We start from the raw sequence: 72,089 nt of genomic DNA on the forward strand, positions 1-72,089 counted from the left end.
CTGCCTGAAAGGGTGGTAGAGGCAGAACCCTCACAACATTCAAGAAGCATTTAGATGAGCACTTGAAACGCCATAGCATACAAGGCTACGGACCAAGTGCTGGAAAATGGGATTAGAATAGATAGGGCTTGATGGCCAGTGCAGACACGATGGGCCAAAGAGCCTCTTTCTGTGCTGTATAAATCTATGACTGTGAGGCTGGGCCTATACTCACTGGAATTTAGAAGAATGAGAGGTGATCTTATTGAAACATATAAGATACTGAGGGGGCTCGACAGGGTAGATGCAGAGAGGGTGTTTCCCCTCGTGGGGAAATCTAGAACTCGGGGGCATAGTTTCAGAATAAAGAGTCACCCTTTTACAACTGAGATAAGGAGGAATTTTTTCTCTGAGGGTCGTAAATCTGTGGAATTCTCTGCCACAGAGAGCTGTGGAGGCTGGGTCATTGAATATATTTAAAGTGGAGATAGACACATTTTTGCAAGATAAGGGAGTGAAGGGTTATGGGGAGCGGGCAGGGAAATGGCTTTGAGCCCAAGATCAGCCATGATCTTATTGAATGGTAGAGCAGGCTCGAGGGGCCAAGTGGCCTATTCCTGCTCCTATTTCTTATGTTCTTATACTCTCTGCTTTCTGTCTTTCAGCCAATTTTGTACCCACACTGCCACTGTCTCTTTAATCCCATGGGCTTCAATTTTGCTAATAAGTCTATTAAGTGGTACTGTATCAAACGCCTTTTGCAAGTCCATGTATACATCAGCCGCAATTTTAGGTTTAGGTAAGTTTAATCTTTTTCTTTGAAAATTTGCAATTTTTTAACGTATTTTGTTACAAATCTTGGTCTTGAAAATTCACAGCAATGCTCCACCAACATAAGTGCCGGAGATCGCCCGCTGCTGTCCTCTACTCCTGACCCTGCCAAAGTATCTGGGGCCAGGGGGAGGTCAGCTATTTGAAGTGTCAGAGGCAGGCACCTGTGCCACTATGGATGCATCTTAGGCACTTGCTAGAAATGTGGGCAGGAATTGTATGCTGGGCAACCATCCCTTGGCAAGCCAGTGGCAGCAGCACAGAACAAAATCTTATTGGTACCAATTTCAGACAGCTGCTGGAAATTTTCTTTTTGAGTCCACGCAACACTGCCCGCCACCACCCCCACCTCCAACTGATCCCCGCACCCCAGGTTTAGTATCAATATGCCTGGTTGAGTCCAGTGAACTGGTCGCTCGAAATAATCTAAGCCAGGGATGAGGAAATTCTTGGTCTGGGAATTTCCTACCTATGGCCCCACTCACTCATGTAAATTTGGAGCGCATACCCATCGAAACATAGAAGATAGGAGCATGAGTAGGCCATTCGGGCCCTCGAGCCTGCTCCGCCATTTAATGAGATCATGGCTGATCATCCAAATTCAGTACCATGTCCCTGCTTTCTCCCCATATCCCTTGATCCCTTTAGCCTTAAGAAATATATCCAACTCCTTCTTGAATATATTTAATAAGTTGGCTTCAACTGCCTTCTGTGGTAGAGAATTCCACAATTCACCACTCTCTGGGTGAAGAAATTCCTTCTCAGCTCAGTCCTAAATGGCTTACCCCTTATCCTTAGACTGTGACCCCTGGCTCTGGACTCCCCTGCCATCGGGAACGTCCTTCCTGCATCTAGTCTGTCTAGTCCTGTTAGAATTTTATAAGTTTCAATGAGATCCCCTCTCATTCTTCTAAACTCTAGTGAATATAAGCCTAATCGACCCAATCTCTCTTCATATGTCATTCCTGCCATCCCAGGTATCAGTCTGGTGAATCTTCGCTGCACTCCCTCCATGGCAAGAACATCCTTTCTCAGATAAGGTGACCAAAACTGCACGCAATACTCAAGGTGTGGTCTCACCAAGGCCCTGTACAACTGCAGCAAGACATCCTTGCTCCTGTACTCGAATCCTCTCGCTATGAAGGCCAACATACCATTTGCCTTCTTAACCGCCTGCTGCACCTGCATGCTTACCTTCAGCGACTGGAGCACAAGGACACCCAGGTCTCGTTGAACTTCCCCTTTTCCCAATCTATTGCCGTTCAGATAATAATCTCTCTTCCTGTTTTTGCCACCGAAGTGGATAACCTGGCATTTATCCACATTATACTGCATTTGCCATGCATCTGCCCAATCACCCAACCTGTCCAAATCATACTGGAGTTTCTCTGCATCCTCCTCACAACACACACGCCCACCCATCTTTGTGTCATCTGCAAACTTGAAGATATTACATCTAGTTCCCTCATCTAGATCATTAATATATATTGTGAATAGCTCAGGTCCTAGCACCAATCCCTGTGGTACCCCACTAGTCACTGCCTGCCACTCAGAAAAAGACCCATTTATTCCAACTCTTTGCTTCCTGTCTGCCAACCAGTTCTCTATCTAAGTCAGTACCTTACCCCCAATCCCATGTGCTTTAACTTTACATGCCAATCTCTTATGCGGAACCTTATCGAAAGCCTTCTGAAAGTCCAAATACACCACATCCACTGGTTCTCCCTTATCTATTCTACCAGTTACATCCTCAAAAAATGACAGTAGATTAGTCAAGCATGATTTACCTTTTGTAAATCCATGTTGACTTTGTCCGATCCTGTCACTGTCTTCCAAGTGCTCTGCTATTACATCTTTTATAATGGACTTTAGCATTTTCCCCACTACCAATGTCAGGCTTACTGGTCTATAATTCCCACCTTTTTTAAATAGTGGGGTTACATTAGCTATCCTTCAATCCATGGGAACTATTCCAGAGTCTATAGAATTTTGGAAGATGACCAGCAATGCATCTACTATTTCTAGGGCCACTTCCTTAAGTACTCTAGGATGTAGATTATCAGGCCCTGGGGATTTATCGGCCTTCAATCCCATCAATTTCCCTAACACCATTTCCCTACAAACACTGATGTCATTCAAATCCTCCCTCTCATTAGACCCTATGTTCCCCAACATCCCTGGAAGGTTATTTGTGTCTTCCTTTGTGAAGTATGTATTCAATTTGTCTGCCATTTCTTTGTTCCCCATGATAAGTTCCCTTGATTCTGACTGCAATGGACCTACGCTTGACTTCCCAATCTTTTTCTCTTCACATATCTATGGAAGCTTTTACACTCAGTCAGTTTTTATGTTCCCTGCAAGCTTACTCTCATATTCTATTTTCCCCCTCTTAATTAATCCCTTTGTCCTCCTTTGCTGAATCCTAAACTCCTCCCAATCCTCAGGTTTGCTGCTTTTTCTGGCCAATTTATATGTCCTCTCCTTGGATCTTATGCTACCCCTAATTTCCCTTGTTAGCCACGGTTGTCACCTTTCTTGTTTTATTTTTATGCCAAACAGGGATGAACAAATTCTGTAGTTCATCCATGCGATCTTTAAATGTTTGCCATTGCCTATCCACCGTCAACCCTTTAAGTAACATTCGCCAATCCATCCTAGCCAACTCGCACCTCATACCATCGTAGTTTCCTTTATTTAAATTCAGGACCCTAGTCTCTGAGTCAACTACTTCACTCTCCATCTTAATGAAGAATTCTATCATATTATGATAGCTCCTCCCCAAGGGGCCTCACACAACAAGATTGCTAATTAATCCTTTCTCATTACATAATACTCAGTCTAAGATGGCCTGATCTCTAGTTGGTTGCTCGACATATTGGTCCAGGAAACCATCCCATATACACTCTAGGAATTCCTCCTCCACAGTATTGTTACTAATTTGGTTAGGCCAATCTATATGTAGATTAAAGTCACCCATGATAACTGCTTTGCCCTTATTGCACGTGTCTCTAATTTCCCATTTAATGCCATCCCCAACCTTAGCATTACTGTTTGGGGTCTGTATACAACTCCCACTAATGTTTTCTGCCCCTTGGTATTTCTCAGCTCTACCCATACAGATTCGCATCATCAGAGCTAATATCCTTCCTTACTATTGTGTTAATCTCCTCTTTAACCAGCAATGCTACCCCACCTGCTTTTTGTTTTTGCCTGTCCTTCCTGAATATTGAATAACCTGGATGTTGAATTCCCAGTTTTGGTCACCCTGAAGCCATGTCTCCATAATTCCAATTACATCATATCTGTTTACATCTATTTGCGCAGCTAATTCATCCACCTTATTACGCATGCTCCTCGCATTAAGACACAAAGCCTTCAGGCTTGTTTTTTTAACACTCTCAGTCCTTTTAGAATTATTATTTACTGTAGCCCTGTTTGATTTACACCCTTGATTTCTCTGCCTTCCACTTTTGCTTTTCTCCTTCCTGTCTTTTGTTTCTATCCTTGCTTCCCTTTCCTCTGTCTCCCTGCACAGGTTCCCAACACCCTGCCATTTTAGTTTAAACCCTCCCCAACAGCACTAGCAAACACTTGGACATCGGTCCCAGTCCCACCCAGGTGTAAACCATCCAGTTTGTACTGGTCCCACCTCCCCAGAATCGGTTCCAATGTCCTAGGAATTTGAATCCTTCCCCCTTGCACCATTCCTCTAGCCATGTATTCATCTGAAATATTCTTCTATTTCTACTCTGACTAGCACGTGGCACTGGTAGCAATCCTGAGATTACTACCTTTGAGGTCCAATTTTTAATTTACCTCCTAACTCCCTATATTCAGCTTTTAGGACCTCATCCCATTTTTTACCTATATCGTTGGTACCTATATGCACCACGACAACTGGTTGTTCACCCTCCCCCTCCAGAATGTCCTGCAGCCACCCCGAGACATCCTTGACCCGTGCACCAGGGAGGCAACATACCATCCTGGAGTCTCGTTTGTGGCCGGAGAAATGCCTATCTATTCTCCTTACAATAGAATCCCCGATCACTATAGCTCTCCCACTCTTTTTCCTCCTGTCCTGTGCAGCAGAACCACTCATGGTGCCAGGAAGTTGGCTGCTGCTGCCTTCCCCCGATAAGCCATCTCCCTCAACAATATCCAAAGTGGCATATCTATTTGAGAGAGGGATGGCCACAGGGGACCCCTGCACTACCTGCCTACGCCTACTACTCTGCCTGGTGGTCACCCATTCCCTTCCTGCCTGTGCAGCCTTTACCTGTGGTGTGATCAACTCCCTAAACATGTTATCCATGATGTCCTCAGCCTCACGAATGTTCCAGTATGTATCAATTCGCAGCTCCAGCACCGCAATGCGGTCTGTCAGTAGCTGCAACAGGATACACTTCCCGCACACATGGTCGTCAGGGACACAGGAAGTCTCCCTGATTGCCCACATAGCGCAGGAAGAGCATGCCATGGTGCTGAGCTTTCCTGCCATGAATTACCCTTTAATTAATTTAAATTAAATTAAGTCAAATCAATACCACTAATTACACTACAATTAAATGATATACTCAAGGGCCCTTGGTTACTAGCACTCCCCGATACACAACAGAAACCTTAGCAACTATAACCACAAAAATTTAAGACCTTCTAAATTTTATAAACTATTAACCTTAGCTGTCAAACTATAGAGTAGTATAAATGCTCACCTGGCCGTACTCACCTAATCAGCTGCTTCCTCTTGCCCACGTCACTTTTTGAATTGTGACATGGTTCCAGAATGCCGCCGCCGGTCTGTGAGATTGGTAAGCCTCTGAAAGAAAGCCCGCAAAAGTGAGTTTAAGTACTCACTGCACCGCCGCTCTCTGCTGCTCCCGACACTGGGCTGTGTAAAAAAGCCCGCGAAAGTGAGTTTAAGTACTCACTGTACCGCTGCTCTCTGCTGCTCCCGACACTGGCCTCTGTAAGAAAGCCCGCGAAAGTGAGTTTAGGTACTCACTGTACCGCTGCTCTCTGCTCCTCCCAACACTGGCCTCTGTGAAAAAGCCCACGAAAGTGTGTTTAAGTACTCACTGCACCGCTGCTCTCTGCTCCTCCCGACACGGGCCTCTGTAAAAAAGCCCGTGAAAGTGAGTTTAAGTACTTGTACCGCCGCTCTCTGCTCCTCCCGACACTGGCCTCTGTAAAAAAGCCCGCTAAAGTGAGTTTAAGTACTCACTATACTGCCGCTCTCTGCTCCTCCTGACACTGGCCTCTGTAAAAAAGCCCGCAAAAGTGAGTTTAAGTACTCACTGTACCATCGCTTTCTGCTCCTTCCAACACTGGCTCAAGTCCAATTTCTAGCTCCTCTGCTGCACTCCCAGCAGACTTATTGCGGGAGCGCGTCACCAGGGATACAAATTTTCAGTCCATGGCACTATTTGAAGATGAGCAGGGCAGTTCTCCTCGTGTTCTGACTAGCATTTCTCACTCAACCAACACCACTAAAACAGATTATCTGGGTCATTTATCTTATAGTTGTTTGTGGGACCTTGCTGTGCACAAATTGGCTGCTGTTTTTGCCTACATTACAACAATGACTACACTTCAACAAGTACTTAATTGGCTGTGAAGCACTTTGGAACATTTTGAAAACATGAAGGGAATTATATAATGCCAAGTCTGTCTTTAGCTTTTTTATTGCACACTAAATATACATATTTTCAAATTTCAATTTTTTTATATGTAAAGATGCTGTCTGCTTCCTAAGCCCATTCTGAGGCTGCAGCCTGCTCAGTTGCACACTGTACATTCGCCCATTTTACAGCAGTCCCAGCCACTGGTGCTCAGCCACTTCTGAGCCGCATTCCTCACTTCTTGGCACCATGGCTTTTCTCTTCCCATTCCTGCTCCCGGGCCTATTTTCACCTGCTGACACCACTCCGTGACCCGTTTCTGGCTCATACTGTAAAGTGCTGGTCACCACTCTCGTGCTACCACATATGGTTTCCTGAAGATTTCTTTTGGAACAGCTACACAGGAGGTGGTGGTGCAAGCCTTAGTGCCCCGAGTGTGAGGCTGAAGTGTTAGCTGAGTGAGGGCAGATGGTGGGCAGTGGAGGCAGTGAAGAAGAGGGCAGCATGATCAATCCCCAGCTGGAAAGCCTGATGAAGATGGAAAAGTAGGAACTAGCAAAGTAAAAGGTGACCCAACAGCCACTGCTGTCAATCAAAGACAGAGCACTCCAATCCCTCTTGTAGGGGGGCATCTTTTCCGTGGTTTACGGTAATTTACCTGGTCAGCAGCCTTTGCCTGCTACCCTTAAACCAATTTCCAAACAGCGGTTTTGAATCGCTAACCCCACCTTCTAGTTCTGACTGGAGGAACTTATAATTAATGATATATTAAAAATGGACAAGTGGTTTTGATGTGAGAAAGTCAACTTTATTTAAACTAAAGAAACTATAATCAAATTTTAAACTATACCACACGAACACAGTAATTACAGTAAAATTGCTTAAATGGGGGAAGGCAGATGGCAAAAATGAGGGATTAATGGCTACAATGTTGATTAGCAACAATCTTAGGAATATCCCCTAAATTACCACCCCCTAACTCCTTACTAGGTTGCCTTGTTGAGGAGTCAGAAAACCTGCTCACCTGGGGTCCAGCAAAGTAAGAGAGAGATAGCTTCTCAGGAGCTATCTTTTATACCCTGCCAACTCCTGCTGTTTGGCGCTGAAAAAATAAAAGGGTCTGTGTGCAAAATTCGCGCCCAAAAATTCCAATATACAAGAGAAGGACCGTGATTGGCTGACCCAAATGGGTTTGAGTGGTTTAATGTGTCTGCACTCTGGGGCCGAAGTGTACCCGCCCACATCTGGAGTTCACCTGGGCTAAAACAAAAGGGAATCCAACTGCCCTATTGTTCTGAATGATGGGTGATTCAAACCCATCCATACTGATCTGTCCCCTATCAAAGTCCTTTTTCCAGGGTTTAGATGTATCCATTGTGTGTAAGTGGTGTTAAAATGGGACTAGATTGCTGTGTAAACAGAGCCGATTGTTCTGCGGTTTAGTTCAAGTGGGTTAATCCCTTAAGTCAATAAACAAACATCAATTGCTTCTGAGAAGGGAACTCCCTTTGATTGGCAGGTCTGACTGCCACTGTATTTGATCCTCCCACTTTTTCACAGACATACTTCACGAGCTGCGAGCTGCTTTCTTTTGTCTTTTGGCTATGCTTTCTGACGGCCATTTTCAAACCTCTTTGAAATATACACAGTTCGAAACTCAGAGGTACCATTTTTAATAAAATGTACTGTCTTAGATCCTGATGTTGCCCAAGTGCTGCTCTGCCCAACGCAGCCTTTCATGATTCTGGGTATGTTTTAAAAACACTGTCCTACCCAGAGGCAATTCAAAACACATAATTCTTCATCCACGATGTGGACCAATATTTCCCGATCTTCAGGGAAAATAGGGCAATTTTGTGAACCCCTACATTCCCCCCTTTTGATACTTCCAACTTGATTGTAGTATACACTCGAAGGAGTGAGCAAAATTTCTGACCCCCTGACAAACAACCATCCCCTGTATTTACCTAATAGCTACCTACCACTGATCCCCGTCCTGTCTATTCCCCTCAAATTCAAGAAAAAACCGTGGTTGGTAGGCATCTTACAGATACATCAATTTACAATAAGGGGTCTCATACCCCTGCATCACTTGTTACATTATACAATGCAATCAAAATTTACAATCACTTGTTACATTACAACTTATTACAAAATGTTGCAATCTTAGTCATACAATGTAATCAAAATGATCCCAAGCACGGAGAGGGTCCTACACCTCTGCTCAACTTGGAGTTGTCACAAAATGATCCCAAGCACGGAGAGGATCCTACGCCTCTGCTCAACTCGGGGCTGTAACACAAAATACAAAAAAACTTGAACAACATGCTTAAACAAACCCCGACCATCACATGCCAATGATGGGTCATGAAATTCGAGTGGGTATTGCTCCTCCCACTCGGGCAGTAAATGTTCCTTTGCATGGTCTTGGACTTTTAAAATATGCAGAATGGATTTACAGACCAGCCTCCTCCGCCAGCCCCAAGCCGTTCCCTTGTCCCTTTGTGGAGGCGGGGTACCCCTCATGTTTAAAATTACCTAGTCACAGACCGAGACCGGGGAGTAAGGGATCGCGACTCCCAGTCCCTCCCCCTCCCGTCTTCCCTTGACTGGCTGCAGAAAATGATGGGTGCCTGTGTGGTGGCTCTCCCTGGCCCCACACTCAAACTTGGATCCCAGATCCGGCCACCCACTCATCCTCCCCAGCCACACTTACACTCTAACTTTGCCCGTGGGCCCCCGGGTGAGTTCCTCCCTTCCCCGAACGCACCCACATGACTCTTGGGTCTCCCCCTCCCGTTTACAATCTTTGCCAGGCCATCACCACCCACTCCCGGGGAACGCGTCCCTATCTGACAAGGCGCCCGCGCTTCCCCACCATGACTCCTCAACAGCGAGGTCTCCCGCAAGTGAACTTCGGTCAGGATAGTGCTGGGTTGGGGGCCGTGCCCCACCCAGCTGGGGCCATCTCTTCCACGTAGGAGGAGTAGGCATGTTCCTCTGGACCCTGTCCGGTTTCTCCCGAAGGTCACTGCAGGGTTTCCCTCTGGACTTGTCCAGTGGCGAGGTGATCCCCAACATTCTGTATCCATATCTTCCTTCAATGCCCAGCTCGGGCTGGGCGAACAGGGCTGCTTCTTCTTCCACTCTCCTACAAAAGAACTTAAAAGGACATATAGCCAGGTCTCACTGACCTGCTGCCTTAGGTGGAGGCGTGGTCGGGTCCCTCGACCTCGGACCAAAATACAAACATTTGGCACACTTGTAAACTTAAACTTTAACTTAAACTACAGCAGTTAATTTTAAACTTACAATTTACACCTTAAAGCAAGCTATATACACACATAGCTATAATACAAATGCCACCCGTCTCTGGACGGCCAGGCTAATCTCTGGCACTGTCGCAGATTACTGCTGGCTGCAGCGAAGCTGGACTGCCTCCTGCCTCTGGTCCCTCGCAGCTTATGGCCGCTGGTTGGGGACCTCTGTTCTTTGGCTTCTCCCCGATTCGGGAGATTGCTCTCAGTGGCAGGTACTCTGGTGACCACCTTTTCTTGGGCGTGCGGACCCGCTGAGACTTTCTGAGGGGCGTCTCTGTGGGGGAAACGTTGGCTGGCGGACCCTGAGCCTGGGTCACAGCCCTAGCTGGCTGGGAAACTTCTCCCCCTGGTGCAAACATCCCAGACTGTATAAGATACCTGGCAGCCTGCCGGTACTCCGGGTTTGTCTCCTTTTCCCTACCCACTCCTGTGCTGGGGGCAGGTATTCCCTCACCACCCGCTGCTGGTGGCTGGAAATCTTCCTCCCCATGTGCAAAACCTGTTACCAGCTCCCCTGCAAGAGGAATTGCTATCCCTGCCTCCCCAGGGTCCCACATCATGGGGGGGACCACTCTAGAAGCGGGCTGGGAAGCTGGTCCCTTTAAACAGGCGACTGTGCCTGCGCGAATCTCCTCCCCTGAGTCCCTCGGCAGAGGCTGTGAAGCCTCTGTATTCAAGCAGGCGACTGCACCTGTGCAAGAACACTGAAAAAGAGCCGCTGTGGTCCTGCCGGCAACTGCACCTGCGCAAACCTCCTCCTCGGAGTCCCGCAGCAGAGGCTTCAAACAGGCGATTGCGCCTGCGCGGGAAAACTTAGAAAGAGCCGCTGGGGTCCCGCAGGCAACTGCGCCTGCACGAACAATTTTACTGAAAAGGGTAGGAAGAACCGTCGGGTCTTCCAAGCAGGCTACTGCACCTGCGCATATGTATTGGGAAGCGGGGATCTTTAAACAGCCGACTGCGCCTGCGCGCACGGCCTCACACAGAAAAGGTGTCGCTGGGGGTTCTGAGTTTGCGACTGCGCCTGCGCGAACCTGGTGAGAAACCTTTCCTCTCAGGCGCGTGGCTGTGCCTGCGTGAACCTCCTGTTGGCAAAACTCTCCCCTCAGGCGTGCGACAGCGCCTGTGCAGGAAAACCGAGGAAGAGCCGCTTGGGGTACGGGCTGGGGAACCGCGCTTGCACGAACCTGGTGCTGGGAAACCTCTCCCCTTAGGCGCACGACTGCGCCTGCGTGAACCTGGTCTTGAGAAACCTCTACCCTCAGGCGCACGACTGCACCTGCGCGGACCTCTTGTTTAAAAGACTGGGGAATTCCTGTCCCCAGACCAGCCACTGTGCATGCGCGGGGAGTCTTTTCAAAGGGCTGCTCCTCCCTGGAGCCCCCCAGGCGATTTTCTGTGAATGGATTGGCAGCAGCCTGCAGATTTCTAATCTCAGGTTGCTGTTTCTCTGTTTTTGAGCCACATAACTTGTTTAAATTTAAACTTTAGTTCGAATTTAAGCTTTGGCCAAAGTTTAGGTCCCACTGGGGCGGGGAAGTGTCCCAATTTGTGGGCTGGACAACTTTTCCCTGAAAACAAGCCACAGCGCCTGTCTTTACAGGCTGTGAACTTGAACTTGTCTGCTTAAATTTATACACTTTTCCTAAATTTCTCTGTGTCCCATCCCTGCCTGTAATCACTGCCACTGGCCTGGACTCATATGGGTCCCAGGAAATGCCTGCACGTGCACCCTCCTTGGCCAGCCTACCGGCCAGTCATTGTGGGGAGGCAGGGGTGGGCGAGGGGGCTGCAGCACCACTGATGGCTGCCACCTTTCCCTGGTTGGTCAGGAGAGACCGCGTTGCTTCCAGTAGCGACTCGACTGAGGCGGGGGAAATTCCTGTCTCTACCCTTTGAGTTGGGGCTGCGGGGGTCCCGGCTTTATCCTCTCTCCCAGGCTTTTTACAATCCCTGCGCCAGTGGCCATCCTCCCCGCACCTGTAACAAGTGACCTTGTTCTGGGAGGGACGGCTCCCCTCTTGGCGCCACTCTTTCTTATATTGAGCCCCAGGTTTAACCTCGTGGACTTTACGCTTTTGCTGGGGGGTCTCACTATTCCTCCCGTTCCTGTATGCTACGTGAGCTGCCAGATTACAGTCTCTTCAGTTGCTAGGGGGTCTCGGGAGTCAAACCAGGTATCAGCTTTTACCTTTATCTGGGGCAGGCAATTGGACACCAGGCAACAAAGCCATTGGGTCTGCTGTCGCTGGTTCAGTTGTGCCCTATCTTGTCCCCCTGCACAGGCACGGCTGTGGACTGGCCACAGCCTGTCTGCAAATGCCTGTGGGGTCTCCCCTTCCTTCTGCAGGGTTTTCCCTACGCGATCGAACTGATTGCCATCATTCGCACCCATGGCTTCCAGTATTTCCTCCTTCAGGTCCTCAAAACCCTTCTGCCCTCTCAGCCTCATCTGAAAGGGTCTGATAGAGCTTGCTATCCACAGAGAAAAGCAACATTCTGGCTTTCTCTTCATCATCACAGCCATTAACACCGGCTGCCTGGTCTACTTGTTGGAAGCGCATTGAGGGGTCCACCTTTTCAGAGAGCATGGGAATATGTTTCACCATGCCTCTGAGCTGTTGGGTATCATAGGGTACCAGATAGGTATTCTGAACAGCCCCTGGGTCATTATCGTTCACGGGCGGACCGTAACTCCGTTGTCGGAGGGGGTACACTGGTCCTGGTCCCTGCCTGCCTAGCGGGACCTGCTGGTGTCCTCCTACCACCCCATTGTCCACCTCTCCTTGCTGCCAGAGCTCCTCAGAACCCGGAGCTGTGAGCTGCTGTCTTGGGATCTCTAATTCCCTAGCCAGCCTTACACTGGGTGTTGCCTGTGGGGCGGTTTGATTTGGGCTGCTGGTAAAATCCGGCTGGCCTGTCTTCGGGCCGATCACGCAAATCATCCCCTTTGTTCCCTTTAAAGCCAGGTTAAGGCTTTCTATCTCTGCCCTACATGGGCCATGATCTGCTTCACTAAACATTTGGTTGCAGGCCAGCTTATAAGCTGCCTTTACTTCCCTAACCCTTACCTCCTGCTCTGTAACCTCTGAAATGAGGCGGACATTCTCTTCCCGCAGACTCATCTCGCTATCTCTGGACTCAGTGACTTCCTGCACAAGGCGCTCTATCTCTGCCTGGCATTTTTCAAGCTGGGACTCCCGATTCTTGGCCTCTTTCACCTCCTCCTGCATCCTCATCTCACCCTCCTTAACCCAGCCACCTAGACCATGATAGGTCAGCCTACAAGCTGCCGCTAACTTCTGCAGGACTACCCAGACTGAAAGCAAGAAAAGCTATAGCTGGTGCTTTCTCCAGATCCAGACCACTTATCATATCAAAAACTGCCTCCAGTCCTGCCGCGGTCGCCAATTTGTAGGGAGACATCTTTTCTGTGGTTTACGGTAATTTGCCTGGTCAGGCAGCTTTGCCTGCACTCTGACCAATTCCAACCTTTTACCTGGTTTATGGTAATTTACCTGGTCAGCAGCCTTTGCCTGCTACCCTTAAACCAATTTCCAAACAGCGGTTTCGAATCGCTAACCCCACCTTCCAGTTCTGACTGGAGGAACTTATAATTAATGACATATTAAAAACGGACAAGTGGTTTTGATGTGAGAAAGTCAACTTTATTTAAACTAAAGAAACTATAATCAAATTTTTAACTATACCACACAAACACAGTAATTACAGTAAAATTGCTTAAATGGGGGAAGGTAGACGGCAAAAGTGAGGGATTAATGGCTACAATGTTGATTAAACAATCTTAGGAATATCCCCTAAATTACCACCCCCTAACTCCTTACTAGGTTGCCTTGCTGAGGAGTCAGAAAACCTGCTCACCTGGGGTCCAGCGAAGTAAGAGAGAGATAGCTTCTCAGGAGCTATCTTTTATATCCTGCCAACTCCTGCTGTTTGGCGCTGAAAAAATAAAAGGGTCTGTGTGCAAAATTCACGCCCAAAAGTTCCAATATAAAAGAGAAGGGCCGTGATTGGCTGACCCAAATGGGTTTGAGTGGTTTAATGTGTCTGCACTCTGGGGCCGAAGTGTACCCGCCCACATCCGGAGTTCACCTGGGCTAAAACAAAAGGGAATCTAACTGCCCTATTGTTCTGAGTGATGGGTGATTCAAACCCATCCATACTGATCTGTCCCCTATCAAAGTCCTTTTTCCAGGGTTTAGATGTATCCATTGTGTGTAAGTGGTGTTAAAATGGGGCTAGATTGCTGTGTAAACAGAGCCGATTGTTCTGCAGTTTAGTTCAAGTTCAATAAACAAACATCAATTACTTCTGAGAAGGGAACTCCCTTTGATTGGCAGGTCTGACTGCCACTGTATTCGATCCTCCCACTTTTTCACAGACATACTCCACGAGCTGCGAGCTGCTTTCTTTTGTCTTTTGGCTATGCTTTCTGACGGCCATTTTCAAACCTCTTTGAAATATACACAGTTCGAAACTCAGAGGTACCATTTTTAATAAAATGTACTGTCTTAGATCCTGATGTTGCCCAAGTGCTGCTCTGCCCAACGCAGCCTTTCACGATTCTGGGTATGTTTTAAAAACACTGTCCGACCCAGAGGCAATTCAAAACACATAATTCTCCATCCACAATGTGGACCAATATTTCCCGATCTTCAGGGAAAATAGGGCAATTTTGCGAACCCCTACACTCTTGGCCCCACTAAGATAATTTAACACTTACCTTTTCAGGGCCTCTTCGACCAGTTCAGTCCTAAAATGTAAATCAGGGTCCTGTGTACACCCTGGGACCCCGATTTGCACATTAAAAGGGGCCCGAAGGCTCCGTAAAAGTGGCAGTGGACAGAGCACCGTCGTTATCAGGACAGTAAGTGGACCGACTACATCTTGATTAAGTTATTGCCCTTTTGGCACTGATTTTAGTAACTTAAAATCAACCCCATATAAACTGTAAAAAGGGTTTATTTAAACCTGCATTGCCCATTAATTAGCTCTTACCTAATTACCACCTGTTAATAATACTGTCAAATTTGAACAGATGGTAAACTGGTAATACCATCCGAAACTGAATTGCAGCCCAAAATCCCATTCTGCTCTAGCTATTAAATCTAACCAAATATCACTAAACTAACAAAATCCAGTCTCTAATCATACCTAGCGTATTTCAGCTTCAGCGTTCTAATTTAACACCCTCTCTACTGAAATATTCAGTAACTCCATTGAGTCCTCAGTTTCTTACTGAGCTTCAGCTTTGCAGCCTGATTTTTAGTTACCTTTCCAAATATCCCATTATACATTATAATTCCTATGTGATGAGTTAATACATTTATCATGAACCTCTTCTGGATTTGGTTTCATTGTAGATATGTTTGTGAGCTATTATTGGTCCTAGATAACTATGAGAAGTAGGGCATATTTTTTTTAGGGGGTGGGTGGGGGCGTTCCCACACCTGTGTTTTTTTTGCAGTCCTGCCAGTCTCCTGCTGAAGTTACAGCAGGAGTACATTAGAAGGGCCATAGATTATTGGGGTGAAAGTAAATAGAGGCAATGCAAATGATATCGTTTATGTGGACATTCAGAAGGCTTTTGACAAAGTTCCACTTGAAAGATTTGTAATTAAACCAAACATCTCCGGAATCCAGGGAGGAACTTCGGACTGATAACAACCTGGGTAAAAATAGAAAACAGAGTAATGCGAGATTGGGAGAAGTGTTGGTGAAGTCCCACAATGGTCTCTGCTTGGACCCCTACTGTTTCTAATATACATAAATGGCCTGGATATGAAACTAATGTTACGCTGGTCAAATTTGCTGAAGACATAAAATAGTGGAGACAGAGGGTAAATTGCTGTGGGGGCTCTCCCACTCGTTTACTGTACCTTCAGCCAATTATTAAAGAAGTAGTCAGACAACAAAATCATGAACTAACAATTGTTTATTAACTTCAGAATCATAGTTAGCAGCACTTAATGGTTAAGTATGCAAATAATTAGTAGATAGGCTTGATTGATGAAATAAATAAGAGGTTACAAAGCCAGTTCAGTTATGTCACAATGACATTCACTGTTTGCTGATTATAAATTTACATTTGAGACCAGAGTCTGAGATTGGTATAAATTGGTGAGATTAATTTAAGGTTAGACTCTATAGATAGCCAACAAGTTAACAGTGTGAGAAAGCTATGCCACTGAATAGATTAAAGATATGTTTGTAGCTAGTAATGTTCCCAGAATTTATACAACCTTGTGAACTGATGTGGATGAACTGGTTGCCTCACCTTTCTCTACGTGGTTGGTGTTAGCCTTCAGAAATGTCAGATTCTCCCTCTCTAGAGCTGCATTCTGTTCCTCCTGGATCCTTTGCTCCTTGGTAAATTCACCTTTTGTGCTGGTTGCTGTATCTAGACAGGCTGGCTTAAATCTCACCTCTCTGGAGCTGGGTTCCACCTGGCCTATCTGTTTACTTTCACTACTTAATCATTCACTGGGAAAATGGTTCAAATAGACATACTCTGTGGTCAAATAGAGGTCAATTGCTGAGGGAAGTTTTTGTAGTTGGCAAATGCTCATGTCTGCCATTCCGTTTATGAAGATCTCAGGTTATCGATTAGATAAACCATCAAGAAGTGACTAGATTTCTTTCTCCTTTTTATTAAATACTTTTTTAAATGCTTACTAAGGTTGTCAGGAATCCTGCATACATCTCTCTCTCTCTCATATATTCTGACAACCTTAGTAAGCATTTTTAAAATGCAAGTTAAACATTTGCAAAATTGTTACCATGTGTAACTATCTTGACTAATTTAAAATTAGTCTCACTGAGTATTATGATATTCATTACATAGTACCCTAACTTACTGTTTTGTGAACTCACTGACATTATAAAATTAGCTGAGCTGGAATAGAAGTAAGGATCTCTTATAATGAGTGGTCTGTGTTGACTGATTCTATTTTACACTGGGAGGACAATGAGTACATGTGCTGGCTGGCAAAGAATGGAATGCACTTGAAAACTGACTAGCTAATCCTCACCACTATACAGTTCTAGTTCAGGTTGCATATACAGGAAATCATGATAACCAACACCACAAAATACAGATTAACTGATTACTCATCTCATTGTTGTTTGTGGGCTTCTGCTACAACTTTGTTGGCAAATTAGATAATCAATTATGTTTCATCTGCTTATAATAATCAGGGCAAAATGGCTGCTGTATTTGCCTAAAACAACAACAGTGACTGCAATGCAATTCAAAAGTAATTAACTGAATATGACACAACATATGCACAAGTGAGCGAAGTTTACAACAGATAAGATAGTGCCAGGTGACCCATTTAACAGCAAGTGAGACTTTTTCCATATAAAACTAGATAGATAGAAAGGTACTTCATAATCTCAAAATAATTTAATCAGGCTACTACGTAGAAGAGGGCTACTAGTGTCCAGGATTAACACCTTTTATATGGCAGGTACTGCAATATAGTGGCTGTGGTACTGGACAAGTAACCCAGAGGTTGAAAGTTCAATTTACACTCAACATGGCAGGGGGAGAGGGTTAGACCCTACCAGTTAAGTGGCTCATGGTCTGCTTGACTCCTAATTTTTGCAGCTGTGTCTAAAAATTTTAGTGGACATTTTGTTGTTACTTTAATGAATGGCTCATCTCAGAAACTGTACGAGAATCATATAGAATAGTACAGCACAGAAGGAGGCCATTCAGCCCATCGAGTCTGCACTGGCTCTTTCGAAAAGCAATCCTGTTAGTCCCACTCCCCCACTCTTTCCCCATATCCCTGCAATTTTTTCTCCAAGTATTTATCCAATTCCCTTTTGAAGGCTTTCTAGTATGTTGTTAGCAGTTTGTTATTTACTGTAGCAAACATTCTTTCAACAGAGATTAATAATCTTCACCCCCCACCGTGGAATCCTTTTCAGCATTATAAATGTTTAGTTTCCATTGAGTTTCAGGATTGTTTTAGTGCATTTACAGACTATGGCCGTAATTTTTCTGGTGCTCAGAGGGTGGGTTTGGAGGCGGGTCAGGGGTAAAATCCAAAATGATTGATGGCGGGTTGTAAACCCGCCTCCACACCACTTTCCCAAGTGTCGGGTCTGCGATTTAAAAACAGATCCAACACCATGCAGCAGATAAGGGATTAAAGGCACTTAACAAGCAGTTAGATCTATTTTGACAGCATTTTTCAATTTTCCAAGTTTTAGGTCGGGTTTCACGACGTTTAGAGAATACGCCAGGTAAGTGTGTCGGGAAGACACAACGAGCTGGAAACTTCACAGCTGCAACTGCAGTCTAAAAGTTGGTCAGTTTCAAATGTCAGAGGTTGGTGATTTAACAATTTGGGAGACACATTCTGTGTTTAGGCTGCAAGTTTGTGGTGTTAACTTTATATCCACTGTCACCTCTATTGCTGGACATAAAAGGCGCCCTTACCCTTCACTGTGCCACCTCAAATTGTCAGCACACAAATGGCAACGATGTCAAATGTTCATACAAGATTAAATAATTTCAACATAATAAAAGATGAGAAACTTAACACTGATATGTAGATTGCACTCACTTGGGTGTTCTGAGAGAATTCATTGTTAGCCAACATAATAAACACACAGAAACCTCTCAGATGAACACACCTGCACCTTGTGCTGAGGGCGGGTAACCCACACGGCGGGCTTAATTAGCCCAATTAAACCAAAATTGTGTCAGTACCGGCAGTGGGTCTGGAACCCGCCGAGCTCCGTTCCCGACGCCAACCCGCCTCCACGAACAGAATCGCGGCCTATGTGTCAATCTAGGTTTATTATTTGATTACTACAAAATAAAATTTAAAATTATGCCTAATATACATACAGAAAATGTCAGCAGATATTCATGTTTAGCCTCAAACAATGCACTGAGGAAGTTACTGAGGCGGATCAATTAAGTTTCTGCGAGCTGCAGTCAGCAACATGAAAACTGCATTTGTTGAAGCAGGCATTTCAAGCAGTAATGTTTCATCCATAAGGATTCCACAGTCTGATTGGAATATGAAAAAGGTATACTGTGATAAGGACCCACCAGGAGGTTTTTAAAAGCAATCCAGGATAACTCACTCGTTAATTTTTCCCCTATTGCGTGAAGCAGCAACATCTCTACCTGGCTTCTATTGCTACCGGTTCGGACAAATTTGGGAACTCACCAAGAGCTTGAAACCACAGCTTGCCACTTCATGGCACAGCAATCTGTAGGATCAATATTTTACAAACAAATCGGCTTTAACATTATGTATTTCTGATCGTAATCGTAAGAGTGACAGCACCTTTTCTGCATCTGTTTTAATGAGCTTACAGAATGGCAGGGCTGAGAAAAATTGAGAAGCAGCAAAACAAAGCGTGAACAAAATAAATGTAAGAAACAGAATAGAAAGCTCAAGCAAACAAGCAAAAATAAAACTCAAAATTTAAATTTTAAAAAGACAAGTCTCTCTGTGGCCGTAGACGTGAATCCAGGATGGTTTGTTGCCTCCCTGGTGCCAGGGTCAAGGATGTCACTGAGCGGCTGCAGGGCATTCTGGAGGGGGAGGGTGAACAGCCAGAGGTCGTGGTCCACATTGGTACCAACGACATAGGTAAAAAGAGGGATGAGGTCCTGCAGCAAGAATTTAGGGAGCTAGGGGCAAGATTAAGGAGCAGGACCTCAAAGGTTGTAATCTCTGGATTACTCCCGGTGCCACGTGCTAGTGAGTATAGGAATAGGAGGATAGAACAGATGAATGCGTGGCTAAAGGGATGGTGCAGGAGGGAGGGCTTTAGTTTCCTGGATCACTGGGTCTGCTTCTGGGAAAGGTGGGACTTGTACAAGTCGGACGGTTTACACCTGAACCAGAGGGGAACCAATATCCTTGCGGGGAGGTTTGCTAGCACTGCTGGGGGGGGTTTAAACTAATTCGGCAGGGGGATGGGATACAGAGTGGAGCTATAGTAGGGGGTGATGTACAGCCAAATAAGGAGGAAAAAACAAGTCAGCAGGGAAGGCAGAGCAAAGATGTGAAGGCAAAAGGGAATATGGCAGGGCTGGAAGGCATTTATTTTAATGCAAGGAGTCTTGCAAATAAGGTGGATGAACTGAAGTTGTTGTTGAACACATGGGAGTACGATATTGTTGCTATCACGGAGACATGGTTGAGGGAGGGTCAGGACTGCCAGCTAAATATTCCGGGGTATAGAATCTTCAGGCGAGAGAGAGGGGGGTGTAAAAGGGGAGGGGGTGTTGCAATATTAATTAAGGAGTCTATTACTGCTGTAAGGAGGGATGATATATTAGCGGGTTCCTCTAATGAGGCCATATGGGTAGAACTTAAAAACAAAAAGGGGTCAAGCACCTTGCTGGTAGTGTACTATAGGCCCCCAAACAGTCAGGGGGAGATAGAGGAACAGATATGCAGGCAGATATCAGAAAAGTGTGAAAATAATAGGGTAGTAATAGTGGGGGATTTCAACTTCCCCAATATAAATTGGGATAGTCAGAGGGTGAAAGGCTTGGAGGGAGCAGAATTCTTAAAGTGCATCCAGGAAAGCTTTTTGAGCCAACATGTAGAAAGTCCTACAAGAGAGGGGGCGGTACTGGACCTAATTCTAGGGAATGTAGCCGGGCAGGTGGTGGAAGTTTCTGTAGGAGAGCATTTTGGCGATAGTGACCACAATTCGGTGAGATTTAAGGTGGTCATGGAAAAAGACAAAGACGGCCCGGAAATCAGGGTTCTAAATTGGGGGAAGGCCGATTTTAATAAGATAAGACAGGATCTGGCAAAAGTGGACTGGGAGCAGCTACTTATAGGAAAATCCACATCAAAACAGTGGGAGGCTTTCGGAAGGGAAATAGAGAGAGTACAACACCAACATGTTCCTGTAAAGGTCAAGGGTGGGACCAACAAGCAAAGGGAACCTTGGATGACAAAGGATATACAAAAATGCATTAGGAAAAAAAGGGGGGCTTTTGGCAGTTACAAAAGACAAAAGACGGTGGAAGCCCTAGAGGAGTATAGGAGGTGCAGGGGCATACTTAAAAAGGAAATTAGGAGGGCGAGGAGGGGCCATGAAGTAACACTGGCGAGCAAAATAAAGGAAAATCCTAAGATGTTTTATAAGTATATTAAGGGCAAGAGGATAACCAGGGAAAGGGTAGGGCCCATTAGGGACCAAAGTGGCAAGCTGTGTGTAGAGCCAGATGAAGTAGGTGGGGTTTTAAATGAATTTTTTGCCTCAGTGTTCACTATGGAGAAAGACGATGTAGATATAGAAGTCGGGCAAGGGGACTGTGACATACTTGAACATATTAGCATCGAGAGGGAGGAGGTACTAGCGGTTTTAGCAGGCCAAAAAGTGGATAAATCCCCAGGCCCGGACGAGATGTATCCCAGGCTGTTGTGTGAGGCAAAGGAGGAGATTGCAGGGGCTCTGACACAAATTTTCAGAACCTCTCTGGCCACAGGGGATGTACCAGAGGACTGGAGAACAGCTAATGTAGTACCATTATTCAAGAAGGGTAGCAGGGATAAACCAGGGAATTACAGGCCAGTGAGCCTAACATCTGTGGTAGGGAAATTATTGGAAAAAATTCTGAGGGACAAAATTAGTCTCCACTTGGAGAGGCAAGGATTAATCGGGGATAGTCAGCATGGCTTTGTCAAGGGTAAATCATGTCTGACCAATCTGATTGAATTTTTCGAGGGGGTGACAAGGTGTGTGGATGAGGGAAATGCTGTGGATGTGGTTTACATGGACTTCAGTAAAGCTTTTGACAAGGTCCCGCATAGGAGACTGGTCAAGAAGGTAAGAGCCCATGGGATCCAGGGGGCCTTGGCGCGTTGGATCCTAAACTGGCTGAGTGGCAGGAGGCAGAGGGTGATGGTCGAAGGTTGCTTTTGTGACTGGAAGCCTGTGTCCAGTGGGGTACCTCAGGGATCGGTGCTGGGTCCCTTGCTGTTTGTGATCTACATTAATGATTTGGATGAGAATGTAAAGGGTATGATCAGTAAGTTCGCGGATGACACGAAAATTGGTGGGGTGGTAAATTGCGAGGAGGAAAGCCTCAGGCTGCAGGACAATATTAACGGGTTGGTCAGATGGGCGGAAAAGTGGCAAATGGAATTTAACCCGGAAAAGTGCGAGGTGATGCATTTTGGACGGACAAATAAGGCAAGGGAATACACAATGAGTGGTAGGACCCTAGGAAGTACAGAGGGTCAGAGGGACCTTGGTGTACATGTACATAATTCCCTGAAGGCAGCGGAACAGGTAGATAAGGTGGTTAAAAAGGCTTATGGGATACTTGCCTTCATTAGCAGAGGCATAGAATATAAGAGCAGGGAGGTTATGATGGAGCTGTACAAAACGCTGGTGAGGCCACAGCTGGAGTACTGTGTGCAGTTCTGGTCGCCTCACTATAGGAAGGATGTGATTGCTTTGGAGAGGGTGCAGAGAAGATTCACCAGGATGTTACCTGGGATGGAGCGCCTCAGCTATGAAGAGAGACTGGACAGGCTGGGGTTGTTTTCCTTGGAGCAAAGAAGGCTGAGGGGGGACCTGATTGAGGTGTACAAAATGATGAGGGGCATAGATAGGGTAGATAAAGAGGAACTTTTCCCCTTAGTAGGGGGGTCAATAACAAGGGGGCACAGATTCAGGGTAAGGGGCAGGAGATTTAGGGGGGATTTGAGGAGGAACTTTTTCACCCAGAGGGTGGTTGGAAGCTGGAACTCACTGCCTGAAAGGGTGGTAGAGGCAGGAACCCTCACAACATTCAAGAAGCATTTGGATGAGCACTTGAAATGCCATTGCATACAAGGCTATGGACCAAATGCTGGAAAATGGGATTAGACTGGACAGGGAGGGATGGGCGGCGCAGACACGATGGGCCGAAGGGCCTCTTTCTGTGCTGAAAAACTCTATGACTCTCTGAACTGGTGCAATTATTTTACTTTTTTTTAAAAATCAACTAATTTGTAACAAAATTACAACAAAAATGTTTAAATGGCATTTTAAAAATTGCTAAGCAAATGGTACATAATCCAGAAATTTACAGAACCAAGTATTTCTACATTTCAAGTATACATTTTCTAATACATATTAATCTTCTCAATGTAAAAATCAAATAGCTTCTAACCACAGATGCCACAATCAGAGCACAGGAAGAGGCAATCATAGCTGCAAGATTAAAATTGAGTTTGCAACAAAAACATTGAAACTTTCATTACTAAATAATTTGAATCAAAAATGTTTTGACTTTTAATCTTTCAATTATTCCACTGGGAGAAAAGAGATAAGCAACAGGGTCAAACGGCCAGGTAGTGATAACTCTTATGTAATTTAGAGTTATTTCACATACCTTTAAGCAAAGGTTAAAGTTTGAGTTAAGTTGTACCAGGGACATGATGGCACAATACACTGGAGTACCAACTGACATTGCAAAAATGAGGGATGCATATTTGATGTTCCACACCCTGGAGTTGTCAATATAAGTGGACTTTGTTTTGTAGAAGGAGGAAACTTGCATGTGTGGAGTGTGAAATACAGCAATCTAATGCTTCACAGCAGCATGGTCTGGCAAGAACCACCAAAGTTGCATAATGAGGGGAAGGAACTGTGAATCTTAGTTAAATCTGGGTTTGAACTCACAGTTGAGATCCCTGACATTTTACCACCAGGCCTGCTGGAAAGGAACTTATTTCTGGTCTATCCTCTCATTTCTACACACAGCTGAAAGGCAGCGGCTCCATTACTATGACAATAACAAAGTTTAATTTGTACACCTTTGGGCAGCATCCAGCGTAGTGTCAAAAAGCCATTGTTAATGTCTGAATTATTCAAAAGTACCTCCCCTACCAGATTTAGTTTACTTTTGAGTGGTATTGTGCCACTGTACTAGTGACTTCAATCTGTCACTGCCATCTGCCATGGTGTCTGACTCTCGGAGCCTCTCACCTCTGCTGCTCCTCTTCCACTTCCATTATTATGCAGACAGGGGTATGCCTATTGGGAAAGCCATTTCAGCTGCTTAGTCCTTCTAAACACACAAGTGTGTCAGGGATCCAAAAGATTATGGGTGCATCGACAGCATTTCGCTTAAATGCCATGCAGGTCTTAGTAAGTTTTTTTTTAAATCACGAAGGAAATTGCTATCAAACTCCAGAAATCTCAGTTGCGCCAATATCAGGTGACTTTGGGCTGCGCTGCACCTAGGTTTTTGGATGTAAATCTACACAAGCATATTATTCGCGAAAATCTAGGAAACTTGTGAGCTGGTCTTTTGTATGGGGAGGGCAAAACTATGTAAATAAGCAGCAGAGGACTTGGCCGCATATATCTTGGAAGCAGCGCAGACGATCAATGAAGTACCGCTGTTTCAGTCTAAATCCATTACAGGTGAATTTCCTTGGAAAAACTGGCGCAACGCCACTCTTATGCCACAGTTACACAAAACTTTCCAGGAAATTCCAGGCCATTAAAGGCTGACTGATGCCATACTGCAGCAGTAGTTGCATAGCTGTGGTACCGGTGTATAGCAATATTTGTGTGTTTCTGTAGGAGTACAAAACCACTTTGATCAATTTGTGTCTTGGCGGTTGTTCTTAGAAACTATCAGTTTGAGCAACTTCAGGCAGTAGAGTTATATGCTGAACTGGATTCTGTTTATATTTGACCCTGGAACTAGATTTTACTTTTACTTTTTTTTACAAACACTGTTAATATTTGATAATTTTCCTTTCTGACTCACTGTATTGGGTCTTACTGTGCGGGGATAGTTTTTGTAGCTTTGGTGAACTCCACGTGTACTGTTACTCTCATTCTTGGCAGTTTCCCTCCTTTCAGCCATTTCTCCCTCCTTCTGGTTTTCCCACTCTTCATCTGTATCATCTAATAAAATGCCTTTCATCTCAGCAACCCTCCTGTAACTGGAACACTCTCGCTCAGCTCTGAAAATAAAAGGGAATTTTTAATTTCTGTGTATTAAGAACATGGATAAGAATAATTAGTGCTGAATGCTCTCATCATTTTGGGAATTTTACAGTCTATTTTAAAAAGTATTATTCTAAAACATCATTACATTTACCATTTAAGAAGTTCAGTTTTGTGGACATTTCTCTGTATCCATCTATATTTTATTAAAAACCTTACAGCTGCACGCACTTCCTGTCTGCACAGCTTGACTTCCTATTGTCATGTTTGTGTCACACTTTGTCAATAGTTCCCCCTCGTTATAAATTCCTATGTCCACATTCATAATGGATTTGGCTTCTGTAAAGTCATTACTGTGATTGTGCAATCTGACCACTGGGTTCACACAAATTGCTCATCTGCCATCATCAAAACCATTTCCGCATTATCCATTGACACTCAATGGTTAATAAAATCTTATGATGGTGGGTTAGCGAATGGTGTGCCATGCATTATTAGAAACATAGTAAGATCTATTTATAATCTACTAGCTGGGGGGAGCCCGGCTTTGCCAGGGCTGTTTTGGGCCGGGCGGTTTAAATCGAGTGCCAGGCTTTGGGCCCTGTCTGTGTCCCTCTGTGAATCTGCTGGCGGGCAACATTTCTACCTTTTAATACCTTGAAAGATGAAAGTGAAAGTACTTATAAAACGTTTTTGGTAAATCTTATGTTATTTTTAAAAGAGATACTAACTTTCAAAGTAGTTTGAGCTGGAAGCTGAAGTCATGGCACTGAAACAATGGCTGCCAGATCCCCGAGATGAAAACGATTAGTCACGCACGCACGCACGCACGCACACACGCACACACACGCACACACGCACACACACACACACACGCACACACACACACACACACACACACACACACACACACACACACACCGATTGGCCAACCATCAGGGGACCGTACTGTAGGATTGGTCAATCGTGACGGCACAGGATTGGTGGAACCTTGACGTCAGTCAATCAATGCTAAGTAGCAGATAATGAGTTTAATTTTGAAGGTTTTTTGCATAAGGCGCGAACAATTTTCGTCCGACCGAAAAGTAAATACGCTTACCGGCGTCCCGGAAGCGTAAGCTTTCTTCGGAGGTAACGCGCGCGTAGGTACGCCGTATAACTTTCAAGCGCATAGCCGGACAGACGCACACCCGAGGACAGACAGACAGACAGAAGGACAGACAGACAGATCGACCGCTTTATATATATAGAATAGATGCCACCACTCACATTTCAAGAAATTTAACACAGTCTCTCTGCCCATATATTTCTGCGATTCTTTTGGGGGTGTCCCCATAGAGGTCTGCTTTGTCCACAGGCGCATGTAGTGAATGCAGCATTCGAAGGGCGGATAATTTTCCAGATTCTGCAGCAAAATGTGCTGGGGTCCATCCAGTGTCCGTTCTCAAGCAAGATTGAGACCCATTTACTATGAGGAGTTTAACCATGTCCGCTTTCCCTGTCAGTAAAACAAAATAAGGTAACCACATTAAAGGTTAATTCTAAACCAAGTATGTTCATCTATATAAAACCTGGTCCAAATTCTCCAGATAGACTCATAGGTCTGTTTGAAGTTTTAAAACTGAAAAAATAACTTTGTTTACTTTAACTGGGTCAGGCAATGAAAAGTGTTTACTATCTTTACAGATTCCTGGCAAAATAATTTTCAGAATATAACTGATAATAGATTCCAACATGTCTTTTGAATTTCAAAAAAGGTAATCTTAGTTAAAAAGTGTTACACTTAAGTACTACACTATGAATAATCACATGTGCAGAAACAGTTCATCAGTCTTACACCATATCCAAGTCAGTTGGTGAGCATGAGAGGGAGAATTAAAACTGGAAGTGGAGAAACAAGGAAGGTAGTTAGAAAAAAAAGAGATCATATCCTCAAATCTCCAAAGTAGAAGAATATAGGACTGGAAAAGTGCATGACAAGGGGGCACCCTAGTGACTCACAATGCTGCTACACTATGGCCTGGATTTTTGAAAATCTGTAATTACGCCGCTGGCATCCAAGCGAAATGCAAGCTTACCTGATGGGGACCCTCCTTCGCGAACTTGCTGTTTGACACTGTGTAGTAGAAGGCAGCGTAATGGCCCACGGATCCCAGTGGCGCACCGTGTGCGGAAGCGTACCTAGGATCACGTGGGCCGGTGCTGCAATCAAGACAAAGAAGGTCTTTCATTTATTTATGGTCTCCGGAAAGGAAAAAACAAACCCTCATTACTAGAGCCTTCTGGGATTTAAAGTGCATAAACATCTATATTTTCAGTACAGATTTTTTTTAAGCTTATGCTCCACATAGATGCAAAAAAAAACCCTCAATATAGCAACCTCTTCCTCCCAACTTTTCATGGACAATAAATACTTTCCATGGACAAAATCCTAAAATGCTTCAGTTTCCGGCCTCATAAGTTTTTTAAATTACTTGGATTTGTCAGGAAGTACCCCCTTACGCTGTGCAAACAGGCCTTGCACCTGTTTGAATCAGCCGTAAAATTTTCAGGCATAATTGCTGGCAGTTGGTGGGCAATTAGCCCAACTCTGCGTCAGCAATGAGAATTTCCCCATCGATGCGGATTATCTGTCAAGCTGGAACCTGACAGATCGCAAGTCCAGGATTTAGCACGTGGAACTTGCAGTCCATTTCAAAGGCAGTATGATGGCGTACTCTCGGTGCGGCGTCATACCCAATCAAAAAATTTTGGCCCTAAGTGGTTCGTCCTGCAATTCCCCACATGAGGACTTCCTAATTTTAGTTGAATGGGCAGCTGTAGACCTCTGCAAGGCACCTGGGCCCAAAAGGAGTGATGGAAGCAATCCATACCATCATACTGAGCAAAATACTGCGGATGCTGGAAATCCGAAATACTCAGCAGGCCAGGCAGCATCCGTGGAGAGAGAAACAGAGTTAACATTTCAGGCCGATGACCCTTCGTCAGAACTGGAAAAAAGCAGGAAATTGAAAGCAAGTTTAGGTGCTGGGAAAAGGGGGAGGGGATTAAAGAGCAAAAGGGAAGGTCAGTGATTGGTTCGAAAGCTGGAGAGATTAAGAGACATTAAGAGATATTCAAGGCAGGAGGAGGTGGTAATGGGACAGGTTAAGGAACAAAGGATGGCTCTGGATGAGGTGTGAATTGCGCTGGCAGAATGAAGGACAGGTGCCATGTGGGAGGGGAAAAAAATAGGGGCCAAACAAAAAGTGTGGATAAAAAAAAAGAAAATATATATGTGATAGGGGCCAAGGTTATGATCTGAACTTGTTGAACTCTATGTTGAGTCCAGAGGGCTGTAGAGTGCCTAATCGAAAAATGAGGTGCTGTTCCTCGAGCTTACGCTGAGCTTCCATGGAACAATGCAAGAGGCCAAGGACGGTGAGGTTTGAGTGGGAATGGAGCGGTGACTTAAAGTGACAGGCCACCGGGAGCAAGGGGTTCCCCTTACAGACTGAACGGAGGTGTTCCGCAAAGTGGTCACCCAATCTGCGTTTGGTCTCCCCAATGTAGAGACCACCACATCATGAGCAGCGAATACAGTATACTAAATTGCAAGTAGTACAAGTAAATCGCTGTTTCACCTGGAAGGGGTGTTTGGGGCCCTGGACAGTGGGAAGGTATAAGGGCATGTGTTGCATCTCCTGCGCTTGCACAGGAAGGTGCCGGGCGAAGGGGAAGGGGTGCTGGGGGTGGTAGAGGAGTGGACTAGGGTGTCGCGGAGGGAGCGGTCCCTACGGAATGCTGAAAGGGGAGGTGAGGGGAAGATGCATTTGGTGGTGGGATCACGCTGGAGGTGGTGGAAATGGCAGAGGATGATCCGTTGAATGTGGAGGCTGGTGGGGTGAAAGGTGAGGACAAGGGGAACTCTATCGTGGTTCCGGGAGGGAGGGGCAGGGGTGAGGGCAGAAGTGCGGGAGATAGAACGAACACGGTCGAGGGCCGTGTCAACCACAGTAGAGGGGAATCCTCGGTTGAGGAAAAAGGAAGACATGTCGGAAGCACTGGAATGGAAGGTGGCATCGTCGGAGCAGATGCGGTGGAGACGGAGAAACTGGGAGAATGGAATAGAGTCCTTACAGGAGGTGGGTGGGAGGAATTGTGGGAGTCAGTGGGCTTGTAGTGAATGTTTGTCAATAACCTATCCCCAGAGATGGAGACGGAGAAGTCGAGGAAGGGAAGGGAAGGGAAGAGTCGGAGATGGACCATGTGAAGATTAGGTGTGAAAAGCACTGGCAGAATCTAGAGCCGTCTTTTGTCTCCACTAGTCCTATCACCATCTCGTCTCGTTTTGAATACCTCTTAATGTCTCTTCACTTCTCTTTTGTTCTCTCCCAGCCTGGCCTCTTAATCTATTTCATTTCCTGTGCTTCTTTAGTCTTGACAAAGGGTTCACCCGAAACATTGACTCTATTTTCTCTCCACGGATGTTGCCTGGCCTGCTGAGTTTTTCCAGCATTTTCTGTTGTTATTTCGGATTTCCAGCATCTGCAATATTTTGCTATCGTACGAGTCAAAGAAGAAGTTGTTCAATGTGAGAACAAGTTCAGCCAGGCGGAGGAGGGTGGTGGAGGATGGGGACTGGTTGGGCCTCTGTTCAAGGAAGAAGCGGAGCGCCCTCAGGCCGTCCTGGTGGGGGATGGAGGTGTGGAGGGATTGTACGTCCATGGTGAAAAGGAGGCGGTTGGGGCCGGGAAACTGGAAACTGTTAAAGTGGCGGAGGGCGTCAGAAGAGTCGCGGATGTAGGTGGGAAGAGACTGGACAAGGGGAGAAAAAATATAGAGTCGAGATAGGAAGAGATAAATTCCGTGGGGCAACCATCATACTGAGGTTTTGTTCCGGCTGCAGCTTGAATAATCAGTTCTGGCCACTAAGGAACAAGAGAAACATGTAAAGCTAGGAAGCAATGGAGAGAGAGAGAGAGAGAGAGAGAGAGAGGGGGGGGGGGGTAGCCATAGGCAATCCCTGGTGCCAGAGGATAGAGTTAAGAGGAAAAGTTGGAAACATTTTTTTCCTATGGGGGATGGGGAACGAGGAGGAGGATTGGGAATGAAGAGGGGAGTGGGAGTGGACGCGGGCTCTGCCGTCTGACCTTTCGCCGCCGCCCAGTGGAGCGGGGAGCGCTGGCTCCAGTCCGGGTCCTTCATGTTGGGGTTGCATGATCCTTTGTGCAGAATTTCCTCCACCAGCTCGGTGTCGCCAGCGGCCGCCGCCGCATGCAGCTCCGACATCCCCAGCCAGCGTTACCGGGGCAACCCGCCCGACACCCCGGAGCACGAGCCCGGAGTCCCCGGCCAGCGGCAGCGCGCACACAGGCTGCCAATCGCCTCTGTGGGAGAGAGAGGCGGCTGGAATAAAAGTAAATGAACGGAGTGAGTAAAATAAAGGAGAAAAAAACGGCCCCGAGTCAATGGCGAACGGTTCATGTCAACCGAAAATGACGCGGACCAAGTTTGTGTGAGGAGCGCGGTTGGCGCCGCACTCGGGCTAATGTCAGTCAGCTGTTGTCGCAACGCTTGCCCAGACCAGGTCAATTCGAGTTGCTTCTGACCTTCTAGTTCCTAAATGCATTTTTTTATTCATGATTATTCTTTGGGGTTTGATGCATACAGGTCATCCTACCTCAAATATATATTAGGACTGATACAATTATATCAAATTCAATATTTCTAAACTAATCAAGACTGAGCCATGTGGCAAAGGTTCACAACTACTTGCAACTCCACAACCAAAATTATGAATATGATGATGTGCCCCATTGTCAGCATCAAGTACTCTTGATCCATGTAGATGTGGGTTAGGTGCCGTCCAGAGACCCCTACTATATTACCTTGAAAAGCTGCTTCATTTCACTTATGGTATTGAAGGGTATTATAGCTGAAGCTAAATTATCTAAGTATGTGTAATACACTCACCTTGCCCTCTCTCCCCAGAGTTCACTGCCCTCCTTTAAATCTTCCTCCATATAAACACTCCTACCAATATTCATGGTCATCCCTTCGAACCTACCATCGAGACCTCTCTGTTCCCATAGTCTCAATCACAGACAAGGCCATCTCTGATCACTTCCTTGTATCCCTCACCACTCACACCCCCTTTCACCTTCCAACCCACTGCCTTCTGCATCCATCTCTGGGGAAAAAAAACTCTCCCCCAAGTCACTTACAATGGCACTTTCAAACTTCCAACTCTCCAGCCTTTGGCTCTCCACTCGCCGTAAGATTTCTGCAGCTGTCGATCTGCTCAATCAGTCCATCACCTCTGCCTTTGTTCTCAGTAAAACCCTTACTCTCTCCCATCCTGGTCGTTCCTCCTATCTTCGCTCCCTCAAGTTCAAGGGGTGCAAATTTGAATGTATCCGGCACACAACTGGTTTAGCCATTCATCTGCAGATCTGACTGGACCATATCAAGCATTATTGGGCCATCTCTCCTCTGCTAAAACTGCTCACTACTGAAATGCAAAGATAACCCATGGCTTATTTTCTCCACTACTATCGGTCTCCTTAATCCACTCTTCCCTGCCCCCTCCACCCTTACAAGTGCGAGGAGTTCATTAACTTCTTTGCCACTCCGCTGTTTCTGTTGCACCCCACTCCTTCCCCTTGTCCAGCAAGCCAAATTTCCTCCAAGGTTCCCCAGCCCTGAACCTGCATCTTTCTCCAGTTTCTCTCGTCTCCCCTCAAGCCCTCTCCGAGTGCATCTTGTCCATGAGACCCACCTCCTGCTCCCTTGACCCCATCCCTACTAAACTGCTGACCACCGAACTTTCCTTCCTGACCCCCATGCTAGCTGACATTGTAAACGGTTCCCTCTCCTCAGATACTGACCCCCTTCCTTTGAAAAGTGCCGTCATCACCCCCTCCACTCAAAAAAAAACACCCTCCACCCCTCTGTCCTTGCAAACTACCACCTAATCTCCAACTTCCCTTTCCTTTCTAAAGTCCTTGAACATGTTGTCGCCTCCCAAATCCGTGCCTAGCTTTCCCACAACTCCATGTTTAAGTCTCTTCAATCAGGTTTCCGCACTTTCCATAGCACTAAAATGGTCCTAATCAAAGTCACAAATGACATTCTCTGTGATTGTGATTATGGTGCTCTATCCCTTCTCATCCTTCTCAACCTCTCTACAGCCTTTTATACAGTCAACCACACCATCCTCATCCATTACAAAAGCAAAATACTGCAGATGCTGGAAATCTGAAATAAAAACGGAAAATTTTGGAAATATTCAGCAGGTCAGGCAGCATCTGTGGCGAGAGAAACAGAGATAACGTTTCAAGACGATGACCCTTCGTCAGAACTGGAAAAGGTTGGAGATGGAACAGGTTTTTAAGCAAGTGTTGGGGCAGGGAGGGGGGGAGGGGAGGAAAGAACAAAAGGGAAGATCTGTGATAGGATGGAAGGCAGGAGAGATTAAGAAACAAAAGGGATGATGGTGCAAGGCATAAGGAGATGGTAATGGGGCAAGTTAAGAAACAAAAGATGACTCTAGATGAAGTGTAAATGATAATGGCAGAATGATCGACAGCTGCCATGTGAAAGAGAAAAAAAATGTAAAAAAGATAGGGGCAGAGGTTATGGTCTGAAATTGTTGAACTTGATGTTGAGCACAGAAGGCTGTAAAATGCCTAATCGAAAGATGAGGTGCTGTTCCTCGAGCTTACATTGAGCTTCGTTGGAACAGTGTAAGAGGCCAAGGATGGAGAGGTCAGAGTGGGAGTGGAGCAGAGAATTAAAGTGACAGGTGACCGGAAGCTCGGGGTCACCCTTACGGATTGAATGGAGGTGTTCCGCAAAGCGGTCACCCAATCTGCGTTTGGTCTCCCCAATGTAAAGGAGACCGCATCGTGAGTAGCGAATACTGTATACAATATTGCAAGAAGTACAAGTAAATTGCTGTTTCACCTGGGAGGAGTTTTTGGGGCTCTGGACAGTGGGAAGGCAGGAGGTAAAAGGGCAGGTGTTGCATCTCCTGCGCTTGCACGTGAAGGTGCCAGGCAAAGGGGAAGGGGTGTGGGGTGATAGAGGAGTGGACCAGGGTGTCGCGGAGGGAGCACGGTCCCTTCGGTATGCTGAAAGGGGAGGTGAGGGGAAGATGTGTTTTGGAGGTGGCGGAAATGGCGGGGGAAAGATCCGTTGAATATGGAGGCTGGTGGGGTGAAAGGTGAGGACAAGGGGAACTCTATTGTGGTTCCAGGAAGGAGGAGAAGGGGTGAGAGCAGAAGTGCAGGAAATAGAAAGGACACGGTCAAGGGTTGTGTCAATCACAGTAGAGGGGAATCCTCGTTTGAGGAAAAAGGAAGACATGTCGGAAGCACTGGTATGGAAGGTGGCATCCAGCAGATGCGCTGGAGACGGAGAAACTGGGAGAATGGAATAGAGTCCTTACAGGAGGCGGGGTGGGAGGAAGTGTAGTCCAGGCAGCTGTGGGAGTGTAGGATCCGCAAAATTGGACTTTGTATTAATATGGGTCAAATGGCAGAAGAGGCCATGATTTTAAAGACTGTTTTAAAAGAAGCCCAGAAAAAGGGGCATGCAAAATGGCCGCCATACCATGTGACCAGCTTATTGGGACACTTTAAAATGGTTCCTGCGCAACCTCAGACAGATTTGTGGATTCAATCCACAGTAAGTTCTGGAAGCCGTTCCTGAGAGAACGAAACCAGACCCACAGGTATGCATATGGATTAGATGCAGATCTAGTCAAGATCGGCCTGGAGATAGAGGCCATCAAAATGTTGCCCCAGACAAAAGGGGACAATTTCATATTCATGAGAACAGCACCCAGGACAAGATAACGAGATCAGCAGGACATTCAAAACAATGGAGGTAATTCCAAACCAGAGATGGGCCTGTTACCAGCCGTTTAAGACATTTTAAATATAATAACTACCCCACTGTGCTCGCAGCCCGCCAAAATTAAAACAAAGACTAACCTGATTTTGGGCAGGAAGTGAAGCCTCTGGAAGAAAGGTATATCTGGAAGACCTTTTCGGCAGTTGGAGCAAGCACTCGGCAAGCTGGCAGCTGGAGGACATGCTCACACACTCAGGACGAGCAAGCTTGAAGAAGGAGCAGTCAATCGCAGGCGTTCCGCCCCGGGGAAGCACATCGGGAGATCACCGACCATCCCCGGGCCGTTGCCGGAACGAGAGGCCATAGACCCAGCTTGGGAGAAGAGAAAAAAATAAAGGTCCCAAGCGAAGAAACCTTCCAGCCACCACGGCTCGGGAGAAGAGAGGAAAGGAACCTGAAGAAGCGATGGGAGCCAGCCCAAGGCTCCTCTAACCAGGGTCGAGCCGACGATCCTCGACCCCGCCGACATCCAGGCCCGCTGGTGTCCAGCCGCCCCCGACCCCCACCTCAGGAGAGAGGTGTGGCGCAGCTCGCAGGAGCTCCACGATCCACGTGGAGACGAGACGTCTGAAAGGACCAAACACAGACTCGATTTCAAAACCTTGCACTTCCTAGTGGGATTGGTGAGCATGTTTCTGGCCCTTCACAATCAGATCTAGATAGGTTTAATAAGGGGATGGATTTAAGGGTACAATTAACATGAGTTGTTGTCCCTCGATGTTCCGTGTGTTTCCTTATTTCATGATGATCTTTGTAGAGTATAAGATGCCTGTATTTGCTTTAGTTAGTACTGTGTCATTATGATTTCTTTGTGAGTTTTTCCCTCCCATGTACTCCCTCATCTGCTTGCATTTGATTTAATATTTTTCCTTCTGCAATAAAATTTCATTTTGTTTCATCAAACTTGGTCTACACGAGTTTTCTCTACATTGTAGTTCCTGCGCCTAAGTCCAGAGTACAGAATCTAAAGGGCAAGTGGGTCGAACCACTCAAGGTTTACTGTGCAAGAGAGAGAGGCCTCTGGAGAGAGAAACATCAAGGAAACCTCTCGAGGATGAAACCCCTTACAGAAAATGGCGACCGCGGCAGGACTCTGGCAGCAGGATTGCAATGTAGTAGATCCAAGTTTGAATGGTCGAAATGCAATGGATGAGAGGATAGCAGATTATGTCTTTGGCAAGGTAAATCTCACTAAGCAGTGGATTTCCGATCTCTTGCTGGATGGGCGTCCGGTGGACGCAGCCATCAGGTGGACAGAGAGCAAAGAGCATAAGAAGTCAGTGGAAAAGGCAGTGTGGCTGATGTGTTACAAGAAGCAGGTCCAGATCTTGGACCGGGTCATTGCAGCACAGGCAGCCAAGATCACAACCCAGGCAGCAGAGATAGAGGAAAAGGCCATGGGTGGGGAAAAACTCATCACAGCACTTCACGTGCTGAATCAGGAACGCCAAGTGGTAGCTAGCCAATATCAGGCTAGGATAGAATACCTGGAGTGCCAGGTTACTGAGGCAAAGATTAATGAAACGACGATACGGGAGAAAAACGCCCGCCTCGCACAACAGCTAAGAGCGCAGGAGGAGAGAGTAGTGGAGTTTAAGGCAGCTTACAAGCTGGCCCTCGAGCACGGGTTTGAGAGCACAGACCACGGCCCCTGCCAAAAGACCATAGAGGACCTAAGAACGGCCCTGGTTAAGGCAAGAGGCATGGTGTGTCTCGTCAGCCCGAAAGCCAGTCACATGGACTTTCTGAAGGAATCAAAACAGCCGATTCCAGCTGAGGTAATTGTGGTACCAGCCACCGAGCCCTCAGCACCGCTGAGCTATAGTGAGACTTGGTCGGAAAAGGAGGGGGTAGCGAAAGAGGAGGTAGCCGAGGTGGAGTGTGTGGAAGAACCACTGGTAGCAAAGACGGGACCGGCACCGATGTGTCCCACTCAGCACCAGAGGTTCGGTCCCAACGCTGCCGATGGCAGTATCGGACCCCACCAGAACCAGCTCGTGGTGCCCTACGCTGGCCTGCAATTAAGGTCCATGGTGAGCCACCTCACACGACTCACAGTAAAGGGAGATCCCTCGATTCACTTCAGGGAAATAGAGGAAACAGCAGCCATTAACGACTGCGATGAACAGGAACAGGTCAAACTGTTGCTTTTCTCCCTGGATCCCACGATCCTTCAGTGCCTCTCAGAGGATGGCAAGAGGGGACGGAAAGGGTATACGGATCTCAGGGAGGAAGTTTTAGAGGTAATGGGAGTGGACGACGGTAGTCTGTTCGACCGTGTAGAAGGGACCATGCAGTTATCTGGAGAACCCCCACGGGTTTTCGCGGAAAGACTGTGGCCAGTGTATCGACGCAGCTGTCCGGGTATGCCTGAACGGGCTTTAATGAGCAACGAACAGCGGGTTCATTGGCTCCGTTGCTTGGTTACCAACAGCTTGCCAGAGATACGGGCCCTAGCCAGGTCATGGTTTGATCCCCAAGGTCCCGGTGTCACGGAAGAGACGGTACTCCATCTGTTAAATGTGGGGTATAAGAATTGCAGAGGTCAGGAAACACCTCCCCAGAAGGGAAAGGTGCATGAGGCAAAACCCGCAGCCCCAAGCAAGCAGGAGTGGCGTCAGGAGGGGAATCGCCCTGTCCAAGCCAAGCTCAATTGCTACGGGTGTGGGAAGGATGGACATTGGCGCAAGGACTGTAGAAATCCGTGGAAGGATAATAAAGGGAGATTTCTCGCAGCCCAAGCCCAAGCCCAGACCGCCGACCCAGCACCAGCCCAAACCCAAACCGTAGCCCCTGCCCCAGCGCAAGGAGCTGGTGCAGTTATGAATCCCGCTGCGATTGAGTCCATTTTAGAGACAATGCGGTCTCTGATGACTTCACAGGGGAAAATAGCTGTCACCACCGGTCTTGTCGCTCCCGAAACCCCAACCGCTGTGCCTAAATGACTAGAGCCGGCGCAGCCCGTTTACTTGTGTGCGCTGCGATATATATGGAGGCGACCCCTTGTGGAGATGGAAGTGCAGGAGGTAAAAGGGACCTTTTTGTTGGATACGGGGGCATCGTGCACCGTGGTCCACACAGATAACCCCACCACCTCGCCTCTGTCCACCGGGGTTCCATTATTCTGTCGGGTTTCACAGGCAAGGAACAGGCTGGCGCACATTCCGTTCCCCTCTCCATTCATTTAGGACCACTCCGCACCAAGTGGAGGTGTATACTGATGAAGTGGGAGGTGGAGAATGGGAAAGGGATCCTCGGTCCGATTTCTTGGTGGAACACGGGATCCTCGTGGACCTAAGAAAGCATTGTCTTTGGGGAGCGGGTAAGGGTAAGCCGGGCAAGATAGTCGTCATCCCAGGGGAAGGAGAAAGAGGGGCCCTGTGTACCGTGAAGCCAAAAGAGGGCTACGACCTCGAGCTCATGGTCACGGGCGTCCCACAAGATTTGCAGGCATTCGTGTGCGACCACCTGGTGACGTTTGCCACTCACAATCACGATTGCGGAAGGGTCACCGGGTTTGAGGTCAGCGTAGACGGGGACCCCATGGCCCGACCCCAAAAACAGTATAACTTCCCCCGGGAAGCGGAGCCCGACATGGAGATAGCAACATCTTCACTGGTGCAGCAGGGCGTGTTGAGACCGATAGCCATCCATGTGAATTCTCCGTTATGGCCGGTGAGGAAACCGGACGATTCCTGGAGAGCCACGGTGGACTACAGAGTCCTCAATAGCAACATCCCAGCCTGCGCACCAACAGTAGCAGCAGTTGCCGACCTGATAGGAAGCATTCCAGCCTCCGCGACCACGTTCACGGTACTGGATATCTCTAATGGGTTTTTGTCCATCCCTTTACGGAGGGAGGATCAGTATAAGTTTGCCTTTACGTTTAAAGGGCAACAGTACACCTAGAACTGCTTGCCACAGGGTTTCCACAACAGCCCCAGCATATTCCATCAATGCATGGCAGGGAGTTTAAAAGAGTTCAGCCAGCCCAATCAGCTAGTGCAATATGTGGACGACCTGCTCCTGTTTACAGACTCGAGAGAGGAGCATGGCCCACTATTGGCCGAGTTATTGGAGCTGTTAGGAAGAAAGGGTTTCAAAGTAAACCCAAAGAAGGCACAGATCGGCCAGCCGGAGGTGAAATTCCTGGGTTTGACCATCCGTGCCGGTGAGAGAGCCATAGATGAAGCCAGACAGGAATCGGTACAAGATCTATCGATCCCCGCCACCGGAGCCCAGGAGTGGGAAGTAGGAGATAAGGTCATGGTAGGAGACTCTGCCCGAGTGGGGAGTTCAGAACCACTGTACAGGGGACCCTACAAGATTGTAGGCAAAACTAGCCCCATGGTATATGCAGTGAAGTTGCCCCGGCGCACTAAATGGTTTCACATCAATCAGTGCAAACTGTTTAAACCGGGTGCAAACACATCAGCAACCGAAGCCAGGTCTGAGGATAAAGATCCTCAGCCTGAGGCGCGCGATGAGCCACAGACCACACAAGCTGGCGTTGTAGCCTGCTTGGAAGGAGAAGAGGTCCCGCCCATCTGGGGGGAGCTTTCTCCGATGGCCTGGGACTCGGACGAGGAGGGACCCGAACAACAAGATCCCACCCTCGACACGATTCTGGAAGAGGTGGAGTCGGAGGACGGAGATGCCGCCCTCGACTCGAGCGTGGGGGAGGTAGAAATTGGGGGCAGAGATTCTCCCCCTGTAGGGACAGGTGAGGAGGAGCCGTCTGCCACAGGCCCAATTCCCGAAGGGGCGGAGCCTGAGGGGAGGGAGCCGAAGCCCACAGTCGTGGAAGAGCCACGGGCTGTGAGATCTGAAGTCCCACCCGAAGGTCCACTCGCCAAGGGAGCCTGCCCGAATCCCAAAGGGGTGGAGCCTGAGGGAAGGGAGCCGAAGCCTACAGTCGTGGAAGAGCCACGGGCTGTGAGAGCTAAGGTCCCACCCGAAGGTCCACTCGCTAAGGGAGCCACGCCCAAAGTACCTTTTCGCAGGTCGACTCGAACGCCTCGGCCTGTAAAACCTTGGCCCGAGTCCCCCACTCCCAGTAGACGCCGACTTCAGAAATCCATGAAAAAACACAGTCCCCGTTTAGCAGCAAAAGGCTGCGGGGAACCAGAATCACAGGTCACTGCAGCCCCGCCACAGGGAGCGGCGAGCTGCAGTCCAGAACCGCAGGCCACTGCAGCCCCGCCACAGGGAGCGGCAAGCTGCAGTCCGATCAGGGATTAGGCAAGCCGCCCGGGGACGGGCGGCGCTGTACATAAGTTTAGTTTAAGTTTAAGGTGTGTAAATATTAAAATGATTAGAGTTTAAGTAGTTTTAAATCTGCCCAGTATGTGTGTTGTTTTGGATCGAGGTCGAAAGACCCGATCATGCCGTCACCTAAGCCAGAATCTCTCGGGAGCCTGGCTGTATTGTTTGATTTATTGCAGGAACCAGAAGAAAGATGAGAGGGATCCTCGTTGCGTTCGTGCTGATCGGATGGAGCTGGGCCTATCGGGGCCGCACCAAGGACTCCACCGTTTACGGGTGCTCTGGAAATAGAGGCCCCATCGCGACTGACGGAACCGGCTCACGGGACGCTGAAGCGACTACTGCCTACTTCCATGGAGGGAGATGGCCAGGCTGGCTGGGGTCGAACTCTTCTGAATACTCCAGCCAGACGGGGTTTGCATACAGAGAAACGTCTCTGATGTGCCCCAGGGTGCGGATCATTGCGCCCAGAATCAGCGTCACCGTGGGCAAGAAGATTTGCCTTGTTTGCAATGGGAATGTACCTTTGGACCGCTGGTGGTGACTGCGTAAGTTGAGCAGCACCATGAAGAATTCCACCGTGGAATGGGAGAGATTGGGTAATAACACCCATCGGACAATAACGGGAACACATGGGGGGTTGAGTGTCTGTTGGGACAAATGGTGGGAACCAGATGAGGGGATCTACATCTGTATGTGGGGTTCAGAACGCGCTTGCCCCACAGGCGTCTCCATCTTTTTCCAAAGACAGTGGCAGGATGCTGAACAAGGAATGAGATGGGACGTCAGCTCACGGGCGTGCGGAGTCCCATACTCTCAGATCCCAGTAAACGCCACAGAGCTCATCACCCGACCCCGCAAGCCCCTGCCCACAGTTCCAGTAGCTGAAGCCCTCAAGGAAGGGTGCCCCACCACGACAAAGGGACCCGGGAACGGATTGGTATTGGTACCCACAGATCAGGTACTGTACCAAGGGGTCCACTACACGGTGGCTTCGATGATTTTAAACCTCAACGAGGTACGATTGCCAGCGTGGTGCCCCAAGGAAACGGAGCAATTATACCAGGTCCTGTTAACAAACATGTTTAAATAGTTTTACGAATTCGACTTTGCCGATGTCGACAGAGCCGAATTGTACACCACACCACATGAGGTCTTGGACAGAATAGGGAGGCAAAGAAGGGGTGCAGTAAATGATATTTTCACAGCTTTTAATACAGGAACTTCCGTCATCAACACACTGGATGACGTAGAGCTGCAAACCCAGATCAATGGTTTAAAAACACAGCTAAGAAAGATACTGACTGACGAGAATAAGGTAGTGGGTTCTGAGTTACATGAGGACCAGGCCATGACACTACACTTAAAAGAGATTATAGCTGAGCTGGAGACGCACGCCAGAACGGTAAATGCTCTCATCAGAGAGGATCGGAATGCGTCCGATCAGGCTGCGCAGAACGAAGCTTGTGTGCTATACGGGGCGTGGTTTCTGGGCGAGTGCCGCAGTAATCTGGAGGATTTAAAGCAAGGCTTAGTCCCCTCCTGGATTAGCAACAAGCACCTCGCAGCCCTCCACCCTTTTGAGAATACATTGAGTCCGTGCCAGCTCAGACTAGCTTCAGAGGCCTACCCAGTCCCAGTGGACTGTGGACGGTCTAATCACACCATTATGGGTATAGTGGTAAGAATGCCGGTGATGGGAAAGACAGCAAAACCCGCCCCGGTATACAGGGTGGAGAACATTGGAGTCATTCAGGGGGGTGCGCACATTCGCTACACGGGGGTCCCACCTTACGTCATTCGATGGGAGCATGCAATGACGGGTACCGACCTCTCGGGGTGCTGGAGCCGGGGAGCACACATCATCCTTTGTCCCCAGCACTTGAATGCCCATTCAAAACCACAGTGCGGGTTCAGAACTGCTGGCGCGAAGCCTATAAATTGCACCATGGAGGCAATGGCACAAGGCCATGTGCCCCCGCAGGTGGCATATATAGGAGGTGGGACATACTGTGTCACCACTGCAGCGCCCCACTACCAGCATGGACAACACGGTTGGTGTCCGGTTAGTGACAGCAGCTTCTGTTTCAAGCCCAGGGCAGAAGTTCAAGTGGCCCAAGAGCGAATTGTCCCCATTCCTGCACCTTCCACTGTTCACATCACTGTGAAAGAGAATTTCACCGATTTGTAACGATTCGTTGCACATTTTGGATATATCATTCCCCCTCTCCCTGAACACCTCACCAAGATATTAAAAGCCGTTGTTGTTTCACAGAACATTTCTACACACTGGAGCAGAAGACTCTAGAGATAGGGGCAGACATATTGGACATAGTGACCGCACCGTGGTGGGATCTGTTCACTAATATAGAAATCCCTTCCTGGATTAGGATAGCCTCCCACATTCTTGTAGTGTGCCAGGTTGTCATTGTAGTTTATTTGCTGTTTGTACACTGTAAAAAGGTCAAACATTCGCAAAAGTATGAGAATAGAGGGGAATGGAGGGAGCATTATGTGCGGGTAGAAGAAGAGACACCCGTTTAGATTTTGCTGCTTTGTATAAAGTTAAAGTTTTCCCACCCTCCTCTGTATTATTTTTGATGTGTATTCATGTGTATCTTGAATTTTTCGTGTATGTACTTTATTTTTATTATTGCATTTGAATTAGATGTGATGTCATTATTAGAAGGTAATGTGTATGCACTAGGTGATGTAGGGGTATAAGGACCCCCTCTGTAATGTATATACCTTTAAGTGGGGAACTATCTTTTACACCTCATGTATACTGCAGTACCGGCAGTGACCACACCTGTATATAGCCCTGAGTAGTAATCTGTACAGATCAGTTCCACTGTGAGCCACGTTGAGTAAACACCTGTTGTACCTTTCTCCGTAGTCTGTGTCTTATTATACACGGACGCAACATTGACGACGAGGCAAGTTCGAACCTACCCGCAACTCTGCATCACCTCCCGGGGATTCGTTCCTTGAGATCAGTGGATTGGAGGTCAAGGCCAGAGACTCGGGCGTCGACCACGGGCAACCGCCCAGTCATCCAGCAGAGACTCGAGAATTGCGGGGGAGGCTGTCGAGAGCCAGGCTTGGCTTTCCAGTCAAGGTGGTCCAGCAAAACGGGCTGGCAACAGGTAGCTCGACCGAGCGGCACAGCAAAGGGCCGAGCAGCGTCGACGGGGGAGAGAGAGAGAGGGGGTAGAGCGCACAGGGCACAGCCGGTGTTCAGGGGCTGAGCAGCGTCGGAGAGAGGGAGAGAGAGATGCGCAGAAACCTACAGGGCGCCGCCATTGCCACGAGAACCGCCGGGAGCGGCGTTGGCAGCAGCGGGGAGGAAGGAAAGCGCGGGAGATGCCATTTTAAGCCATTGGGAGATGCCATTTTAAACCACACCCAAAATGCCGAAGAGTGGCAGTATCACCGCATTTGACAATGAAGTTGAAGATTGGACTACACATATCGAACGAATAGAGGTGTACTGCAAGGCAAATGAGGTGTCAGATGACAAGAAAGCATCGGTATTGTTAAATTTAATGGGTGCAAAGACGTATGGTTTATTACGAAATCTAGTAACCCCAAAGAAGCCAATGGAAAAGAGTTTTGAAGACATAGTAACGATACTAAAGGAACATTTAAACCCCACACCGCTGCTGATAGCAGAAAGATTCAAGTTTCAGAAACGGAACCAGCATAAGGATGAAAGCAATGCTGATTATTTAACAGAACTGCGCAAACTATCGAAACACTGCCAGTTTGGAGCGGGACTGGCAGATACCTTAAGGGACAAGTTTGTGTGTGGGCTTCAAAGTGAAGGAACCCAGAAACGGCTTTTATCTGAAAAGGACCTTACGCTGGAAAAGGCTTTCAGCATTGCGGTATCATATGAAGCAGCAGCACAGGGCGCTGCAGAGATACAACAGAGACTGCAAGAATATGGCACAAATGAAATGTCATATGGAACAGAGAAGTGCTATCGCTGCAGCTGAACAACACATGACCAGAATGATTGCTGGTTCAAAGACAAAGTGTGCAGACAGTGTGGAAAAGTAGGACACATAGCACGAGTCTGCAGGTCGGGAAAGAAAACCAGCAATAAGAAACCTACCAAAGAAAAGTACAAGAAGGTACATAAGATGACGGAGAATAGTTCAGACGAACAAAAGAGTGATAACGACTCCGAAAGCAGGGAACTGAGTTGTCTGAAACTACATAATGTGATCACAACGGAGGATCACCGAACCATTTGGGTCACTCTCAAGATAGCAGGAGTCCAGGTAAAGATGGAATTGGACACAGGATCAGCCCTAACAGTCATAAACCGACGAGACTATGAGCGGCTATTCTCACACATACCCTTGAGAGACACACAAATTATTTTGAAGATGTACACGGGGCAAAAAGTCTACCCCAAAGGAAAAATACGGGGGACCGTTATATATAACGGTACGGAAACACCAAAACTAGACCTGTATGTATTACAAGATGGAGGACCACCATTACTGGGACACGAATGGATCCGGAAAATACAACTGGATTGGCATTCCATACAGGCACTGACTGTGGCTGACAAAAAGGATGACGACGTCACACCTGGGCGACTGTCAAAGATCCTAACCGACGTGAAAGAAGTGTACCAGCAAGGACTCGGAACACTAAAAGGCATGACAGCGACGATTAAAATTGAAGAAAACGCAAGCCCAGCCGTCGAAGCAGAGCTGGAGAGTCTGGAACGTTCAGGTGTACTGTCCAAGGTAGACTGGAGCGAGTAGGCTACACCCATCATCCCTGTGATGAAAACGCCATTGAGCAGCACACCTGGGAAACCAAGGAAGGTTTGCATCTGTGGGGACTTTAAGGTAACAGTGAACCCGGTCCTTCACACCGTACAATATCCACTTCCGCGGATTGAAGATATTTTCGCATCGCTATCTGGAGGGAAACGCTTCACTAAGATTGATCTGGCCCAGGCGTATCTGCAAATGGAGGTAGAAGAAGCATCAAAAAAAACCTCACAATCAACATCCATAAAGGTCTCTACCAATACAACCGGCTGCTATTCGGGGTAGCATCAGCCCCGGCTATTTGGCAGAGGGCAATGGAACAAGTCCTGCAAGGGATCCCAGGGACCCAGTGTTATTTGGACGACATCCTGGTCACGGGCGAAAATGACAGTGATCACCTTGCCAACGTGGAGCAGGTGCTCACTAGATTGCAGGAATATGGGCTCCGAGCTAACCGCCCCAAATGCGAGTTTTTTAGAAAACAGATCTCGTATTGTGGCCATGTTATTGATGAAGAGGGGTTACATAAGTCCCCAGAGAAGATTGAGGCAGTAGTCAAGGCTCCAGCACCGGAAAATGTGTCACAACTGAGGTCGTTCCTCGGGCTGGTAAACTACTACCATAAGTTCTTGCTAAATTTGTCTACAATACTACACCCACTGAACACCCTACTGCAAACTGGGGTGCCATGGAAGTGGAGTGACGAATGTAGACGAGCTTTCCAGAAGAGCAAAACACTAATCACATCGAAAGAGGTATTGGCCCATTACAACCCAGCAATACCAATTCGGTTGGCATGTGATGCGTCACCCTACGGCATTGGAGCGGTGCTGTCGCACAAATTCTCGGACGGCTCAGAGAGGCCAATAGCCTTTGCGTCACGATCACTAACCTCAGCCGAGCGTAACTACGCCCAGATTGACAGGGAGGCCCTCAGCCTAGTGTGGGGAGTGAAAAAGTTCAATCACTATCTGCACAGGCAGAAATTCACCTTGCTGACGGATCACCAGCCTCTTGTCTCCATTTTTAATCCGAAGAAGGGCATTCCGGTGATGACTGCGCAACGACTACAAAGATGGTCACTTTTTCTAGGGGCGCACCACTATAAGATTGAATATAAGGGCACAAAACAGCATGGAAATGCTGATGGGCTATCACGCCTGCCACTGCCTACTGTGGAGGAAGCACCAGCAGTGGATCCTGTCGAAATATTCCATTCGACTATAGTTGAATACCTACCAGTAACTAACGCTCGTATCGAAAAGTAAACCCGAAATGACCCGACACTGTCGCGGGTATATGATTTGACGGTGAAGGGATAGCCAGCACATGGCGACTCACTGTTGCCAGCATTCTCGACAAGGAGAGAACAGCTGTCAGTGTGCCGGGGGACCTTGATGTGTGGATCCCGAGTGGTAATTCCACCCAAGTTAAGGGATAGAGTGCTCAATGAGCTTCATGAGGGTCATCTGGGAGGGGTAAAAATGAAAAGCCTAGCCAGGGCTTATGTGTGGTGGCCGGGAATCGATAAGCAAATCAAGGACCTGACCAAGAGCTGCTCAGGATGCCAGAAAGTCCAAAATGCACCACCACAGGCCCCTCTACACCCATGGGAGTGGCCCTCATCTCCATGGCAACGGGTGCATATTGATTTTGCTGGTCCATTCATGGACTCAATGTTTTTAATAGCCGTGGATGCGCACTCGAAATGGCCTGAGGTCATCAAAATGTCCTCCACCACCACGGAGAAAACTATTGCAGTCCTACGGACCATTTTTGCCAGGAATGGCTTGCCAGAACAGATTTGCTCCGACAACGGACCACAGTTTGTGTCCGAAGAGTTCCGGAGGTTCTTGAAAAAGAATGGGGTAAGGTATTACACATCTGCCCCGTATCATCCAGCCACAAATGGATTGGCTGAGAGGTTCGTACAAACCTTTGTACAATGACAACATTCCGCTGCAGCACAAGGTGGACAATTTCCTGTTCACCTACCAGAATGCGACACATGCAGTCACCAACCAGGCCCCAGCCATGATGTTCTTTAACCGAAGGTTAAGATCTCGCCTGGATTTGCTCAGACCAAACGTACGAAGAGATGTTGAGAGTAAGCAATTCCAGCACATCCATGAGAAGCCAACAAGGAGCTTCAATGTAGAGCAACCAGTCTTGGCCCGCCACTACCGAACAGAAAAATGGCAGCCAGGAACGATATGCACACGGCAGTGCCCACTAATGTACACAGTGGACGTTGGGGAGAGCATCGTGAGACGTCATGCTGACCAGATCCTAGAGTCACAGGAACAAGTCAACCCCATGCCTCGCCCATACGTACCTGGTGATGAACCCGACGTACAGGTCGCATCTACCCCAGAAACAGTAGCATCGGAAGCTGATGAACCAACTGACGACAGGGGGCCAGAATCGCCTCCGCACCAAGAGCAAGACACTCGGGAAAGGCGCTATCCAGAAAGGATCAGGAAGCCTCCCCAAAGACTGAATATATAAATAGACTATTTTCAGCTAATGTTGCATGTTAATAGTGTTAATTGTAATTAGTTTGATATTTAATTGTTAAATGAGTGTTATGGTACTGTTAATCTAAAAGGGGAGGAATTGCAAAGTATATACCTTTAAGTGGGGAACTATCTTTTACAGCTCATGTATACTGCAGTACCGGCAGTGACCACACCTGTATCTTGCCCTGAGTAGTAATCTGTACAGATCAGTTCCACTGTGAGCCACGTTGAGTAAACACCTGTTGTACCGTTCTCCGCAGTCTGTGTCTTATTATACACGGACGCAACACCCTCCATGTCTGGAAGTAAGTTGTTAGATTTTTAACTCCAAGGTATTGCCATCTATAGATGCTTAATGTACACTAGATTTTTCTGAAATGGGAAATGCATGTGTCGTGGGGTCATAGATAGGTAAACACTGGGGATGGTTAGATTGTGGAAAGTCAGAAAATTTTGCTCATCCAGAATTACGATACTTCAAGCAAGTTACAGTATCATCAGGGGGGAGTGTATGATCTGCAAAATTGGACTTTGTATTAATATGGGTCAAATGGCAGAAGAGGCCATGATTTTAAAGACTGTTTTAAAAGAAGCCCAGAAAAAGGGGCATATAAAATGGCCACCATACCAAGTGACCAGCTTATTGGTACACTTTAAAATGGTTCCTGTGCAACCTCAGACAGATTTGTGGATTCAATCCACAGTAAGTTCTGGAAGCCGTTCCTGAGAGAACAAAACCAGACCCACAGGTATGCATATGGATTAGATGCAGATCTAGTCAAGATCGGCCTGGAGATAGAGGCCATCAAAATGTTGCCCCAGACAAAAGGGGACAATTTCATATTCATGAGAACAGCACCCAGGACTAGATAACGAGATCAGCAGGACATTCAAAACAATGGAGGTAATTCCAAACCAGAGATGGGCCTGTTACCAGCCGTTTAAGACATTTTAAATATAATAATAACTACCCCACTGTGCTCGCAGCCCACCAAAATTAAAACAAAGACTAACCTGATTTTGGGTGGGAAGTGAAGCCTCTGGAAGAAAGGTATATCTGGAAGACCTTTTCGGCAGTTGGAGCAAGCACTCGGCGAGCTGGCAGCTGGAGGACATGCTCACACACTCAGGACGAGCAAGCTTGAAGAAGGAGCAGTCAATCGCAGGCGTTCCGCCCCGGGGAAGCACATCGGGAGATCATCGACCATCCCCGGGCCATTGCCGGAACGAGAGGCCATAGACCCAGCTTGGGAGAAGAGAAAAAAATAAAGGTCCCAAGCGAAGAAACCTTTCAGCCACCACGGCTCGGGAGAAGAGAGGAAAGGAACCTAAAGAAGCGATGGGAGCCAGCCCAAGGCTCCTCTAACCAGGGTCGAGCCGACGATCCTCGACCCCGCCGACATCCAGGCCCGCCGGTGTCCAGCCGCCCCCGACCCCCACCTCAGGAGAGAGGTGTGGCGCAGCTCGCAGGAGCTCCACGATCCACGTGGAGACAAGACGCCTGAAAGGACCAAACACAGACACGATTTCAAAACCTTGCACTTCCTAGTGGGATTGGTGAGCATGTTTCTGGCCCTTCACAATCAGATCTAGATAGGTTTAATAAGGGGGTGGATTTAAGGGTACAATTAACATGAGTTGTCCCTCGATGTTCCGTGTGTTTCCTTATTTCACAATGATCTTTGTCGAGTATAAGATGCCTGTATTTGCTTTAGTTAGTACTGTGTCGTTATGATTTGTTTGTGTGTTTTTCCCTCCCATGTACTCCCTCATCTGCTTGCATTTGATTTAATATTTTTCCTTATGCAATAAAATTTCAATTTTGTTTCATCAAACTTGGTCTACAAGAGTTTTCTCTACATTGTAGTTCCTGCGCCTAAGTCCAGAGTACAGAATCTAAGGGGTGAGTGGGTCGAATCACTCAAGGTTTACTGTGCAAGAGAGAGAGGCCTCTGGAGAGAGAAACCTCTCGAGGACGAAACCCCTTACAGGAGTCAGTGGGCTTGTAGTGAATGTTTGTCAATAGCCTATCCCCAGAGATGGAGACAGAGAAGTCGAGGAAGGGAAGGAAAGAGTCGGAGATGGACCATGTGAAGGTGAGGGAATGGTGGAAATTGGAAGCAAAATTAATGAAATTTTCTAGTTCAGGGCGAGAGTAGGAAACAGCACCGATACAGTCATCAGTGTACCGGAAAAAGAGGTGAAGGAGGGGACCTGAGTAGGACTGGAACAAAGAATGTTCCACATATCCCACGAAAAGGCAGGCATAGCTAGGACCCATGTGGGTTCCCATAGCAACACCTTTAATTTGGACGAAGTGAGTGGAGTCAAAGGAGAAGTCGTTCAATGTGAGAACAAGTTCAGCCAGGCGAAGGAGGGTGGTGGTGGATGGGGACTGGTTGGGCCTCTTTTCAAGGAAGAAGCGGAGCACCCTCAGGCCATCCTGGTGGGAGATGGAGGTGTAGAGGGATTGGATGTCCATAGTGAAAAGGACACGGCTCGGGCCAGGAAACTGGAAACTGGCGGAGGGCGTCGTAAGAGTTGCGGATGTAGGTGGGAAGAAACTGGACAAAGGGAGAAAAAATAGAGTCGAGACAGGAAGAGATAAGTTCCGTGGGGCAAGAACAGGCTGAAACAATGGGTCTACCAGGGCAGTCTCTCTTCCATTGCCTGGCTGACTAGGATGACCCTTGCTTGGTTCCACTCTTGCCTATCCAATCATAGCCAGCGAATCTCCAGCAATGGCTTCTCTTCCTGCCCTGCACCATTACTTCTGGAGTCCCTCATGTATCTATCCTTGCCCCCATTCCTCTTTTACATGCTGTCCCTCGGCAACCGACAATGGGTTGCACATAAGAACTAAGAGCAGCAGTAGGCCATACGGCCCCTCGAGCCTGCTCCGCCATTCAATAAGATCATGGCTGATCATCGATTTCAACTCAACTTTCCTGCCAGATCTCCGTATCCCTTGATTTCCCTAGAGTCCAAAATCTATCTGAGCCTTGAATATACTCAAAGACGCAGCATTCACAGTCCTCTAGGGCAGAAAATTCCAAAGATTCACAACCCTCTGAGTGAAGAAATTCCTCCTCATCTCAGTCTTAAATGGCCTACCCCTTATCCTGAGACTATGCCCCCTAATTCTAGACACTCCAGCCAGGGAAAACAACCCCTCAGCATCTACCCTGTCAATCCCCTTCAGAATCTTGTATGTTTCAATGAGATCACCTCTCATTCTTCTAAACTCCAGAGAGTATAGGCTCATTCTACACAATCTCTCATCATAGGACAGCCCTCTTATCCCAGGAATCAATCTAGTGAACCTTCGTTGCACCGCCTCCAAGGCAAGTATATCCTTCCTTAGATAAGGAGACCAAAACTGTGCACAGTACTCCAGGTATGGTCTCACCAAGGCCCTGTACAATTGTAGCAAGACTTCCTTACTCTTATACTCCCAACCCCCTTGCAATAAAGGCCAACAAGCCATTTGCCTTCCTTATTGACTGCTGTACCTGCCTGCTAGCTTTCTGTGTTTCTTACATGAGGACACCCAAATCTCTCTGAACACCAACATTAGAAAGTTTCTCATCATTTTAAGAAATATTCTGTTTATCTATTCTTCCTACCAAAGTGAATAACCTCACATTTCCCTACATTATACTCCATCTGCCACCTTACTGCCCACTCACTTAGTCTATCTATATCCCTTTTCAGACTCTTTGGGCTGGATTTTCAGTGTGCCGTGAGGCGGGCTTTTAGGCGTGCGGGGGGCAAAAATTCCAAATTCGGGGGTCCCGACACCATCCCGCCCAAAACCCACCTCCACGTAAGTTTCAAAGGAGGTGGGTACCCGCCCCGCACTGGGACCCACCGACCCGAGGCGGGAAGGGATTGGTGCCAATTAACTGCCTGTTAACAGGTAGTTAACAAGCAGTTTTTAGCCTAATCCCTATTTTGAGGTTGTCGTGAGGGATTCCCGACGGCTCCAAACCACGCCAGGTTAGAGCAGGTGGGCCGTCGGGTTGAAGGACTTGGAGGGGTCGAGATGTCAGTGTTCAGGTGAGTGATGGGTGCATGAGTGCAAAGGTAAGTGTGTTTGGTGTGTCTAAAGTGTGTAAAGAAGTTTAAATTACCTGTACTTACCTTAACAGCCTTTCTTCCTCTAGGCGTCGGGAGTCCATCACTCAGCTGGCACTGAAAGCAGAATGGCTGCGATCTGTCAAAAGTGACAGCCTTCAGCTTTCAGTGCCGGTGAGAGTTCTAACTGAATCTGCGTAGAAGGACTCAGGTTAGAAGTCAGACTGTCAGTGTTTGACAGCTTCAAACAGCTGTGAAACACTGATATTTCATCTGTCAACACCTCTTGACAGATGAAATTTCAGTCTGTGACGTCACCTGTTGCCGGGTGGCCCTTAATTGGCCTGCTGAGCCCGCTGGGCGGGCTCAACAAGGTCAATCAAGGGAAAATCGCGTGGATTGGCCGGATGTCGATGGAGGCGGGACTAAAACCCGAAAGTTGTAGTCCCGCCTCCTTCCTGACTGCTGAATGAAAATCCAGCCCTTTGTGTTCTCCTCACAGCTTATTGTCCCACCTAGCTTTGTATCATCAGCAAACTTGGATACATTACACTTGGTCCCTTCATCTAGGTCATTAATATAGATTGTAAATAGCTGAGGCCCCAACATTGATCCTTGCGGCACCCCACTAGTTATAGCCTGCCAACCTGAAAAAAGGTCTGTTTATCCCTACTCTCTGTTTTCTGTCCGTTAACCAATCCTCTATCCATGCTACTATATTACCCCCAACACCATGAGCCCTAATCTTGTGTAATAACCTTTTATGTGGCACCTTATCGAATGCCTTTTGGAAATCCAAATATACTGCATCCACTGGTTCCCCTTTATCTACCCTGCTAGTTACTTCCTCAAAAAACCCTAATAAATTTGTCAAACACGATTTCCCTTTCATAAAACCATGTTGACTCTGCCTAATCATGTTATGATTTTCTAAGTGACTTGATACCACTTCCTCAATAATGGATTCCAGCAATTTCCTGATGTCAGGCTAACTGGCCTGTAGTTCCCTGTTTTTTCTCTTCCCTCCTTTCTTGAAAAGCGGTGTTACATTTGCGACCTTCCAATCCGCTGGGACCATTCCAGAATCTAGGGAATTTTGGAAGATCAAAACCAATGCATCCACTATCTCTTCAGCCACCTCTTTTAGAACCCTAGGATGTAGGCCGTCAAGTCCAGGGGATTTGTCTGCTTTTAGTCCCATTAGTTTCTCTAGTACTTTTTCTCTACTTATATTAATTACGTTAAGTTCCTCACCCTCATTAGACACTTGGTTCCCCATCATTTTTGGTATGCTTTTTGTGTCTTCTACTGTGAAGCCAGAAACAAAATATTTGTTTAACATATCTGCCATTTCTTTTTTCCACATAATAATTTCTCCTGTCTCAGCCTCTAAGGGACCAACATTTAATTTTGCTACTCTTTTCCTTTTTACATACTTGTAGAAACTCTTACAACCTGCTTTTATATTTCTTGCTAGTTTTCTCTCATTTTCTATTTTTTCCCTTTTTATCAATTTTTTGGTCAACCTTTGCTGCTTTCTGAAACTCTCACAATCCTCAGGCTTACTATTATTCTTTGCAACATTATAAGCTTCTTCTTTCAATCTAATGCTATCCTTAACTCCTTTAGTTAGCCACAGTTGGATCACTTTTCCCGTGGAGTTTTTGTTTCTCAATGGAATGTATTTTTGTTGAGAATTATGAAATATTTCTTTAAATGCTAGCCACTGCTTATCTACCGCCATACTTTTTGATCTATTTTTCCAATCTGCCTTAGCCAACTCACCACTCATACTTATCTAATTGGCTTTATTTAAGTTTAAGACTCTAGTTTCGGATTTAGGCAAGTCACTCTCAAAAGTAACATGAAATTCTATCTTATTATGATCACTCTGCCTCAGAGCTTCCTTTTCTATGAGATTGCTAATTAACCCTGTCTCATTACACAATACAAGATCTAACATAGACTGTTCCCTAGTTGGTTCCGTGACATATTGTTCCAGGAAACTGTCCCAAATGCATTCCATGAGCTCGTCCTCCAGACTACCTCTGCCAATTTGATTTGTCCAGTCTATATGAAGATTAAAGTCCCCCAAGATTATTGCATTACCTTTGTTGCATGTTCCTACTATTTCTTGATTAATATTCTGTCCAACGGTATAGCTACTGTTAGGGGGTCTATATACTACTCCTACCAGTGTTTTCTGCCCCTTGTTATACCTTATCTCCACCCATACTGATTCTACTTCCTGATCTTCCGCGCTGAGATCCTTTCTCGCTACTGTCCTTATGTCATCCTTTATTATCAGGACCACCCCGCCTCCTTTTCCATTCTGCCTGTCTTTTTGAAATGTCAAGTACCCTGGAACATTTAGTTTCCAACCTTGGCCACCTTGCAGCCATGTCTCTGTAATGGCTATTAGATCAACCCATTTATCTCTATTTGTGCCACTAGTTTGTCTATCTTGTTACGAATGCTTCGTGCATTCAGATAAAGAGCCTTTAATTTAAATTTTTTACCATTGTTCCCTGCTTTGACCTTATTCTCTGCTGCACTGCTACCATTAAACTCAGTGGCCTAGAAATTCACTAGCCTTAGCGCCGCTTTTGAGGCGCTAGAGGGACTAGCGCCAGAGTTATGGCCAGTTTAAAAATTCCCTGGGGCCCTAAATCGGCGTTGCACCGGTAGTGCTGCGCCGGCACCGATGACGTCATCGGTGTGCGCAGCGTCCCGGTTGCCGTGGTAACCCGCCCGAACTCCGAAATTGAGTTGCGGCCGCCTCGCCCGTGGCAGCCGCAAGCAACATTCTGGCAGAGGTGCCTTACTTCAGTTTGCGCCGGCGCATTAAAGGCCCCGCGGCGGCCGGCCACTTTCCCGCCGGCCGCCTGCCCGCAGCTCCCTCCCCGGACTTCTCCCCACCCCCCCCCCCCGGAACAGATGCAAGCCCGGCACTTGTCCGAGGTGCCGGGCTTATTTTTAAGCTGATTTGCGCGGGCCGCGGCCGGGTGCAGGCAGCTCCTCCTTAACGGGAGGAGGAGGCCTGCACGTCCCCAGCCTGCCGCACCGCATCGGGTGCCGCAGCGCCGGAATTGCGGCGCGAAACGGCAGTTAGCGCCGATGTACCGCCGCAAAGACCCTTCAGTAGCGCCGGCAGCCGTTTGGGCGCGGCGCCACTGAATTTTTGGCGCGCACAGGGGACTTAGCGCCGGCACTAACTTCCGGCGCTAAAGCCCTGGCTAAGCCAAAACCCAATTTCTAGGCCTCTGTCCCTTCCTGTCACACTCTGCTTATTTTTACCCAAATCGCTACACTGCTCCATTGCCTTGATCTTTCTCTTTAGATTTCTAAATTTCCCCTCACCTGACCCCTCCCCCCTTTTTTAGTTTAAAGCCCTATCTACAGCCCTAGTTATTCAATTCACCAAGACGCTGGTCCCAGCCTGGTTTAAGTGGAGCCCATCCCGACGGAACAGCTCCCTCTTTCCCCAGTACTCGTGCAAGTGCCCCATGAATTGAAACCCCTTTTTCCCACACCACACTTTGAGCCACACATTCTCTGATCTGCTTGACCCTATGCCAATTTGCGTGTGGCTCAGGTAGTAATCCAGAGATTATTACCCTTGAGGTTCTGCCTATTAATTTAGACCCTAGCTCCTCAAACTCCCTCAGCAGAATCTCATTCGTAGTTCTACCTATGTCGTTGGTTCCTACATGGACCACGACAACTGGATCCTCCCCCTCCCACTCCAAGTTCTTCTCTAGCTGCAAGGAGATATCCTTAATCCTGACACCGGGCAGGTAACACAGCCTTCAGAACACTCTTTTGCGGCTGCAGAGAACAGTATCTATCCCCCTGACTATACTGTCCCCTACTACTACTACCACATTCCTTCCTCCCCCCCCCCACTTGGATGGCCCCCTGTACCACAGTGCCATGGTCAGTTTGCCCATCCTCCCTGCAGTCCTTTTCCTCCTCCATACAGGTAGAAAGTACCACATATACGCTAATGACATGCAGCTCTACCTCTTCACCACCTGTCTCGACACCTCCACTGCCTTGATGTTGACAGACTGCTTGTCTGACATCTAGTCCTGGATGAGCCACAATTTCCTCCAATTAAACATTGGGAGACCAAAGCCATTGACTTCAGCCCCTGCTACAAACTCTGTTCCCTCGCCACCGATTCTAAACTCCTCCCCAGCCAGTTTCTGGCTGAACCAGACTGTTTGCAGCCTTGGTGTCCTGTTTGCCCCCGAGCTGAGCTTCCAACCCCATCACAAAGACAATCTGCTTCTACCTCCGTAACATCTCCCGTCTCCACTCCGCCTCAGCCCATCGAATGCTGAAACCCTCATTCATGCTCTTGTTACTTCCAGACTCAGTTAAGTGAGTGGGCAATAAGGTGGCAGATGGAGTATAATGCAAGGAAATGTGAGGTTATTCACTTTGGTAGGAAGAATAGAAAAACAGAATATTTTTTAAATGGTGAGAAACTATTAAATGTTGGTACAATAGCAAATACTGCGGATGCTGGAAATCTGAAACAACAACAGAAAATGCTGGAAATACTCAGCAGGTCAGGCAGCATTGTGGAGAGAGAAACAGAGTTAACGTTTCAGGTCGATGACCCTTGGCAGAACTGGAAAAAGTTGGAGAAGTAACAAATATTTAAGCAAGTGTGGGGCAGGGAAAGGGGGGAGGGGAGGAAAGAACAAAAGAGAAGGTCTGATAGGATGGCAGGCAGGAAAGATTGACTGACAAAAGGGATGATGGTGCAAGGCAAAAGGAGATGGTAATGGGACAAGTTAAGAAACAAAAGATGAGTCGAGATCAGGTGTAAATGACAATGGCAGAATCATCAACAGCTGCCATGTGAGAGAGAAAGAAAACATAGGGGCCGAGGTTATAGTCTGAAATTGTTCATCTCAATGTTAAGTCCAGAAGGCTGTAAAGTGCTTAATCAAAAGATGAGGTGCTGTTCCTCGTGCTTACGTTAGCTTTGTTGGAACAGTGTAAGAGGCCAAGGATGGAGAGATCAGAGTGGGAGTGGAGCGGAGAATTCAATATTGGTGTTCAGAGAGATTTAGGTGTCCTCGTACAGGAAACACAGAAAGTTAGCGTGCAGGTATAACAAGCAATTAGGAAGGAAATTGGTACGTTGACCTTTATTGCAAGGGGGTTGGTGTACAAGACTAAGGAAGTCTTACTACAATTGTACTGTACAGGGCTTTGGTGAGACCACGCCTAGAGTACTGTGCACAGTTTTGGTTTCTTTATCTGAGGAAGGACATACTTGCCTTAGAGGTGGTGCAATGAAGGTTCACTAGATTGATCTCTGGGACGAGAGGGTTGTCCTATGCGGAGAGATTGAGTAGACTGGGCCTATACTCTCTGGAGTTTAGAAGAATGAGAGGTTATCTCATTGAAACATAAGATTATGAGGGGGATTGACAGGATAAATGCTGAGAAGCTGTTTCCCCTGGCTGGAGAGTCTAGAACTAGGGGGCATAGTCTCAGGTTAAGGGGTCGGCCATTTAAGACTGAGATGAGGAGGAATTTCTTCACTCAGATTGTTGAGAATCTTTGGAATTCTCTACCCCAAAGGGCTGTGGCTACTGAGTCGTTGAGTATATTCAAGGCTTGGAGAGATAGATATTTGGACTCGAGGGGAATCAAGGGATATGGAGATGGGGCGGGAAAGTGGAGTTGAGGTCAAAGATCAGCCATGATCTTATTGAATGGCGGAGCTGGCTCGAGGGGTGTATGGCCGACTCCTGCTCCTGTTCTTCATTCTTATGTTCAACTAGTTCAATGCTCTTCTGGCTGGCCTTCCATCTTTCACTCTCCATAAACTTGAGCTTATCCAAAACTGCTGCTCGTATCCTAACTCGCACCAAATCCTGCTTACCCATCACCCCTGTGCTCGCTTGCCTACATTGGCTCCCGTTGCTCCAAAACCTCCAATTTAAAATTATAATCCTCATGTTGAAATCCTTTCATGGTCTCACCCTACCCTACCTCTGTAACCTCCTCCAGTTCGACAACCCTTTGAGAACTCTGCGTTCCTCCAACTCTTGCCTCTTGTGCATCCCTCACTCCTTTCGTTCCAACTATTGGCAGCTTTGCCTTCCGCCATCTGGGCTCTAAGCTCCACGGTTCCCTCCCTAAACCTCTCCACCTCTCCTCCTTTAAGACCCTCCTTAAAACCTACCTCTTTGACCTCCAAATATCACCCTCCTAATATCTCCCTTTTTGGCTCAGTGTCAATTTCTGTCTGATTACTCTTATGTGAATCGCATTTGGACATTTTTCTACGTTAAAAGTGCTTCATAAACGCAAGTTGTTTTTTTGATATGTTGTAGGAGTCTACGTACTCCTAACAAAATATACTGAACTCGGAGAGGTTCAACAGAAAAGGTTTAATTGTTGAGACTACATGTTGAACACAAAAATGGTGTCAGAGACTACACCAAGTCCGACTGACTTTCATCAGTCCACAGCTTCGACTGCTCCTCCCCCGCCCTGGGCTTAACTATGTTCCAGATTGAGTTTCTTAAAGGTGTGATCCTTCTTAAAGGCATGACGCCTGATTTATAGTCTACGGACCGAAAAGCGGATTGTGTCCTTTCTGTGATCGGTACGCCACACAGCTCCCCCCAGAATCCGCTAGTAGGGAGTGTACGAACTGGCGTGGCGGCTTGATGGCACGGCCGGAACGGCTCTTGGCAGTTGGTGTCGGGAGCGGGGCGGTCGGACGCGTCGGGCTCTTAGGCGGTCTGCCCCGTGGTGGGGGTTGGCCCACTTCAACGGGTTCGTCGGGCTCTAGGTGCACCAGATTGAGCCGGTCGACTGACACCTTGTCAGTTCTGCCGCCCACTTCAAGGAGGAAGAATTTGTTCCCCGTCTGGAGTATCTTGTAGGGTCCATCGTATGGGGGCCGTAGAGGCCCTCGGTGGGCGTCATGGCGCACGAAAACAAATTTGGCCATGTGCAGGCTAGGTGGTACGCGGGTTGCTGGTTCACCATGCCGGCCGGTGGGTACCGGAGCGAACTGTTGTGCTCGGTTGGCGAAAGCGCGGCGTTGCTGGGCAGCCGACCAGGGGGTCGTGGCGGTGGGCAGGAACTCTCCGGGTACGCGCAGCGGCTGGCCGTACACGAGTTCCGCTGCCGAGGCTTGCAGGTCTTCCTTGACCGCGGAGCGTAGGCCAAGTAGCACCCACGGGAGGCGGTCGATCCAAGCCTCGTCCTCGAGGCTGGCGCGGAGGGACGCCTTCATGGACCTGTGGGATCGCTCGCACAGTCCGTTAGCTTGGGGGTGGTAAGCCGTGGTGCGGTGAACGGCCACCCCGAGGTTTCGGGCGATGGCGGCCCACAGATCAGAGGTGAACTGCGGGCCTCTATCCGACATCATGTCGGAGGGGATGACGAACCGAGCGACCCAGGTCCCGATGAACGCCCTCGCGATGTCGGCGGTGGTGGTGGACATCAGTGGAATGGCCTCGGGCCAGCGGGTGGTACGGTCCACGATTGTCAGCAGGTGCGTGTGACCTTGTGATGGCGGCAGGGGGCCGACGAGGTCGATGTGGACGTGGTCAAGCCTTCTTTCTGGCACGGTGAACTCCTCGAGTGGGGCTTTGACGTGCTGGTGGATTTTGGCACGCTGGCAAGCTATGCAGGATCTGGACCAGACGCACACATCTTTGCGCAGGCCACGCCAGACAAATCGGTTGGCCACCAGTCTAATGGACGCGCGGGTGCCGGGGTGTGAGAGGCCGTGGACGATGTCGAACACCCGTTTTCGCCAGGACGCCGGGACTACGGGGCGGGGTTGCGCCAAGGAGGTGTCGCATTTGACTGTGACGGCGGACGGGCCGCAGGCGACGTCGGTCAGTCGCAGCCCTGGGAGGGTTGTGGGCGCGGAGAGCAGATCGGGGTCGATGCGTTGCTCCGCTGCCAGTTGAGCATAGTCCACTGCCAGGTGGGCGCCGTGGACGGCGGGGCGGGATAGGCAGTCGGCCACAACGTTGTCTCGACCGGAGACGTGCCGGATGTCCGTGGTGAATTCGGACACCGCGGCGAGCTGGCGTTGTTGCCTGGCTGACCACGGGTCCGCAGATTTTGCCATCGCGAATGTCAGGGGTTTGTGGTCGACAAACGCGGTGAAGGGGCGGCCCTCCAGAAGAAATCTAAAATGGCGGACTGCCAGGTACAGTGCGAGGAGCTCGCGGTCAAAGGCGCTGTATTTGGCCTCCGGGGGGCGCAGTTGGCGGCTGAAAAAGGCCAGCGGTTGCCAGGCCCCGTCGACCTACTGTTCGTACACGGCGCCGACCGCGTGGTCAGAGGCGTCCGTGGTGAGGGCCACCCTGGCGTTGGGCTGTGGGTGAGCGAGCATGGTGGCGTCGGCGAGCGCCTTTTTGGTCGAGTCGAAAGCGGTCAACATGTCCGCCGACCACTCGATCGCCATTCTGTCTTTCTTACCCCGGAGGGCTTCGTATAGGGGCCGCATGAGGGAGGCCGCTCCGGGAATGAAGCGGTTGTAAAAGTTGATCATCCCCAAGAACTCCTGGAAGCCTTTGATGGTGGTAGGCCGGGGGAACTGCTGGACGGCTTGCACCTTGGTGGGCAGGGGAATGGCTCCGTCCTGCGTGATGTGGTGGCCGAGGAATTCGATCCTGCTGAGGCCGAATTGGCACTTGGCTGGGCTGATGATGAGCCCGTGCTCACTGAGCCGCTGGAACAGGGTGCGGAGGTGCTCGATGTGTTCCTGCTTGGAGGAACTAGCTACCAGGATGTCATCCAGGTAGACAAAGAGGAACTTCAGGTCCTGGAGGACCGAGTCCATGAGCCGCTGGAAGGCCTGGGCCGCGTTTTTGAGGCCGAAGGGCATTCGGAGGAACTCGAATAGCCCAAAAGGGGTGATTATGGCAGTCTTGGGAACGTTCGTGGGGTGGACTGGCACCTGATGGTAACCGCGCACCAGGTTGACTTTGGAGAAGACTGAGCGGCCGGCCAGTCTAGCCAAGAAGTCTTGAATGTGCGGTATGGGGTACCGATCCAGCGTGGTGGCGTTGTTTAGGCGCCGGTAGTCCCCGCAGGGGCGCCATCCCCCGTCGGGTTTGGTGACGATGTGGAGTGGGGAGGCCCAGGGGCTGTTGGAGCGGCGGATGATGCCGAGCTGTTCCATTGTGGTGAACTCGGCCCGCGCGATCTCCAGCTTGGCTGGGTCCAGCCTGCGGGCATGGGCATACACCGGTGGGCCTGTGGTGGGGATGAAGTGTTCTACCCCGTGCTTAGCAACTTTCGCGGAGAAGGTCGGGTTGATGAGGGCTGGGAACTCAGCCAGGAGTGCTGAGTAGTCGTCCGTTGAGCGGGCGCGGCACTGCCACGCCATTTCGGCGGGTTGCGGGGGGGCCATGGCACCCGGGATAGGTGACATGGTGTTCATGTCCACGAGGCGGCGCCGAGGCATGTCGACCAACAGGCCGTGGGCGCACAGGAAATCCGCACCGAGGAGCGGGGAGAGCACCTTGGCGGTGATAAACTCCCAGTGGTAGCGACGGCCTGCGAGGTCGATGGTGACAGTGCGGGTGCCGTACGTCCGGATGTCGGTGCCGTTGGCGGCAGCCAGCGCAGGGCCGCGGCCGCCTCGCTGGATCTCGAGGGCGGACGCGGGGATGATGCTGCGCTGCGCGCCCGTGTCGCATAGGAAACAGCATCCGGAGACGCTGTCCGTAACGTACAGCAGCGCGCCTGCTTGCCCCACAGCCATCGTGTAGGCCAGTGTGGGGGCGGTTGGAAACGTGCAGGGATGGCTGCAGCGGCGTGCCCGTGCGCCGAACCGGGTATGGAAGTAGCAGTAGCCCTGGGTCGGAGGGCTTGGGGGACGTGGGGGCCTGGGGGGCCTCGTGGCCGAGCTGTGTGGCCGCGCGATAGAGGGTGGAGCGCGCGCTGACGCTGCGGAGGCCAGGTCGGGGGTGATGGCGTGGTTGGAGCCGGCGGACAGGAGCTTATCGGCTTCGTCGGCCAGGTCCTCGAGGTCCGTGAGGCTGGACGCCACGATCGCCGGGCGGATGCTGTGGGGTAGTTGGCAGATAAAGAGTGTGCGGAAGAGGGAGCCAGGCGGTTTCTCGTCGGTCAGAGCAAGCATGTGTGAGAGCAAGTCTGACGGCGTGGAGTCACCGAGGCCCGGGAGGTCAAGGAGGTGGCAGTTGCGCACGAATTGGGAGGCTGTGAATTTTTTAAGGAGTGCAGCCTTGAGATGTGCGTAGTTGCCTTCCTCCGAAGGGTTTTGTAGTGTTGTCCAGACTTTCGTGATTGTGGAGCTGCCCAGGGAGGCGAGGAGGTAGTCGTACATCGTTGCGTCAGCGGTGATGCCGCGGAGTCGGAATTGCAATTCAGCTTGAAGGAACCAGGCGGTGGCCAGGTTCTCCCAGAACTCCGGCAGCTTCACAGAAACTGCGTTTGTGTCAGCCATGGTTATGCTTAGGAGTCGTCCTGAGCATCGGGGTCACCAATGTAGGAGTCTACGTACTCCTAACAAAATATACTGAACTCGGAGAGGTTCAACAGAAAAGGTTTAATTGTTGAGACTACATGTTGAACACAAAAATGGCGTCAGAGACTACACCAAGTCTGACTGCCTTTCATCAGTCCACAGCTTCGACTGCTCCTCCCCCGCTCTGGGCTTAACTATGTTGCAGATCGAGTTTCTTAAAGGTGTGATCCTTCTTAAAGGCATGACGTCTGATTTATAGTCTACGGACCGAAAAGCGGATTGTGTCCTTTCTGTGATCGGTACGCCACAATGTACTCATTTACATATGCATGTGCATCAGTAAATAGTTGAAAGTTTGCAGCATATGAAATGTTTCACCGCTATCCACTGTCTGGATATTTAGTCAGGTCTCATGATCGGTTAGGTCCCTTTTCCACTTTAGTCACAGTATTGTGAATCCTCTGTGAGATTTCCTGCACATGGCCCATACAGCTATCTTCCTTGCATCCCAGTCCACTTTCATGCTTCATACAGTATATGTATCTTGTAATGTTGCAGTTACATTGATGTTATAGTGATGATGTATATCACTATATATGTTGGTTGGCAAATATCACCTATATGAACAAACCAAGAGCATTTCATATATGATCAGCAACACTTTAAAATATGATTCCTAACTACATTTTAAATTTAAAAATCCAAATAATCATATGGTAATTATGATTATATCAAATTTGAGATCTCTACAATTCATTCTTGCTTTTTCCATTATAAACCCTGGGAAACAGTTAAGATCTATTGGTGAATATTTTTTTCTAGGAGGTTGAAATTTATGATTTGATATGGTGGCATTCTCTGCTGGTGTTTATGAGGTATATTTCATGGTTTACATATACACATTTGCATGTTTGTAAGTATTTGTTATAATTTGTTAGCAAAGGGTTGTTAGCCTTTCAACAATAATCTCCACATGATTCAGGCCCGAGTGGTTTTCAGCAACAATCCTTAATATATTTCGGCTAATTGACGATGGGTTTTATACAACTGTCCTACAGTATTACATTAAATGGCGAGCAATTAATACAACCTGTTTCTTCCATGAAGTCCCGTTCAAGCTGATCAGCCTGTTATCTTTCGTGGGTCACCGTTAAGACGCATGGGCCTAGAAATTCGGTAGGCTTAGCGCCGCATTTGAGGCGCTAGAGGGCCTAGCGCCGGAGTTATGGCCAGTTGAGAAATTCCCTGGGGCCCTAAATCGGCGTTGCACCGGTAGCGCTGCGCTGGCACCGATGACGTCATCGGTGTGCGCAGCGTCCCGGTTGCCGTGGTAACCCGGCCCCAAGCCGAAATTCAGTTGCGCCCGCCTCGCCCGTGGCAGGCGCAACTAAGACTCTGGCAACAGAGTCTTCCCCCAGTGTGCGCCGGCGCATAAAGGTGGAGCGGCGGCCGGCCGCGTTCCCGGCGGCCGCCTGCCCGCACCTCCCTTCCCGGACTCCTGCATTCCCCCCCCCGCGGCCCTGATCAGTGTCTGATGCGAGCCCGGCACTTCCCCGAGGTGCCGGGCTCAGATGTCGGGTCAATCCGCCGGACAGTTGTCGGCTGCAGGCAGCTCCTCCTTAACAGGAGGAGGAGGCCTGCAGTTCCCCCGCCTGCCGCACCGCATCGGGTGCCGCAGCGGGGGATTAGCGCCGGGAAACCCAAGTTCACGCCTGTTTTGAGGCGCTAAAGGAGGGTTTTAGCGCCCGCCGCCGTCTGGGCCCGGCGCACCCGAATTTTCGTTGTGCGCTGCTGCATTACCGCTGGCGCAAACTTTCTGGCGCTACAGCCCTGGCAAGACCAGAACCCAATTTCTAGGCCATGGACTTCCGACTGTCTTGAGAGTGCTCTAACCTTTCGAGGAAACAGATCTCATTTTATATTATTTGGACATCTTGGGCTGCGCCTATTCACAACAGTATGCGTAAGGTGCATGTTTGCTGAGGCTACGTATTTAGGTGTTTACCCTACTTCTAATCTTTCAGCCTCCACCTCTGTTCTACAAGCTTTGTTTATTATACTTTAATGCACAGGCCAAGTAGCCTTGCAGCCTTTTATAGTTCAGACTGCCTTAGCAGTATCTCAATGCTATCTCTTACTGTGGTATGTGGTGGCTTAGCAACTACCCCACAGTGTCAGCTGTGGCTCAGTGGGTCACACTCTTGCCTCTGAGTCTAGAAGGTTGTGGGTTCAAGTTCCACTCCAGGGACTTGAGCACAAAAATCTAGGCTGACACTCCAGTGCAGTACTGAGGGTGTGCTGCACTGTCGGCGGTGCCGTCTTTTGGATAAGACGTCAAACTGAGGCTCCATCTGCTCTCTCAGGTGGACGTAAAAGATCCCGTGGCACTATTTCGAAGAAGAGCAGGGGAGTTATCCCTTGTGTCCTGACCAATATTTATCCCTCAATCAACATAACAAAAAAACAGATTATCTGGTCATTATCACATTGCTGTTTGTGGGAGCTTGCTGTGTGGAAATTGGCTCCCGCGTTTCCTACATTACAACAGTGACTCCACTTAAAAAATACTTCATTGGCTGTAAAGCGCTTTGGGATGTCCGGTGGTCGTGAAAGGTGCTATAGAAATGCAAGTCTGTCTTTCTTTATCTCGGTGCCTGATTATCATGACTCAGCTCATTTTGTTCACACTTTCACCTTTTCTCCACATTTGCTCTCTGGCTAAAATGCTAAAGCAAAGCATGCTGGGATACCCTTATCATTTAAACCAATTTTAAATATTCTAACATAGGTTTAATCAAAAAGTTTTAATGTTTGAAATGTTAGGTAGTTCCACTATGTCACACCTGTATGTAACTGAAATCATCAGCTATGTAAAAGCTGTGCTGCTGAGCTCACCTAGAAATGCTTTGCTCCAGGAGCACTGTATTAACATCTCCATGGCTCGCTCTTATGCATAGTCGCTCATTGTCCCACCTTGCTACCATGTTCTAACTCTTATAAAATGCCAATTAGGATGACATTGTCATCAGTCAAAATCAAATTAACAAAAATGCCCCTTTTTTTAAAGGGGCACAAACAATAAACTCCAAATTGCAAATAAAAACAAAAGGAAACTTATCAAATCAAATGAAAATGTTGTTGCCCATGTCTACTATACACTCCAGTCCCTCCGGTGCCCATAGGGCACAAAATGCCTTAAGCGTACTGGCAGACACCACGTTCTCCCTCTCCAGGGACACCAGGGCACAGACATAGCCACGGAAGAGAGGCGGCCAGCCAGATCAAACAAACCCCTCGACTGCGTTCTGTCTGGACCTGTTAATGGCCACCTTGGCCAGGCCCAGGAGCAGAACCACGAGGCAGTCCTCAGACTTGCCCACTCCCCTCCGCCAATGATTAGGACCGTGGGACTGAAGTGCAGCCAAAAATTGAGGAGCAGCCCCTTCAAATAGTGGAAGAGGGGCTGCTACCGTGTTCTACTGCTGCAGAGAGCAACCTTTGCTGAGTGAGAGATCAGCAAAAGTGCAGGTGGGAAAAAAAGAAACTTGAGTAGTGCTCGAAATACACCACTAGAGGGAGCCAAAGTTGGTCACCCTTCCTGCCTGTAATGCACTTGCAGCCACAAGACATGTATGTGCTAACTCACAGACTAGATCTTACTATATACCTAAGTGCATATTATTCACTTCCATATACAAACTTAATGCAAAATAGAAAAAGGAGAACCAAGAAACACCAAGGTACCAGGATAAGAGAGCATTGTTTCAAAAGGCAACTTAAAGACAGATTATCAGTAATATTTCTTTACATAGCTGGAGTGGTTGAGACGAGGATAATGGGCTTATTTAAGAAACAGCTATTTGCACAATAGGAACATTGCAGAATCATACATGCCAACCTGGAAAACTCACAAAAGCTGATGAGCCTATGAGCCTATGAATATAGGAAGAGGAGTAGGCCATTCAGCCCCTCGAGCCTGTTCTGCCATTCAATTAAATCATGGCTGATCTGTAACTTAACTCCATCTATCCGCCTTGGTTCCGTAACCCTTAATACCCTTGCCTAACAAAAATCTATCAATCTCAGTTCTGAAATTTTGAATTGACCCCCAGCCTCAACAGCTTTTTGGGGGAGAGAGTTCTAGATTTTCACTACCCTTTGTGTGAAGAAGTGCTTTCTGACATCACCCCTGAATGGCCCAGCTCTAATTTTAAGGTTATGCCCCCTTGTTCTGGACTCTTTCCCCCCCCCCTGCCCCCGAGGAAATAATTTCTCTCTATCTACCCTCTCAAATCCTTTAATCATCTTAAACACCTTAATTAGATCACCCCTTAATCTTCTATACTCAAGGGAATACAAGCCTAGTCTATGCAATAAGTTAAATTTTGTTTTATTACTTAGGATTCCAGGATATTCACTACTGCTTTGGATACATATTTCACAATTTGAACCCAGTTTTGTGAAGACTGAAACCCAAAAGGCCTTGCCTAGGTTGTGAAATCAAGAGAATGGCCTGGATTTTGTTGTGAGCAGTGAAGGAATGGCTTTTGCCGTTCACCTTGCGTACAGTTGCCCACAGATTTTTAGCGGGCTTGTCAGTGGAGACTTCCTCTCTTCTGGCATCAGTTTCAATTTGTTGCCCTCTACAGGGGATCTGTGGAGTCTATGTACAAGGGAAGCAGCAGGGAAACTGTTCAACCAATCAGATTGAAGAATCCTTACTGACAGCAAAGCAAGAAGTAAAAAAACAGGAAATATAAATTACATTTAAATCATTGTACAGGAAGCAAAATAAAGTTTGGGACATACACATGGGATTAAGGGAAAGACATAAAAGAGCAGGGTATCACTGACAGCAACTTCTGGATTTCCGCGTTTAACTGCGCATGTGCGAATGCCAGAAGTTTCTGTCAGTTTTACCCAGTAATAACGGCAAGCACCGACAGCCTTGCCGTTATTAGTACAGCAAAATTCGGGCCATTATGCTGAGAGTACAGTGGAACATGACCTTGTAACTTAATCTGCAGGTATACACAATATATCTATCATTTTTGATATATATTAATAACCTTTTGGCAATTACCGTAAATCTGTGTCCTCTGGTTGCCGACCCACCTGCCAGTGGAAACAGTTTCTCCACAGGTAGATAAGGTGGTTAAAAAGGCATATGGGATACTTGCCTTCATTAGCCGAGGCATAGAGTATAAGAGCAGGGAGGTTATGATGGAGCTGTACAAAACGCTGGTAAGGCCACAGCTGGAGTACTGTGTGCAGTTCTGGTCGCCTCACTATAGGAAGGATGTGATTGCTTTGGAGGGGGTGCAGAGAAGATTCACCAGGATGTTACCTGGGATGGAGCGCCTCAGCTATGAAGACTGAACAGGCTGGGGTTGTTTTCCTTGGAGCAAAGAAGGCTGAGGGGGGACCTGATTGAGGTGTACAAAATGATGAGGGGCATAGATAGGGTAGATAAAGAGGAACTTTTCCCCTTAGTAGGGGGGTCAATAACAAGGGGGCATGGATTCAAGGTAAGGGGCAGGAGGTTTAGAGGGGATTTGAGGAGGAACTTTTTCACCCAGAGGGTGGTTGGAATCTGGAACTCTCTGCCTGAAAGGGTGGTAGAGGCAGGAACCCTCACAACATTCAAGAAGCATTTGGATGAGCACTTGAAATGCCATTGCATACAAGGCTATGGACCAAATGCTGGAAAATGGGATTAGATTGGACAGGGCTTGATGGATGGCGCAGACACGATGGGCCGAAGGGCCTCTTTCTGTGCTGTATAACTCTATGACTATGACTCTATATTTACTTTATCAAAACCCCTCATAATTTTGAACATCGCTATCAAATATCATCTTAACCTTCTCTGCTTTAAGGTGAAGAATCCCAGCTTCCCCAGTCTCTCCACATAACTGAAGTTCCTCATCCCTGGTACCATTTTAGTAAATCTCCTCTGTACCGTCTACAAGGCCTTGACATCCTTCCTAAATTGTGGTGCCCAATTGTACACAATATTCCAGCTGAGGCCTAACCAGTGATTTAAAAAGGTTTAACATAACTTCCTTGCTTTTGTAGAAGGCGAGTTTGGAGGTGGGTCAGAGGTTAAAGTCATTTGGATTGATGGCGGGTTCGGAACCCGCCATCATCCCACCTCCAAGCAACTTTGCAAAGTGTCGGGTCTGGGAGTCCCGATCAGAACTGACACCAAGCGGCGGGAGAGGCACTTAAGAGAGTTAACAGCTTATTAACTGCTTACATAATCCCATTTTATGACATTTTCAGCGTGTTCCACGTCGTGCGCCAAACACGGCAGCTGATTTTGCCGGGTTCAACAACCACCTAAATTCTTGACCGCTGCACCTGCAGCGTAAAAGCGGACCTGTAACATGGCTGACTTTCCGATGGCAGAACTTTGTGTTTTGAGGTGTTGGAACAGATTTTGCTGGTCTACTGAGCTTGTAGGTTTTTAAGCTAAGATCCATATGCACTGTGACCTCATTGGAAAACCCTCTCCCCACATTGACTGAGCACTTATAACATCTATTCCTCAACTGAGATATATACCAGCAGAATGGGAACCATTTATACCCTCTCATCCTGATCCTCAGAATCGGAGGAAGAGCAGCCATGGCAGCAGCAGAACCAGGCACAACAGCAGCAGCAACAACAGGAGCGCCAACCTCCTCCTCCTCAGCCACCTGATGCTGCACAGGGCAGAGGGCATCAGCGCAGGACTACACCTCGCCGCAGGGTTTACAGGCAGAGGATGAGTTTCCTCAACATGACTGAGCAGCAGTGCCAAAGGAGGCTGAGACTTTCGCGAGAGGTAGTCGCTGACATCTGCACAATGCTGCACCAAAACCTGGAGCCCAGAGGAGCGGGTGAACACCCCTTACCAGTGGCTGTCAAAGTCACCACCGCCCTCAATTTTTTTGCTTCAGGGTCTTTCCAGGGATCATCAGCAGACATCAGCAGCATCTCCCAGTCGGCCGCACACACTTACATCACGCAGGTTACCGATGCCCTCTTTGCAAAGTCCCACAATTACATCCACTTCTCCACGGATGAGGCAAGTGTAACCGCATGTGCGGTTGGCTTTGCAAATACGGCAGGTTGTCAAGGGTGCAGGGCGTCGTAGACTGCACACATGTGGCTATTAGGGCACCCCATCACAACCCAGCTGTATTTGTGAACCGCAAGGGCTTCCACTCCCTTAACGTCCAGCTGGTTGTAACCACAGGAAGAAAATTATGCATGTTTGCGCAAAGTACCCTGGCAGTTGCCACGACTTGTTCATCCTGCAGCAGTCTACTGTGCCTCAGCTGTTCAATCCGCCAACACAACTTTCCAGATGGCTACTTGGAGACAAGGGCTATCCCCTGAAGATGTGGCTAAAGACACCGATGAGGAGACCATCAAGTGAAGCTGAGGATCGCTACAATGCGAGCCGCATTTCCACCAGAGGCATCATCGACCAAACCATCGGCTTGCTCAAAATGCGATTCAGATGCCTCGACAGATCAGGTGGAGCCCTACAGTACTCACCAGCCAGGGTCTCCAGAATCATCGTGGTCTGCTGAGCACTGCACAACATCGCACAGCAGCCTGGCTTACTGCTACCTGAGGAACAAGTGGCTCAGTGCACTGTCTCCTCCTCCTCAGAGGAGGAGAAAGACCTTGCGGGGGCGGATGTGCCAGTTTCACCAGCACGCGAGCGCATTGCTGGCCGTGAGGCAGGGGATGCACTAATCCTTGCCAGATTCGCTTAAGTTTACGAAGCAAACACGTGGCTGCCACATGGAAATGAGTGTCTGGCCGACCTTCTTATCACACCATACACCATCTGTACAATAAACTGTGGGTTCCTATCACTCTCACCACCATCATTACAGATGAAAGGCGCCCTGACACCGCACTGTGACGCTTCAATTTCTGGGCACACATAGGCCAACTCTTTGAATCTTTGCCATCGCATTTCTTTATTACAATTGAAATAACAATGATAACCTTCACTTTGTATTACATCAAAACACCCAAGTGACTACTCTTGTGACTATTTGTGTGTTAACTTCCTCTTACGTGTGCTTCTACGTGGTGCTTCCCCTGTGGCTTCAGCAGATGTTGAGGCACCTTGCTCACATTCATGCTACTCCTGCTTCGACACTTTTGGCAGGCATTCTCTGGGTTTGGGAGTCTGGGAGGGCTCAGCAACAGTCTGCTCCTCCTGTGGCTGTGCAGGGGCTGAGACAGCCATCTCAGTTGGGTGAGGAATCTGGGGCTCTGACCGAGGGCTCAGCAGTGGCATGGGAGTGTGAGCACTTGGAGAGGAGCCCACACTTCCTTGTTGTCGACCATCAACATCCCTCTCATCGGTCACCCGCACTTCACTGCTAGCAAGTAGCTGGAGAGCACCTTGCTGCATATCAGTGGAGCCATGAGGACCCATCTCTGTACTGACAGTCCTCATAACGGGGATGTCCATGTACCTCGGGTGTCTTTCCTCAATAGATGCCCATCTGTCCTCCATAGCAGACCATCTATTTAGAAGAGTCACCATTCTCTGTTGAGTCTGGCGATTTATGTCCTCCATGGAGGTTGCCATCCTTTCCATGGCGGCACCTACATTTGCCATTGCGTGCACCACAGCATTGCTTATGTTTGAGATGGACTCCTCCATTCTCTGCACACTCGCAGTTACAATGGTTGCAAACCCTATCAGAGCCTTCTGCACTTGTTGCTGAAGTTCCAGTATCGCTCTCTTTCTGGATGGCCCCAGAAGCACAGGGTCCACATGCAGCTGAGCAGAGCTAGGAGCGCCCTACAGCCTCCGATGAGGACTCTCCACTGCTGTCTCTGTCTCCACCATCTGCTGATGCTCACTTGTGAGCTGTGATACACCAGGTGACAACACTAATCTATCTCGCGACTGATCCACCGAGGTGTGTGTTTGCGCTGGTGCTGGTGCTCAATTCTGCTGACACTGCACCCTCAGAGGTTGCAGCTTTCTCTGGGGGGTCTTCCGGCTCTTCCTCCTGGACAGTGGGGAGGGGGGCTCTCGATGGCCCTGTGGGGGAGTAAAGGCATGAGTTAGACACGTCATATTAATGTAGCAGGCACATCAAATTGTGCAGATGACCAGAACTCAATCTGTATGAACATCAGAAGCCATATCAGTCACTCAAGCAACCTAAGTGAGAGGGTTGCAAATCTATTCTGTCATCAGCTTGCTCTACTGAGCCCGTCTCTCCGTCCCCCACTTCCAGCTCCTCAGCATCTCCGACGATGTCGAGAGCAGCCTCCTCAGCAGTGGTCAAGTGCGCAATCGAAGGTGGCCCTCCTCCTGTCCTGCCCTCTCCCTCTTATTGTGGGCTCTCTTTTCCTGTAATGCAAACAAGTGGAGTTTGAGTGAGAATGTTGGAGTGAGTGTAGAGAATCCATAGCATAGATGTTTAGAGGGAGACAAAGATGGAGTGAGGTGCCAATACCAAGGGCCCTCCCTGTGCGTTGTTAGTTGTTGTCATTTGCATAACAGTGATGGCGAGTGTGAGGGGTGCATAGTTGAATGTACATAGAGAGGGATGGTTAAGGGTGCAAGGGATGTAAGGGTAAAGTGGGATGTCCAGGAGTATGTTGACAATGCAGTGCTGGTGATGAGGGGAGATGGGGAGCAGATTGAAGGGAAGTGTGATGTTATACTCCCTTTTGCTCTGCATAGCAGGTCATTGAACCTTTCCCTGCACTGAACACAGGCGCGTGCAGACAAAGACCTGGTGCTAACCTCCTCAGCAATTTGCAGCCAGGCTGCCTTGGTTTGCTGAGGAGGCTTCCTCCGTCCATTTGAGGGGAACAGTACCTCTTGGTGCCCTCTCACTCCCTCCACAAGAGCATGGAGGGAGTCGTCATCAAATCGTGGAGCAGCCTTTGCTCTTGAAGCAGTCATTTTGCTATGTGCCACACCGAGAAGCATCAGAATAGGAATGAAAAACAACAAGGCTGCATGGGCCCCTTAAATGCAGCTGGATGGAAGACGTCAGCAGAGACGAGCAGCAGACCCAAACCCAACGATTGGGCCGGGTAGCGCGCATGACGGGCTTAAACAGCCCACTTAAGGCAAAATCGTTATTTCAGAGCAGATTAAACCGGTAGTGGGACCGGAACCCGCCAAACAGTCATTTTCCGGTTGGCAAATGGTAGCTAGTGGGGTGTCACAGGGATCGGTGCTGGGGCCTCAACTATTTACAATCTACATTAATGACTTGGATGAAGGGACCGAGTGTAATGTAGCCAAGTTTGCGGATGATGCAAAGATGGGTGGGAAAGCAAGTTGTGCAGAGGACTCAAAGAATCTGCAAAGGGATATAGGCAGGCTAAGTGAGTGGGCAAATATTTGGCAGATGGAGTATAATGTGGGAAAGTGCAAAGTTATATACTTTGGCAGGAAAAATAAAAAAGCAATTTATTATTTAAATGGAGAGAGATTACAAAATGCTACAGTTCAGAGGGACCTGGAGGTCTTCATGCATGAAACACAAAAAGTTAGCATGCTGGTTCAGCAAGTAATCAAAAAGGCAAATGGAATGTTGGCCTTTATTGCAAGGGGGTTGGAGTATAAAAGCAGGGAAGTCCTGCTGCAACTGTACAGGGTATTGGTGAGACCACACCTTGAGTACTGTGTACAGTTTTGGTCTCCTTATTTAAGGAAGGATATACTTGCATTGGAGGCAGTTCAGAGATGGTTCACTAGGTTAATTCCAGAGATAAGTGGTTTGACTTATGAAGAAAGGTTGAGCAGGTTGGGCCTATACTCATTGGAATTTAGAAGAATGAGAGGCGATCTTATCGAAACATATAAGATATTGAGGGGGCTCGACAAGGTAGATGCAGAGAGGATGTTTCCCCTCGTGGGGAAATCTAGAACTCGGGGGCACAGTTTTAGAATAAAGGGTCGTCCTTTTAGAACTGAGATGAGGAGGAATTTCTTCTCTCAGAGGGTCGTAAATCTGTGGAATTCTCTGCCCCAGAGAGCTGTGGAGGCTGGTTCATTAATTACATTTAAGGTGGAGATAGACAGATTTTTGCAAGCTAAAGGAGTGAAGGGTTATGGGGAGCGGGCGGTGAAGTGGCTTTGAGCCCAAGATCAGCCATGATCTTATTGAATGGCGGAGCAGGCTCGAGGGGCCTAGTGGCCTATTCCTGCTCCTATTTCTTATGTTCTTAACAGCGAACCCGACTCCAACCCACCGCCGAGGGTAAAATCGTGGCCAAAGCCTCTGTTTATAAAGTCAAGGATCCTATATGCTTTTTTAACAGCTTTATCAACT

General features: G+C 48.1%; 1 protein-coding gene across 1 annotated transcript; it reads right to left on the reverse strand.

The window, feature by feature from the left end:
* Positions 1 to 22,721: 22,721 nt before the first annotated feature.
* ankrd66 (ankyrin repeat domain 66) lies at positions 22,722 to 30,163 on the reverse strand. Its single transcript, XM_085996798.1, has 3 exons — positions 29,851 to 30,163; positions 25,988 to 26,216; positions 22,722 to 24,735 (listed from the first exon to the last, which is right to left on the reverse strand). Exons 1-3 carry the CDS (start codon positions 29,987 to 29,989, stop codon positions 24,483 to 24,485), a joined length of 621 nt encoding a protein of 206 aa, XP_085852924.1. The 5' UTR covers positions 29,990 to 30,163; the 3' UTR covers positions 22,722 to 24,482.
* Between the last annotated feature and the right edge of the window lie 41,926 nt (positions 30,164 to 72,089).

Source organism: Somniosus microcephalus, chromosome 9 (genome assembly GCF_052327205.1).
Source record: "Somniosus microcephalus isolate GS21.2 chromosome 9, FLI_Smic_1.0, whole genome shotgun sequence".
In the NCBI taxonomy this organism is placed as follows: Eukaryota; Metazoa; Chordata; class Chondrichthyes; order Squaliformes; family Somniosidae; genus Somniosus; species Somniosus microcephalus.

Coding starts and splice junctions, on each gene's coding strand:
- ankrd66 (XM_085996798.1), bottom strand. CDS start 29,989: ATGTCGGAGCTGCATGCGGCGGCGGCCGCTGGCGACACCGAGCTGGTG. Junction 26,217..29,850: donor CCACTGGGCGGCGGCGAAAG/GTCAGACGGCAG, acceptor TTTTACTGACAG/GGAAAGCGGACATGGTTAAA. Junction 24,736..25,987: donor TGTGTTAAATTTCTTGAAAT/GTGAGTGGTGGC, acceptor TTTTATTTTCAG/AGCTGAGCGAGAGTGTTCCA.